Source organism: Manihot esculenta, chromosome 10, assembly GCF_001659605.2.
Source record: "Manihot esculenta cultivar AM560-2 chromosome 10, M.esculenta_v8, whole genome shotgun sequence".
Classification (NCBI taxonomy): Eukaryota; Viridiplantae; Streptophyta; class Magnoliopsida; order Malpighiales; family Euphorbiaceae; genus Manihot; species Manihot esculenta.
Genome location: NC_035170.2, coordinates 5,864,193 through 5,936,281, shown reverse-complemented (window position 1 = coordinate 5,936,281; position 72,089 = coordinate 5,864,193). Strand labels below are relative to the sequence as shown.

Here is a 72,089-nt window from a genome sequence, read left to right as displayed (position 1 = left end):
AGAAAGCACAGATCGCGAATGCCGGGATGGAAGATCTGCTGAGTCTTCAAACCTCCGATCATCCAGGTATGAGTCTGGTCTCCGCTCCTCTCATAGGTACTAATTTCAGATCTTGGAGCAGGGCTATTAGAATAGCGCTGGGTGCCAAGATGAAATTAGGTTTTGTCGAAGGCACAACTTCGGCACCTAATAAAGATTCTGAGGGCTATGAACAGTGGAAAAGATGTGACTTCATGGTCACATCTTGGATTCTTAATTCCATCTCTAAGGAGTTGGTTGATGGTTTCATATACACTGCCTCTGCCAGAGATCTCTGGTCAGAGATTTGTGAGAGATTTGGAGAGTGCAACGGACCTATGATCTATGAGTTGCACAGAAAGATCTCTCTTATATCTCAGGAAAATGCTTCTGTGTCTGTTTACTTCACTAAGTTGAAGAGGTTATGGGATGAACTTGAGTCAGTAGAAACGCTCCCAACCTGTACCTGTGGAGCATCTAAGGCTATGGCTGACATAGCCAACAGAAATAGGCTCATGCAATTCCTAATGGGTCTAAACGAAGTCTTTGGGTCTGTAAGGGACCAAGTGCTAGGAATGGATCCTCTGCCAACGGTAAACAAAGCTTACTCTATGGTAGTAAAGTTTGAGTCTCAAAGGGAAATCTTAGGAGCCATGAATGACAACACTGAATCCCTTGCCTTATTAAACAAAACTCAATCTGAAAACCTGAATAGACCAAGAAGGTCTGAGAATAAGAAGGGACATTGCACCTTCTGTAACATGAATGGTCACACCCGGGAAGGGTGTTTCAAGTTGATTGGGTACCCGGATTGGTTCAAGGGTAAGAGCAAGGCTGGGACACAACCAGTCAAAAATTTTAGAAGCACCAAAATTATGGCTGCTATTGATGGAAATAATCCAGAGGAGGACAGTCCTCTGGAATATCTGGATACATCAAATAGAATTCTTGAATTGTCTTCTATGCTGAGCTCCCTGAAACAAGAAGTCTCCCAACTTGCAAAAGGGAAAGGAGTTCTTGGCCCAAGCACTTCTCATGGTCCAGAACCACACTTTATGGACTTTGCAGGTAAATCTACTATCTACAAGACTTGTAATGCACAAATACACAACAATGTTAGTTGGATCTTAGACACTGGAGCCACAAACCACATGTGTTCAGATAGTGCTCTCTTTACCACTCTACAATCATCACACAAACACATATCTATTTGCTTCCCAGATGGAAGAACCACTCAAGTTTCTCAATCTGGAAAGGTCAATCTTTTTGGGAAATTGTTTCTTGATGATGTCTTATATGTGCCTCACTTTCAGTATAATCTGATCTCTGTTAGTCAGTTGATAAGTAGATATGGCTACTGTATAATCATATGTGATCATTACTGCCTCATACAGGACCCACTGAATAAGAAGGTGGTGGCCATAGGCAAGAAGCAGAGAGGTCTTTTCAGACTTAACCAGATGAGCTTTTCTCATTCTGACATCAGACATTGTTTACTTGAGATCATGAATTTTAATGCTGATCTTTACAGCTTTGTAAATAGTACTTTTTCTCTAGTGGAATTAAATAAAGAATGCTCAATGCAATATGAACAAGCTCATAACTGTCTTGTAACAATGAATGACATGCATGATAGACTAGGACATGCATCTGTTAGTAAGCTCAAACATATTAAAGGGATGAATATGAGCAATGAGTCTATGCAATGTTGTCCTGTATGTCCTCTAGCAAAGCAAGCAAGGTTACCCTTTTCCAGAAGTCATACCTTGACTTCAAGACCTTTTGAGTTAATACACATCGATATATGGGGACCATATAAGACCAGCTCTATTACTGGGGCTAAATACTTTCTCACCATTGTAGATGACTATAGTAGAGCTGTTTGGACCTTCATGATGCACTTGAAAGATCAAACCTTTAGCATAACTAGACACTTCATTCATATGGTAGAGAACCAATTTAATACTGGCATTAAGGTCATTAGAACTGATAATGGGAAAGAGTTTCTAAGTCAGAATTATAGATCTTTGCTTATGAACAAAGGGATAATACACCAAAGATCCTGCCCATACACCCCACAACAAAATGGGGTTGTGGAAAGGAAACATAGACATATTCTTGATACTGCCAGAGCTTTGAAAATGCAATCACATGTTCCCATTGAGTTTTGGTCAGAATGCATTCTTACTGCCACTTACCTAATAAATAGAATGCCCATGGAACACTTTGATTGGACCACTCCCTATGAGAGACTCTATGGGACATCACCTAACTATTCCCATTTGAGAAAATTTGGCTGTCTATGCTATGCAACTTCTGTGGGAACACAAAAGGATAAATTCCAAGAAAGAGTTGTTAAAGCTGTTATGATAGGTTATGCTAACACACACAAAGCCTATAAATTGTATAGCATGAATGACAAGTCCTTCTTTGTGAGTAGGGATGTAATTTTCCATGAAAATATCTTTCCTTTTCAAGGGACTGATATGGTAGAAAGACCTGTGATTCCTCTTCCTATGGTTGAGGATGATAAAGTAGCTCCAGATTCCTCTACTCCCAGTCACACCAATGAGGATCTTCAAAATTGCCCTTCCATTAGAAGGATGCAAAGGCCAAGAAAGGCCTCTGCTTGGATGAAAGACTATGTTAACTCTTTAGAAACATCCTCCATGTCTTTCCATCCTATGCATAAGTCTTATATTTGCAATGTTAACAAGGTTACTGAACCTGGTACCTATGCTTAAGCATCCAAGGATGCACAATGGGTAGAGGCCATGAATCAGGAACTTCAGGCCTTGGAAAACAATAGCACATGGGTTCTTACTAGCTTGCCTAAGGGTAAGAAAGCAATAGGGTGTAAGTGGATATATAAAGTGAAGTTTAAACCAAATGGGGATGTAGAAAGGTATAAGGCTCGGCTGGTTGCTAAAGGATACAACCAAATAGAGGGCCTGGACTACAAGGACAGATTTTCTCCTGTGGCCAAACTTACCACTGTGAGAATTTTCATTGCTCTTGCCACATTTAGACAGTGGCCTATTTTCCAACTAGACATAAATAATGCTTTTTTGCATGGACATTTGGATGAGGAGGTGTACATGACACCTCCACAGGGATATCACAAAGCCCAGCCTGGGGATGTTTGCTTGCTAAAAAGGTCCTTATATGGGCTTAAACAGGCCTCTAGGCAATGGAACATTGAATTCACCAACTTCCTCAAAAATTTAGGCTTTGTGCAATCTCCTCATGATCACTGCTTGTTTACACAACATACTGATACTATAACTCTGATATTACTTGTTTATGTTGATGATATCATTCTCACTGGAAACTCTATTGATGCTATAACTGAGTGCAAGCTTGCTTTACACTCGAAGTTTACTGTTAAAGACTTGGGGCCCATGAAATATTTTTTGGGTCTAGAGATTGCTCGATCCAGTCAAGCAACCTTCATTAGTCAAACTAAATACATTTCAGATGTATTGAAGGATGCAGGTATGTTCAATTGTAAGCCTGCCTCCTGTCCTTTACCTCAAGGTTTACACTTATCTCCTGATACAGGGGAGCCTTTTGATACACCTGACATGTATAGAAGGCTCCTTGGCAGATTGCTTTACATTAATCTCACAAGGCCTGATATTTGCTATGCTGTCCAGCACTTAAGCCAGTTTATGAGCATGCCTCGAAAGCCTCATTGGGAGGCAGCTTTACATGTGCTTCGTTATCTTAAAGGTTCCTTACAACAAGGCCTTTATTTTCCTGTAAGTGCTGATATGTCGCTAAATGCATATTGTGACTCTGATTGGGCTGCTTGTACTTACTCCAGAAAATCACTTTCTGGTTATTGCATATATTTGGGACCTTGCCTTGTCTCTTAGAAGACTAAGAAACAACCTACTGTTTCTAAATCCTCAGCTGAGGCTGAGTATCGTGCCATGGCTAACACAGTATGTGAGCTCCTCTGGATTAGCTACATTTTGCAGGATTTGCAGGTCACTGTCCCGTTGCCAATCCCACTACACTGTGACAGCAAGGCGGCCATGCATATAGCTGCGAACCCAGTGTTTCACGAACGCACCAAGCACATCGAAATAGACTGTCACCTCGTCAGAGATCAGCTTCAACAGGGGTTCATACTACCTTATTATCTCCCTACTGAAGAACAGTTGGCAGACATCTTTACAAAAGCCTTGCCAGCATGTCGCCATGTTAATCTCACTCACAAGTTGAACCTTTTGCCTTTACCAGCTTCAACTTGAGGAGGGGGTGTCAAAACTACATCGTTTTCTGTTAGTTTCACTTTGGTTATGTATGTTGTTTATACAGTGTCGTTTTAGGACTGTTTTTTTGGTCTCTTGCACATGATGTGCACGAGCTGGTCTTTTGTCTTATAAGGAAGATACAAGCTTCCAGAAATGTGATGTAACGACATTTTTTCTTTCCATTTGAAATAAAACCAGAATGTTTTCTCTCTCTCTCTCGTTCTTGAACAGACATTTTATAAAATTTAAAAATTTAATAGTTATTTTTTATAAAATTTAAAAATTAAATATTTATACTTATAAGTATAAATATTAGATGTCAAAGTTAATAATAAAGTTATATTCCAATTATATATCTATCCATTATTAAATATGAAATTTTGCATGCACGCGCACACACATATCTTAAGACAAGTTCACAAAGGAGTATGGTTGGCTAAATTTAACCTTCCGATCTAATTTTAAAGTATTTTTTTCCATAACACTATCATGGTTTTTTCGATATTATCGCCATTAAGATTGAGGAAAAGAAGTCACAACCTGGCTAATAATCGAGCCAAATTGGTGATACAAAGTAATTAGTTTTGGATTTTGTAGCAGACTTGAATCGGAGTTAATTTCTGCTGCCGTTGTTCGTTGAAGGCGCATGATAGTTTTTTGAAAAGAAAATTTCAAAACGTATGATTTTCAAAAGTGTGATAAAAGCCGTAGATCTATCATAAAGTTTGAGACAAAAATTTAATCGTTTAGAAGTCAATTTTACATTTTAATTATTTTTTTTAGATTTTTCATAGTTCTTTATATTATGGTTTTTCTATTATAAATAGTCATTTTCTTGATTATTTGACACACTTTTCAATTTTTAAGAATTCAATAAGAAATTTTGGTTTCTAATTTTTCATTTTTTAAATTTCATCTCAGCCAAGGTTAAAATTCCTGATGGAGTCTAATTAGTCATATTTCAGTTAGTATCAGAGTGAAGTTCATCTATGGCCAACAACCAAAAGGCACGACTCGCTGCAATTGAGGCATCCTTGGCAAAATTGAGGAAGATGATTGGATAGCTAGCCCTACAACGAGGTAACAACCAACCCGCCATAGCCGAACGCCCACAGCCAGTTCCAAATACTGTAGTCGCAAATCCCCAACATGATCATCACGAAAGTTACAAGATAAAGATAGACCTTCAAAACTTTTCTGGTTCGTTAGATGTAGAATCTGTCCTTCATTGGTTACCGGAGGTTGATCGATTTTTTGAAGTTATGAACATAGAAGATGATCGAAAGGTTCCAATTGTGGCTTACAAATTAAAGGGTAGTGCAACAACATGGTGGAATTTTATTCAAAACGAATGCTATCGCAGGAGTTTGGAACCTATATGAAACTGGCTATTGATAAAGCAGATGATTGAACATTGATTTTTGCCTAGTGATCATGCCTGGGTTTTGTATAACTGGTATCATGACTGTATTCAATGGAGCCGGAGGGTGGATGAATATACAAAGGAGTTTTTGAGGTTGTAGGCGAGGTGCGATAACTGTGAGAACGAAACCCAACAAGTTGCTCATTATCAGAGGGGACTGAATCACAAAATTCATTGTATGATGAGAGTAGCTGCGATTTTCACTTTAGCAGATGCCATTGAGATGGCGAAAAGAGCGAAATAATGTGTTGAATGGTAGCCTCGACAACCTTCTAATTGAAATTTTAATTACTGAAATTCTGGTTCGACAACAACTTAATAGTATAGAGGTAATTACAGCGGATAGCCTTCTAGAGTTGTAAATTCTAGCAATCATCAGAATACTGTGAAATTAAGAAGAGAAAATAAGGGAAGGGCAGTAATCAATACAACAGACAAAGGAGGTAAGACCAATCTTTATTAGAAACTAACCGGAGACATATGTTATCATTGCAGACAACTTGGACATCGACCAAATAATTGTTTAGAATGCATAGGAGTTAATAATGATCGTCGATAGATTAATGTGGTTGAGGAGTTGATTGAATCTGAGGAGGAAGTGAACGAAGTTGATGGGTCTATTACTGGTTCTGAAGATGGAAAGATCACCTATGTAGTGAAGAAAATTTTATGCTCAAGGAAACAGGAGGATGAGAAGCAAAGAAAGAAGATTTTCTAGGAAAAATGTCGAGTGGGAGAAGCGATTTGCAGACTAATTATAGATAGTTGCAGTTGTGAGAATCTGATAGTTAAGCAATTGGTGGAGAAATGCATCTATATGACGGAGCATATTCTATTTCTTGGATTTGTTGTTAGTGCAATAGTGATACATGTTGGTGAGAAGAAGGTAGAAGCAATACAGAACTGGCCCATTCCTAAAAATATTTTAGAAGTTTGCAGCTTTCATGGACTTATTACTTTCTATCGGCAGTTTTTTAGAAATTTCAGTAGTATTGTTGCCCCTATCACAGATTGTTTGAAAGAGAGAGTGCAGAAATTTACTTGGACTGACACTTGGAATAAGAGTTTTGAGGAGATTAAAGATAAGCTTACTTCTGCCCTATTCTTGCTCTACCTAATTTTGATAAACTGTTTAAGGTTGAATGTGATGTTTGTGGAGTTGGGATTGGCGGTGTGTTATCGCAATCTAATAGGCCTATTGCCTTCTTTAGTGATAAATTGAATGATGCTAGGAAGAAGTAGTTTACTTATGAGCAGAAATTATATGCAGTGTTTCGGGTCTTTAAAACTTAGGAACAGTATCTGATGAGGCGGGAGTTTATTATTCTCACAGATCATCAATCTTTGATTCACTTTAAAACTCAAAAACATGTGAATAAGATGCATACTCGATGGGCAACTTATTTTGGAGCTTTTCATTATGTCATAAAATATAAGGCTGACCATAGTAATATGGTAGTAGATGCTTTACGTAGGTTTGTTGATTATGGTTAGTTAGAGGGTTGTAGGTTTTGAATTTCTAAAGGATTTGTATGATGCAGATGGTGATTTTGCTGATATATAGGCGAAGGTCCAGGCTTGCCAACTTGCTGATGGATTTTTGATACATGATGGATTTCTTTTTAAGGAGAACAGGTTATGCATTCCTCGCTTTTCTCTGCGGAAAAAATTAATTCGAGAGATCCATGGCGGAGGTTTGAGTGGTTATTTGGGGTGTGATAAGACTACTGCCGGTTTAGAGGAGCATTTTTATTAGCCACAATTGAAAAAAGATACAGGTCGGGTGGTCCAAAAATACGCAATTTGTCAAACTCAGAAGGGTCATTCGTAGAATATAGGCTTATACATTCCATTGCCTATTCTAGAATATCCTTAGGAGGACTAGTCTATGATTTTGTTCTTGTCTTTCCACATACTCAATGTGGATCTGATTCTATTTTTGTTGTTGATAGGTTTTCCAAAATGGCACATTTTATTCCTTGCAATAAAACTAATGGTGTTTCTTATATTGCAAAATTATTTTTCCAGAAAGTTGTTCGTTTGCATGACATTCCTAAGACCATTATTTCTAACAAAGATATGAAGTTCTTAGCTCACTTATGGGTGACTTTATGGAAGTGTTTTGGGACTAAACTTTGATAGAGTAGTGTTGCCCATCCCCAAACTGATGGCCAAACTAAAGTGGTGAACTGCACTTTTGGCAATCTTCTACGTTACATCTGCAGTTATAAAAAAATTGCTTGGTATCTTGCTCTTGCCCAAGCAGAATTTACTTACAACAGTTCTGTTCACAGCTCTACAAAGATGTCACTTTTGCAGTTGTATACAGAAAAATTTCTGCGCATACGGTTGACCTTATTGCCCTTCCTACAAGCTTTCATAACAGTATTGCAGCAACTAACCTGGTAAATCAATGAGTGGACTTTTTCAAATAGGTACAACAATACCTTACGGAAGCCAATAATAAGTATAAAGCTGTAGCTGATAAATATAGGCGTTTCAAGTCCTTCAATATCGGTGATCAAGTTATGGTGTATTTGCGTAAAGAACGTGGTGGAGGACATGGTCCATTCCAGATCATTCAGAAGATTAATGACAATACCTATATTTTTGGCCTCCAAGATCATATGAAAATTTTCAAAACGTTTAACGTTGCGGATCTATTTCAATATTATCCTACTAATGACAACTCGAGATCAAGTTTTTTATAAGTGGAAGGGAATGATATGGAGCAGTTAGCCTTAGATTGTAATACCCGGCTAGACTTCGGTATCGGAATTCCTACCGTCCGGTGGAATCTCGGATGTCGAAAACCTCTAGAAAGGTAAAACCATGTTTTCATAAAATGTTTTAATGTATTTTATGGTTTTAAGCAAGAAAGAAAATGAGTTTTGTATGAAAATAACATTGGAGGAAGACCCAGGTTCGGCTGCCGAACCTCAAGTTCGGCTGCCGAACATGCATGCATTTCGGGAATGCTTTAGGCCCCTGAAGGCATGAGTGAGGGAAGTCCAGGTTCGGCCGTCGAACCTTATGTTCGGCCGCCGAACATGGCATGCATGCGGAGGCACGTTAGGCCCCCGAAAGTGGCCTGGCCAGCCACCTATAAAGGGGTCCTCATGTCCGAACGGGTGAGCTTTTCTCTCCGTTTTCGGCCAAGGTGAGTTCTCCGCCGTCCCTCATCGATTTTGAGCTTCTTCCTTCGAATCTTCATGATTTTCTTAAGAGTTTTCACTTGGTTTGAAGATATTTGAGCAAAAGAGCAAGTTTTGGAAGCTTGGAGACCAAAAAGTTGATTTCTCCCCATCTCCAAGCTAGGATCGTCTTTCCTCTCGATCTTCAAGAGGTAAGCTTAGATCCAACCTTCCTTGTATGTTTTAAACAAGTTTTATGAAGATCTATGGGGTAGAAATGCATGTTTAGGTTATTGTTGAGTTTATGGGTTTATGTTATGTTTATGAGCAATGTGGGTTGTTTGATGTATTTTGGTTGGGGTTTAAGTTAGTTGAGACCCCTATATGCTTGTTGGCTTGAGTTTGCTTGTTGTAGAATAGGTAAATGCATGTGTGAATGGTCTGGGAGGTTTTTATGCATGAAAGAGGCTGAGTTCTGCCCTTGGAAAGAACTCAGGTTCGGCAGCCGAAGGCTCTTTCGGCCGCCGAACCTGCCTGTGGAGGCCAGCCTTTGGCTGCCGAACCCTGCCCCCGAAAGTGGACTTTCGGCTCTGGATGGGAGATTCGGCCGCCGAAGGTACCGCCGAACATGCATGAGTTTCGTCTCTAGAGGGAACCTTCGGCCGCCGAAAGTGCCGCCGAAGGTGCATGACTTTCGGCTCTGGAGGGACTTTCGGCCGCCGAAAGTGCCCTATTCAGCCTTCCTTTGCATGATTTATGTGATTGTTTTAAGGTGTTTTAGGGGGTTTTTGGGGAGTATTTTAGAGTCATGTTCATGGATGTTGGTCCCTCATTTGAGTCCACCTGTGTAGATTCGGACCCGAGGAACCGAGGACCCCAGCAGTGAGACAACTGCTTCAGAGTCTTGTCAGAGCTAGCCAAAGGTGAGTAGAATGACTCTTTATGTTTTTAAGCAAATAATGAAGGTTTTGGCATGATTCATGCATCATAATTGCCATGTTATATAATAGGTTGTTTGCACTAGAATTCACGAATATGTTGCATTGCATATGATTATGTTGGTGCGGATGGATATTGGATGATCCATAGCCCTCGATCTATGATGTGAGGATATGATATGTACGGTACGGAATAAAAGACCAGTGTGACCCATTCTACGTTCGCTGGCACTATGTAAGAGAAAGACCATGACCCATTTTACGTTCTGGCACTTTGGAATGTTATGTTTAAGTGAAAGACCATGACCCATTCTACATTCTGGCACGATTGGCTATGTAGAGGGCTATTGGTGACAAGTCCATCCTTGATATGACATGTTTGTGTTGTGATGCATTCCATAGATGCATATGTTTTATATATGATGTTTTATGTTTCTACTCACTGGGTTCTAGTAGCTCACCCCATTTACCTAATCCCCAGGTATGCAGGTACGGGATAGACCAGGAGGTCAGCTAGAGTAAAGTCATGGTTGTGTAATAGCTAGTGGTGGACATGATAAATATTGAAATGTAATGAATAGTATTAAACAGTTATGTAATGTAATGATGTTATTGAGGATTAGAGTTGTGCTTGACCCCAGTATGTTGTTAATCCCTTTTGAGTACATGATTATGTTTATGTATAGTGCATGCACATGAAAAAATGAATGAAAGAAAGAATGAATGAATGAATGATTAAATGAGAAAATTTTAAATTTTTATGTAATTGTTGATCATGTATGGGATTAAACAGGTATACAAGATGAATGTTTGGCTTGCTACGGGTCCCGGCGGCCTTAAGCCGATCTGGATCCTAGCGCCGGTAGCGGTCCGATTTTCGGGTCGTTACATAGATTTTATGACAGACTTGGATCGCGCTTAACTTCTGCTATCGATGTCCGTTGGAGGCCCATGATAACTTTTCGAAAAAAAAATTTTGAGATGCATGACTTTAAAAAATGTGATGAGAGCTGCATGTCTATTACAAAATTCGAAGCGAAAATTTTATTATTTAAAGGGTCAATTTTGTATTTTAATTATTTTTAAAATTTTTTTATAATTTTTCATATTAAGATTTTTGCTATTATAAATAGTCATTTTTTTCATTGTTTGACACGCTTTTCAATTTTCAAGAATTCAATAAGAAATTTCAATTTTTAGTTTTTTATTTTCTAAATTTCGTTTTAACTAAATTTTATTAATTAAAACTCTTAACGGAACATAATCGGTCCTATTTCAAAAGGACATAAGTGTTTCTATTGTCACTTCTAGTAGAATCGCAATATGATAAGATCAACCGTAGTGAGTGCTAATTTTGTGAGAATTGATGGATTGGAGGAATAAATGAGAGTTATGAAAGAGGAGTCCAGGAGGAATTTGGAGTTGTTACGGGAGGAGATGAAACAAAATGCTGTAGAGATTAAAAACTCTATTATGGAGGAACTGCTCCCTTCTTTCTGGGATTATGAATGACAAAGGAAAGGAAGTGGTTAATGAGAAGAGTATAGCCAATCAAAACAATGAAAGCATTATTTATAGAAGCTAGTGAAGCCTAGTGATTAAGCAACACAATATTGGAAACATCCAAACCCACAAGGTGCCAAGAGAGCATCATTCATTTCTGAGGTAACACGGGCAAAAATGGGATCAAGTACAGGATTCACATTCAACTGATTTAAAGCTATAAAAAGTGTCTGAAAATAATTGAGAAAGCAATTTATCACTGCATCTTCCTCCTGCAACCAAACTCCAAACGCATTCTTGATACGCTCAATCCTATTACATTGTTTCCTCTAACTAGGTTTAGCATGAAAAGAAACCTGTAATATGATCTTCACCACTTAGTCGTTGAATTCTTGAAAGTTGGAACCATAGAATTTGCTCATTCTTCAATAAAGAATCAAGTTCACTAGAGATCCTTCGTATTTGAGAAAGAATAGACTCTATTTGATGGAGAGATTGAAGATGACCCAAGTAATCCTGCTTTTGTTTGATAGATAGCCCAAGTTGACCAAAATTAGTAGTACTCTATTTTTTAAATTTCCGACCACATTCTTAAAGACGGTCTGCGTTGTTAGAATAATAAGAACTCTAATCCCAACAATTTTGCACAAGTTGTTCAAATTTAACATGCGAAAAGTCCATAATTGTTCAAATCGAAAAGGTAGAGAGGTTGGCCAACTCTTAAAGGAACTTGAGATGGATAGAGCATGGTGATTTGAACAATGCTGAGGGAGAACATGAGAAATATAGTTTAGGAATAGAGAAATCCATAACAAACCCTTATCCAACTTCCCTTGGATATTTGCAACACCTTATTGACCATTAATCCATGTAAAAAAAGCTCAGGAAATATGGCATATCACATAACTGGCAATCATGAATCATATCAAAAAATAATTACATGGCAGAAAGAGGTCTTATTAAACCCCTTTCATGCTTATTCTCAAACCATATATTTCAGTAAAAGTCTAAATGCATGAATAAGAAACGGTGATATTAACTTGAATGTCAGAGATATATCCAATTGATCCATCCAATATAAATTGAGATTGCCGCTATGATGATGCCTCATATTAATACAGTACCACAATTAGAATTCAGAGAACGATAAAGAGATTCTATTTCATAATATTTAAGTCAGTCTCTATTAGAATATATATATATATATATATATATATATATATATATATATATATATATATATATTTGTATTTATATTTATTTTTTCTTTAATTAATAGATGAGATATAGAGTCCAACCAAATAATTAGAGGACTCTCCTATATACTTTGTGAATGGCAATAGGCATAAGTCTCTTTATTAATGTTCATGCTCTTGGAATTACTATATTTATACACAATGAGGGTTATTGTTTCTAACTTATGTGCCTGGAATGGGTTTTTTCCCACTATATTCAATTATACAATTTTTAAATTGAAATTGATAATAATAAAAAGGTAGATTTATTATTTAGTTTTTAATTATTGTGATTATTAATAAATCAATTCCTATATTTTTAAAAATTTATTAAAATGTTATTTTTTTTCCTCTTTTAATGAAATAATCCTTTTATTTTATTTTTTATTAAAAATATATGAAGAATGAATGAAAAAAATTTTAAAATTTAATTTTATATTTAAATTTATTAAAATATCTATATCATTTCTCTCTATTAATAAAATAGTCTCTTGTATTTAAAAAACAAAGAAGAATCTCTTATTTAAGAAGAATCTCTTTTTTATAAAAAAATAAAAAATAAGAAGAATCGAAAGAAAAAAAATGAAAAGGAGGAGAAGGGTAATTTAGAAATATAAATATTGATTTATTATTAATAATAATATTTAAAAATTAAATAATAAAACGTCTGTTCACTTGGCAACCATGATAAGAATTTGAAGATGTCCGCATTTAACCTAGTCCTCCATCTTATAAGGCCCCTCTGATTCATGCCCCATACGAATTTGGAAATTCTAACATCTTCCAGCTGGGCTCATCGATTCCCCAAATTCCATTACTAACTTCACAGCTTTCCTAGAAATTGAGATTCCAGAATTCGAATTCCCTAAAAAATTTGCATAAAAAAGTCGTATAATTCATCCCTATAATCCTTCAATTTTATTTTCTCTAGGGTTTGATACGCTCGCCCATGGGTGAACGGAAAATAGAGGACTTACCTCTTCCGTCTCTGTTTGAGCAAGCTCGGAAGATCCATTTAACCGCTACGGAGTCCACCGCTGATCAGGTAACCCCACTCCCAAGTTTAAGTTTCGTTTCCCTTTCTTTGTGTCTCATTTTCTGGTTCCTTACTAACATCTGGTTCGATTTTTGGGTTTTGATAGGAGATGGTGAAGAAGGGATGTGTGGCACTGGAGAGGTGCGAGGAAATGATAAATAAACTTGGGTTGTTCTCAGCGAATGAAACCAAGGATGATATCAGCACTACCAATCTTAAATATATTTTGGTAATTAAATTCCTGGGTTTGTCTTGTTCTTTTTGAGAAATGTTCAGTCTTTTCGTTTATGGATTTTATGGTTTATACTCTATTTCACTTTTTGGATGTGAAAAGTAATTGCGTATATGTTGACAGTTCTGTTCTTTTGTTGTAGGTTCCATATTATCTTGCTGAGCTAACTGAAAAAATATCACAAGATGATAGAATGCAAATTCTTAAGGCTTCCCAGGCAAAGTTAAAGGTGAGTGTTGTTCATTAGTATAATCCCAATTTTAATTCCTCAATGTTACAGAACTTTTGGGCATATGTGTTGGTTCATGTTTTTATTGGTTGATGTGTTGATATAAAGGTTGTGTTATCATTTTAATTGGAATTTCTGAAAAGGGCAACATTTCTAGGAATTCCTTTCTTTTTGTGAGACAATGGAATTTGTACCAGAGGAGGAATTGCGTGCATCTGTTCAAGGAGGTCCTAATTCTTTTGCAGAAAGAAGGGCCCTAAAGGTAGCTCTAAGACTCCATTTTTCATTATTGTGTTTGTCTTTAAGGTAATGCTTTATATCACTATAAACTTGGGTTTGTTGTAATTTACTATTTCTATGCTTATATAGATTGCACGGTTCAATCGCCAAAGGGCTGCTCAAGCAAAGCTGCTGGAAATAAAGGAGCGGAAAGAGCGGCGTGGCCGTTCAACTAGAGCAACTGCCCTTTCAACTCCAGTTGAGGCCGGAGAAGAAGATTTATTGGATGATGATGGAGAAGAAGAGCGGGAGGTTAGTTGTTATTTGTATAATAAGTTTATGAAACTTTAGGGCTGTGATGACGATGATAGATAGCATCATTCTGAAAACTATTTATGGCATTATTTTACATTCAGCCTTTTTTTTAAAAAATTTTCTTTACTTTTTTTTTCTTAAATAAAACATTGAAGAAGTTATATATATCACTAGACCCAGAAAAGTTGATGTTGGCAGCAAACTGCAATTGAGGCATAATACTTCTCTTATTGCCTCTTGGATGCATACAAATATGTTGTCCCTTGGGGTAACTCAAGAGGGGTGAATTAGGTTTAAAAATTTGAAGGCCAAAAACAAAAGATAAATCAATACAAGGGTAAGAAGAGAAGGAAGATCAAGGATGAACATAAAAATTTATAGAGGTTCGATATTCCAAGCTTACATCCTCTCTTTAAAGCTCTCTTTTTGAGTTCAACTCCATTAATCAATGTCCTTTGGATGAAGACCAAATCCTTACAATTCTGGAATAAACCCTCGCCTTGTTACAATCCCTTTTTGCAAAAGACTTTAAACTCACTTCCAATAGTGAGAATGACAATCAATACTCTTAACAACCTCACTTTCAATGAACACAATCAATAATTTTAGAGAATGGTTGTTGTAACTTTTCGACGTTAGAAAACAACTTGTATCTATAGTTCTAGCATATATATAGTCATTTCACTAAATACAAATATAGTTGTTCAACCACTTAAATAGCCGTTATATTGAATTTTGGAAATCCAAGTTCAACCGTCAAACCATTCATTTTCGGGTGCCAAAACTCTTGGAACCAAGAAAACAAACCCTTTCCAAGAAATCAAATCCTTTAAAAACAGACTTTCGGTGGCCGAGAGTGGTGCCTTATTCTCTGTGGCTACCATCTAAAGGGTCACTTTAGGCGGAAAAATGATTTTTTAAGACTTTGAAAAATCATAACTTGAGTTTCAAAATTCTGATTTTCAAATCTTTTGAACTGTTATAACCTATATTTTGAGATTGTTCATTCTATAGAAAATAATTTCAAAATTACTCTATATGTAACATTCCATTTTGGTCCCTCATTTTTCATTTTCAAATAGTTCATATCTATAAATTTTGGGAGTTAACATAAGCTTGAGCAACAAAAATTAATTTGAGTTTACAAGACATAAACTACACGTTTTCATTTTGGTTCCTTTCTTAAAGTATGCTTCCAATTCTTGCACTTTTAATCTTTGAATTTGAAGCAATTTCATTTGTTTGTATTAAGTATCTACAAGCTCATATAAACATTTCCAAAATTAATTAGTAGTATAGCAGTTGTTTATTAGCATAAAACAAGAATTAAGACATTTAGGTCCAACAAAATACAGCTTCGAGAACAATCATCTTCCTTCAGTTCTGTTTTCATAATGCGGATCATTTTATTATGTTTATGTTGAGATGGTTTAGCGTAGTAATGTCTCTCAGCGGAATAGAACATGATAGTTTTTTTTGGTTTGGAAGAATATATTCTATTCTTTGAAACCTCATAATGTGGATGTGAAATAGTTTACTAGATCTGCTTAGTAAAAGGTGCATTTTAGTTTTCATAATTTCTCAGCAATTTGAGCTTTGCTAAAATCACAGCATACTTTTTTAACAGGCGTGGCTTACCGCCATCTCTTTGTCCATCTGTAAGGTTAGTCTTACATTTCCTTAAACATCTGGAAAATACAAAATTTCAAATCCTATTAATAGTATAACCATCTTTGCACCATTTCTTTGCCATATGTGTGCTGCAGGCATTAGATCTGCTTGAAATGTTAAAGAAAGAGGAAGAAATGCTTTCTGCTGTGAAGGAAAGACAACTTAAGGTATTTCTGTACTCAGTGATTTGTCGGATCTATATATCTATCTCTGTTCTGTGTGTTGAGAGTAGTTGAGGTGTGTTTTGATGAAGTAAATTCATCAGCAATTGCCAGTCCTTGCTAGTGATTTTTGATGTACTGTTTAAGCACTAGAACCTACCATTTGATCATTGTAAAGCTTTCTCTCCTACCCCCCCCCCTTCCCATTTTCTTTGTTTGTTATTTGTTAAATGGTGCAGTGAGCCTGTGAGTTTGAACAATAAGATTATGATTTATGGATCATCATCAGGCTGTCATTATTCTATAAATTTTTGCTCTAGCTGAAAACTGTTCTGTTGTGATATCTGGTAGTATGGGCTTTGCCAATGCAAGATAACAGGATTAAAATCAGAATTCCTTGAAATACCACATTTTATCAACAGTTGCCTTGCCTCATGGTTCAGCAACATTGCATAGCTACAGTACCTAGTTTTCTCCCTTACTTCGTTCATCTGCTCAGATTAATCAGTTTTATCATATTGTAATGAAGCTTAGAATTTTAGCAATTGCTCTACATTTCAGGAAGGGGACAAGGAATTTTCCCAAGCTATTCTTGATGAGCGAACAAAAAAGGCAGAAGCTTGGCATCGTGGTGCTGCTACTCGAGCTCAATATACCAAGCCAGCGCCACCCATCACTTGTGCTACTTTTGCTCAAGATGTTTTAGAAGGGAGAGCTGATGTTTCACAGGTACATGATCACAAGCACCAGCCACTGATATTTGGACCAGCAAGTCTTATAGGTGGAAATTTAACAAGTGAGAGAGAGAGGATGGCAGCACAAGTCTTCCAACCTAGCCACAGGTATATTTCCATGCCTGATGTATTAAATTTTTAATATACTCAACTCAATGGAGAAGTGATTACTTCCTCTTCTTTCATTGGGAGGATATTTTGAATGTCCTATTTCTCTTTAATATGATCTCTTTTGCCTCAATGAACTTATTTTGATTTGCTGTGTTGAATATCCTGCTGAAGGGTGCCAACCATGAGTATAGAAGAAGCTGGGTTAAGGGAGATGGAGATTATGAATAAATGGCAAGAGAGAAATGCTAAAATCATGGCAGAAGCAAACTCTTCATGGTACAAAGACTATCGGAAGGTACAAACAGGGGAAGATGATGAAGAAGAAGATGATGCTGTGGTACAGAAGGAAAGGGCATGGGATGACTGGAAAGATGATAATCCTCGGGGTGCTGGTAATAAGAAGCTCACACCTTGTGGTTAATGGTTGAATATGTTTTCTGTTTTTGTGATGTAGCATATCAAACATAATTAAAACTGATTTTTTATATTGATGAAATTCTTGCTTCTGATTGGTTCTACAAATTTTTGGTTGAATCTGTGTATTCCAGTGAAACATTGATCTCTGAACAGTTGATACTGTGAATTGTTTTTTAGGAGAGTTGTTTCTGTTCTTGAGTTCTCACATATCATCTGTTAGATCGACAATATTAACTGGATTGATGGCCTTATAAAGATTTTGTATAATTTATACTGGCTGATCCACAGCAAAATCTCTTTTATCTTTAAAAAGGTTAAAAAGAATTGAATATCTTGATTTTTTAAAAAAATAAAGATTTTTGTGGTAATATAAGTTACTCTAAAAATTTTGAGAAATCATTTTTGTACATTTATTTCTGTATTTTCCAAAACTTAACATGGGTGGTAGCATTACTTGATTATTACAATGAATTCTTCCAATTCATGCATTGAGAATGATCATGTGGCTCTATCATCTGTAACTGTCAAGGCCTTGATTTGGAAATTTTGTAGTTGGAATTTATTTTTTAGAGTATTTATGGTTAATTCCACAAAAGTCTAAAGGTTTAAAAAAAAAAAAGTAAAATATATTACCAGAACCAACAATAAAAAAAATGCTAGCACCAACTTAACCGAAACTTTTCTTTTTTCTTTTGCAAATAAAGATTGCAAGGAACATGAGTCCAAGTCCTAACATGATGATAGGCTCAGCGTTTTAATATAAAAGATACATGCCCAAAAACTCTAAGAAGGCATATTGCAAAGTGAAGCCCAAAAAATACATGGTCCAAAGCCCACTAAAAAGTCCCAGCGGAAAAAGCATTCAAGAGACGAAAACATGAATTCAGTTACTGCTGTTGCCTCCAATTAAGTCTCCAGCCAATGAGTGCGGTTCGATTGCATGGAATAGACTACAACCATCTTTCTACACAACTCTTCCCACAGTAGAATAATGCATTTAAAGAAGGCAATCAAATCAGATAGTGGTTGGATCGTCAAGTTCAAAGAGGATTGGATCTAGAGGTTTCCAGCATATATGGAGGAATAGAATACAATGATAATAAGCTTAACCTTTTAGCGTAAAAATTACATGCTAAAAATTCTAAGGCCTACTGCAAAATGAAGCACAAAATATACATAGCACAAAGCTCATGGAGAAACATTTAATAGAGACGAAAATATGAAGAGCTGCCGTCGGTGCCAATAAAATTTTTTATAGTTAAATGTTGAATTCATCGCATATAATATATTAGAGATATCTTTCTAAATAAGTCTTTTCACATTATAAAAATAAAATTAGACTTAAAAGAATGCAATCAAATAGGGCAACGGCTGGATCGTCAAGTTTAAGGAGGATTGAATCTAGATATTTTCAGCACAGGTGATGCACGATAGTGATATAAACTTTTCGGCATTTCATTTGCGCCTTCTAAGATTTTCTTGCCCAACGAGTTGCTACTGTTCATGCATTCTACATCCTTTGTCAGATCTAGGCAGAGCAAGCATAGATTTGGATCTCTCTTAAACTTACAATAAAAACATAAATTAGCATCAAAAGAATATAATCGAGTACAGACGATCACCGGTTACTAGAAAACATCAGGCTACACATATCAAAAGTTCCTCAAATCTCATCAAATTTATCAAAATAAACACTGAAAAATATATATATTCACTTAGAAGTGGAAAAGCAAAGATAAATCGCTTGATGGCAGGCGAAGAGAAAATATACTCTAAGAACGAAAGGAGTACATTCAAGTATATCCAAGTAGATGTAGTCATGAAGAATCTGGAGTAAAGTTACCATATAGATGAAATGAAAACTAGCAATGCTATGTATGTTTTCATTTGTATTTGCATAAATATGGATTTACAAAAATATTGAGTGTTTATTTTAACTATTGCATCCAGTTAATAACGGAAAATATTTAAATAGTTGAATTAATTCTTTAAAAAGATAATCTGATAGATACTTTGTTGATTGAATTTTAAATCAACTCTATTTTTAAATCAATCTACTTCATTTTTTTAATAAATTATATTATACATATGAAATTGATTAATAATAAAATTTGTCTCTAAATTAATTTTATATATCTACATTTATTTTTAATAATAGAAAATAATACATAAAGATGTTTTGAAGGCGTGAAGGGATGCCCAAGAATAGAAGTCGTACGCCAAAAATCATCTTATATGATTTGAAACTTTCAGAAAATTACCATACAAATGCTGCTGCAGTCATTTTCTCAAATAACTATTAAATTCGCTCCATCTTTTGATTAAAAAATATTTATTATATTAAATTCTATTCTGTTTCTTTAATTAATCACACTATTTATTATATTTTTCAACTAATAAAAGTCATTAAGAGAAGTCATTAGACAGGCACTCAAAGAACCATCACAGTGAAATCTTCTGTGTCGAATGAAATTTCAAAGTTAATAAAATTCAATTCTGAGTGCATTATTATATTAAATGATGTTCATGTTCTAGTTTACTCACAGGTAACAGTTGAAATGATTCTCTCAGACTTCTCTTATCTTAAAAAATATATTTCAAATATAATGAATCTTTATCCATTATTTCCTCAAACCTTTTGGCAATTTTATTTGCAGTTCATAGCATAGGCACTGCAGATCATTGTGCCTTGACTTGCCTTTATATAGTAAGGCTCTTTATTAGGGTAAGGGAAGTTGAGAATATTCACAAGATCATCAACAGACCATCTTATCTGAAAAACAAAGAAGAATCATTAAATTTTCCTAGGCTCAACAAACACAGATGTTGTCATTGGTGGAACAGTGAAACACCCCGACAATGGCTCATATGCAGATTTCTTCACAACTTTGTCAGTCGACTTAACCTGCACCAAGGTTTCAGTGAAAAGATGAAACGCAAAGTTGATATTTGCCACTAAAAATAAAAGGCTACAGAGGAATAAATCCTGTTAGTGTTGTAGGAAGTGGAGCCAAGGAGTATGACTTCATTGTCAGTGCACAATGCAACCTGCATTCTTAATCATTGATGAAAGTTTTTTACCCTTCCTCTTATTCTTAAATAATTAACGAAATCATTTACAAAGCTTTTCATAGTCGATCATCGTATTATATTGGTAAGGCCAGGTTCAGCATACGAGTAAAATGCTGCTTTTCTATTGAAGTCCAGAATGACATGTACTTATCCAGAAATTAGGAACTATAAACCAGTTTTAGAAATCATTTAAAGCTATATAACTAAAAGTTTACAACTGATCATAAATTCAGAAGTGTTCTTCCTAAACCAATTCCCAGAGTGAAAAAATTACCTGAACAGGATGTAGCTGAAAGCCTCTTGCACGCAACGGAGGGCAGGCAAACAATATCTCATTGGGACAAGTGTTGAATATAACCACGATGTACGAGTAGCTGTAAGAACAAGAAGTTAAAATGCTACTCTTTAATCATTGACATCGTAAGTGTAAACAGAACATATTAACCTACATGGGATCCAGCTGAGATAACCCGGGGAAACCTTCATGACCGTCTTCAATGCTCATAACTATGACGCCAGGGACCCATGAAGGACCGGTATTATGAAACCTTACTCGCTCCTGAATTCCACATCAACCATTAGCAATATGCTTCTCAATGTTCAAACACAAATAGAATATAAGGAAAAGGTAGAGGAAACCAGAAGGCACTAGAAGGCCTTGTAGGAGAAACTTTAACTACAGATAGCAACCCTTAATCCTTAGCAGAAAGTTAGACATTTTGTTAGTTCAAGAACATAAATAGCAATTGTGGAAGTCAAAAGCACAAGGCACCAAAAAGAAAGGGGGAAAAAGAGAAAAGAATAGTGCCAATATGATACAATAAAATGAAGCACAAGCAGAAGTGAGAGGAAGCTAATAACATATAGATACAGTACATGCAATTGGAGGTTGGAGCCCATAAAGCTACTTTTTGTTCACCTTTTTCTAAGACTAGTTGTCAAACTCAAATGATATATACAATCATTAAATAGCATACTTGCCAACAACCATGGTCAAGTTTCAAACACTTGGGCAAGTCAGCGGTTCAAATCAGTTATGCTTTATTAGGTTCCAAAAAGGAGCAATTAAAGGGAAGAGAATACTGAAGGAATATTTTGCAGCATATGGTAAGATTTTTAACTGCTTCCTGAAAAGGCAATCTAGCTAAAGTTGTTTTTGGTTTGTCAGCAACAATTTTTCACCTCCAAACAGTGACTATTGAAGCATGTAAAGGAATGATAGATCACCTGGATGGCATTAGCTGTTGTCAAACGGAAAAGTGGAGAAGAATATCGAATTTGTAATACATCTAAAAAATTGTCAACAGTAGCAAGGATGTGAGATTTTTGAGGCTTGAAGGATGGATCTGCTAATCTGGGTTTCATTCTGAGGAAACAAACAATGATAAACAACAGAGAGCTCCAGTTATTTATTGACATGTTACATCACTTGTCCAGAATGACAAACCATAAAAAGGTATTATTCTATCTATTATATAGAACAAAAATAATTCATAGAGGGAGAGGGAAAAGAAAAATAGAAGATAGGTATATAAGAAATGTACAAAATAGTAAATGCTTACAATGGCCAGTTTCCTTCATTTTTCCCTTTTGGTGGAAGGCCAACACCCCAATTGTTAGAATTGTACGAGAAATCTAGTCTGGAGAGTTACAAGTAAGCATTAATATTTGAGAAAACTGAGGCCTGTAACAGTGAACTAGACCCAAAACCATAGCAAGCATTAGGATTGGAAATTATTAATCTCAAATATTATCCTTTAGCAGTATTAGCAGCAGGTATTTTACAATTGTTATAGCCATTCAAATTTACCATCAAAGGAAAAGTTACTATTCAAATTAATAAATTTAGAAAACTACTTGGAATAAGAACAATAAAAGACCTGTTGAACCAGTCTCCAGAGTTGTATGAATCACGATCAAGCGATTTTGAACGTAGCATTTCATCGCCAGCATGAAAAAATGGTATTCCCTTGAACCAAGGGGGAAAAAATACACTCAGTACTGTCAGATTATCGCAAGATTCCAAATACTCAGTACTATACCACTCACATGGACTGCTACAGCTAAATTTTTTGGATGAAACTAGTTTGCTACTGATATTCCACTTTCCTCCAGGGAAACCAAAGGTTTAAGGGAGAGGCCGACACTTGGGAGTGGGACTAGTAAGTGGCAGCTAGAAGTCTACCGGTAAATGCATACAAAAATAGTTCTGGAAGACTGCTCAACACAGAATTCAAGTTTGGGTTTCACTGTTTTTATTGGGCTGGACATAAGCAAGTCTTGAATTGTGGAAGGAACAAAAATTCTGATATACCCTATTCTAGCAGGCATCTGTTGCGAAGAAAATAAACAAATCTCACCATTTTTCGACACATTAAAAAATGATTTTACATGGTAACTAAAGGTTCAAATTATAAATGGCACACAATCTGATCAAGTACTACAAAATTCAACACGGTTCAGCAAATGGTCTACTTCTTAAGATGGCTTCCGTGCTGCTTTCTTTGACAAAAAATCAGATTTCGATAAGTTTTGGCATCTTATCTCATAATTTTACATGAAATGGTGTTTATTTTTCATAAATCAATTACTTCATGGAAAATATATCAACACATTAGAAAAAAATGACAACAATGCGTGAAAAGTAATAAAGGGTGAATTACCTTGAAGTCCCTAGTTTTGTTATAATCAATTAGTTAGTCCCTCTATTTTGATAATTACATTAAGAAGTCCCTATAACTTAATCCCGTCTACTAAAAAGGACCTCTATTTATTTTATTGTGCATATGCCGTTAATATATATCGAAAAGACCAAATTATGCCTACCACTAGTTTACAAATAACGTGCACAAGGGTATAGAAGCTTTTGTAAAACAAGACGTGTGGGAAACATCAACTTTGGGGAAAAATATATTCAGACAAAAAATAATCCAAAGTAGAATGATGAATGGAAAGCTTATAGATTGGAAGGAAGTCATTAGAGTAGTTAGTGCCAGCTGGCAAAGATATTGTTTATACTATGAGACACTTTGGTAAAAAGCCTGTACTTGGAAGAGGATAAGAGTACAGAGGTCTAGTTCTTTGTTAATCTGTTAACAGACACAAAGTTTCATCTAATCATCAACTACAATCATAGATCAAGAAATTCTAAACAAAAATCATGTGCTTTTGCTGAATTTGCAATTATCCATTTTTAGATCATAGTACATACAGTATGTGATTGATAAGTCCTCCTGCATCATCATCCTTCCCAACTTACTCAGATCTGGCTCATGCATGCTCTTTTTAAGTTGCTGTGCAACAAACACAATGACAAGCTGAGTATGTTTCCAGTGAACAATATATTTAGCTCTTTGATGCCACGCAGTATAAAGACTAATGGCGTTGCAGTAAACATGGTTTAAAAACATGGCCATTACGTAAAATAATGGCTGTTATTGCAAGGTATTAAAAAAATGTAGGTGTAAAGGCCATTACAGCCATCACATAATGGTCACAGCCATTATTGGCTGTTACTCAATGGCCATAAAACTGTTACTTTTTTTTAGCAGTGAATCTTCTCTTTCTGTGCAGCTTTCATGTGAAGGGTGATTTCCTATGACTTCAAAAACAATTAATTTTTCTTCCTCCATCTCCTACCAACATAGTGCAAAAAAAGATGACGGATTAAAAAGAAGACGACTTTACATCAGCAGCTCCTTAAATGATACTATTCTGCAGTGAAGGTTTAGATGATGAAGAGGACGGAAGTGATATGGACAATGAGGAAATGGAAACGTTAGTCTAATCAACCAGACTACTGATGTTCTCTGCTGGAGTTGGGTCCCAATTGCAAATCATACATGAATCTCCCTTCACAGGATCAGTCATCGGAAGAAGAAGGTTAAGAAGGCAAACAGATATGTGATAAGAATAATTTGGTATTTCCAATATATATTAATGGCATAAGCATAAGAAAATAGATGGATGTCCCTTTCAATAGACACAATTAAAGTATAGGGACTTTTTTTATATAAATGTTAAATAAAGGGATTAATTAATTTGTACATATGGACTTCAGGATAATTCACCCAAAAATAAAATACATAAATTAACTTTTTTTTTCATAAATGAATATATTGAGGGCATTATTTTAAATAAATGACAAAGTATCATACTTACATTTAATAATAGAAAATATAAATAACAGCTCAATTATTGCTATTTATAATAACATATTATATATATTATTTTTTACAGAAATAAAAGTATTACATATGCTTCTTTCTTTTATTATTTTTATGAATCATTACCATTTTTCCCCATCTAATATGTTTTCCATAAAGTAATTGTTTCCTAAACAATAAGTACTACTAAAAAATTGTGAGATAAAGCAGCATAAATTTCAAATTTTGAGAATTTCATTAAAAAAAAATAAATTATACCAATCAAAATAGTGCAATCACCAAAACAACTATATCCAGATAATCCAATGGTGTTCTATAGGCTGCCAGTTTAAAATTCTATATTATAAGAAGGCAAAACAACCCTTATTTCAACAAGGACATGAAAATTTCCTAAAGCAACTAATTGGGGGATCTCGTAGAATGGACCCATGATGCACAGAAAAAAGGAAGAGAAAAGAAAGGCAAGGTGCATCTATGGGATTATAAGTTCCAGTGGAGATAATAAACAACAATTATCTTGAACAACATGCTCAAGGATGTTATGTGATAAAAGAAAAGGACCATCTACAAAATAGTAAAATAAATGAAAGGAGCAGACTTACCTGTGCTAATGCTATCATATTCGTTGCCAAATAATTTAATCTGCATCTCTCATCCACAGATATTTGCATAGGAGTCTACAAAAAAGGGCTGAATTAGAAGCTAAATGACTATCCTATTATAGATATCAGCAGAGGTGTCAAATGGAATATTATTATTATATTGGATGAATATACAGTGCATACCTTCATGCACACAACGTCGAACAGCGTTTCATTGTCATGAGCAGAAACATAATTAATCTGGTAGAACAATAAAACAGTTAATCAATATTACATTCAAAAAGCCCCTGGTTGTTAAAACTAACAAGTTTGTGTTCCATACAGGATCATATGGAATTATTACTGGTAGAATGACCAGAATCCATATCACGTGCCAAGGCAAAGAGGATAGTGTGGGGAAGGGGGAATAAAAGTATTACAATCCATATTTAAGGCAAAAGTGAATGTCAATGTCTATCTCCTTAATCTAGAATTTAGTAGAAGAAAGAGAAAAGAAATAGAAACAGAGGACATGGGGAGGGAAAGTAAAGGAGAAAGGAGGGAGGATTGGGGAAGTGAGTGAAAATAGGGGATTGAAAGAGAGAGAGCTTTTTTTTTTTGCCCTTAGATGTAGTTTCAATTGAAAATGTTGCACATCTACATAATCCTTTTTTTCTTACTTTTGGCTTTCAAACAAATAAAAAATATTTATGGCGCCAATCAAGATATGACGGTGGGCACTTTTGTGGTCCCTTGTGCTTAGAAAAAGGTATGTGCGTCAATTAGGTCGCAATTGACCACATTAGAGCCACTATATCAAGTGCTTGTTGAGACATGAGCCCAAGTAATCATGGTTGCAGGCATAATTCTTAAGGTGCAAGGCGATTCTAAGGTGATAGAGCACCCTATGGACTTAGGTGAGATGCAAGGGCCTTTTGGAATTAGGCCCTGTAGCCAAAATTTTATATATAATTTATGCACAAACAATTACATACTTTAACATAGAAGTATCATACTTTTAACCAGTGTTAAGAAAAACTCATTCCATAAAATTATGCGACTAATTAGGAATACAACGAATTAATGCAACTAATTAAGAATACAATAAACCTAAGTTTATAGAGATTTCCATTGTGCCTTAAGGTGTTGGTTTAAGTCTAGGAACAAGTACAGCCCTCATGTTTAGTTGCCAATATTGAGTATGGAACCCTGAACAGACTGCTGATGATAAGCCCTTTACAACTCACGGCAGAGATAGTGAGTTGTTTAAGGATCCTGGGAAATAAAAAAGGCTGATGGGTAAGTTGAATCACCTTAAAGTAACTCGTCATGATATTACATATTCTGTTAGTGTGGTGAGTCTATTTATGTCTTCCTCAACTGTTGCTCATTTGTAAGCTCTCATATAAATTCTGCACTAATTGAAGGAAGCTCTAGGATGAGGCTTATTGTATAATGGACATCTAAGTGTTAAATGCTTTCACATATAGATTGGACAGGATCTAAGTCTAACAGAAGATTAACTACAAAATATTGTGTTTTGTTGGTAGTAACCTGATATCTTGGAGGAGTAAAAAGCATAGTGTTGTTTCTTGATTCTATGCTAAGTCAGAAGTTAAGTCCATGACGTAATCAGTTTGCGAAGCAAAGTGGATACTTCAGTTACTGAATGAGATTGATCTCAATGTTTCTCTACTTGCTAGGTTATGGTGTGACAATCAAGCTATTATCCATATTGCCTCCAATCCAATGTTTAACAAGCAAACTAAGCATATTATGATTGATTATTATTTTGTTCGTACAGTATTTCACGAGCGAATAAAGCATATTAATATTGATTATCATTTTGTTCGTGAAAAAATTCAATAAAAAATCATCTCAATTGGATACATTAAAACTGGAGAGCAATTGAGAAATTATCTTTATAGAAGCTTTAAATGAAGCTAGGATTGACTATATTTGTAACAAGTTTGGTATGATTAAGATTTATACTCCAACTTAAAAGAAGTGTTAAAGAAAGTCAATGCCTAAAATTATGCAACTAATCGGGAATACAACAACTAATTAGGAAGACAATAAACCTATATTTATATTGGAAACACAACTAATTAGGAATATAATAAACCTATATTTATTGGGATTACCATCCTAAATAGATGGGACTAGTTGTGTAACAACTAATTAGGAATACAATAAACCTATATTTATTGGGATTACCTTCCTAAATAGATGGGACTAGTTGTATATACAAATGTATTTGTACTCTATTCTCAAAAGGAATAAAAAAATTGAGTTTCCTTCACAACTAGTCTTATAATTAAAACAACAAATAAACAATGCCCTTTTAAACGAATGATTAATTAGTTAATTACTCAAATTGCAAAGAAATTTGGAAAAGAAAAAGAGATTGTGGGCTGCTGCCATTTTGGGAAAAGGGGGGAGAGAATGGAAGAAGAGAAGAAGAGGAGAGAAGAGGAGCAGAGAGAAGAAGAGAACATGAGAGAAATAACCAAAAAAAAAAAAAAATTAAAAAAAGGAGAGAGAGACAACCCTTATCTGTGGTGTGCCAGCTTTAGAGGGCAAAAGAGAAGAAGAGACAAAGAGAGGAAGGAGAATGGGAAAGAAAAATAGACATACATTTTGTTAGGACTGATGAGAAAGAGGAGATTTTTTATGCCTAGTCTTTGGATTGGTAGAAAGGAGGCTATGGTTTCAACTCATTAAAACAAAATAAAAATAAATAAATAATTTATAGTTGATTTGAAGAGATGGCGCCCCTAGTGTCTCTCTACCTTAAGGCGAGCAGCTCATTAAAGGGCGCCTCGCCTAGCGCATTCAACAAGAATGGTGCATGTAATAGAAACAGACTTATAATGATCGTAACATAATATAACATAACGTAATGTGATGTAATAGGCAGGTGTTATGCTTTTTTTTTCTTTTTGAGAAATTGGCAAGATACGTTATGAGTAGATATTGGTAGACACATGCAGAACTAAGATATGCAATAATACAATAAGCATAAAATATACCAAATAAAAACATGACATTTATAAATAAGAAATGGAGAAAATAGTGCATGCACATAATCTATAGCATTTGACTTGTTGAGATAAAGGCCATTACTGTCAAGCGCAATTGTGGTAATGGTTGTCACCCATGTAATCCAAAATTTGCCTATAAATCAGGGGGTAATGGGTAATGGATAATGGGGCCTTGTAAAGCCTATATATATAATATAATGGCCATTATTTGAAACCATGATGTACCTGAGGCACACATATGGCACACGTTTAACAACCATAAAAATTTCTAGCTCAACAAGTTGAGTAACAATGTTGAATAAAATTTATTGCATTTCTGCAACATAATTCTTAAAATATAATCATTAATGGGAACAAAGATCATTACTGTTTCAGTAGGACATAAAGCATACGCAAGGGGTTCTCCACCATAAGTCAAAATTTCTGATCCTTTCACCTGAAAGCAGTGTGACAAAACGTGGATGTATGAGTAAAAAGAAAGTATAGCAAGTATACTTTGTGTATTATTTAAGTGCTAATTCTGAGGAACAAAAATTTATAAATCTACCTCTTTACATTTGCTTACATGGAGTAATGAAAAGATTATGGAATCATTAAGCAGGAAGTTGTATGGCTCCTTCTCAGTTCTCACAATCTCATTGCCAAAAAAAGTGCCTCTTTATATATTACTTGACACTAATCAACATGGAAAGAATCAGGTTGTTTACAAGCTACAAGTAGTTCCTCTAACAACCCCCAGTTGTCTGAAGAATGTTTAGTTTACAAAAATGACATTATAACAACATGGAACAACCTAGCAAGGTAGTGATTTTGGTCATGTTCTACCTTTACTATTTGTGTATCACCCATAATGCAGTTTCAACCTTGCAAAGATTGGATTCTAGAATGTCTATACACAAGGATCTACCTAGTGTTCATGATTATATTATCATTCTTCATTGACATTTCACAAGGTTCTACCTAGAGTTCACGATTATACTATCATTCTTCATTTACATCTTACTTCCATTCATTCTATTGTCTAAAGTTCTATGTGCTCTACTCTTATAGGAAGTCAACTATGATATTTACGTACTGTTGCGAAAATCACCACCAATAATAAAAGTAAAATGCAAAATTTTAACGTGGTTCCCCCTCATGGGACTGCACTACGCTGAACAAAATTCACTCTCCATATGATGTACAAAAGCTCTTCTCCTCAATTCAGCAAAAGCCCCTCACTACAACGGATATAAACTAAATAATCTATCAACCATACTCCTATTTACAGTGTTAAATCTTTTAGTCCTAATCTAATTAGGAATCTCACCCAGTTTAGGAATAACACATAAATAAAATCTCTTTATTTAATCCTCCACTTAATGAGAAATAGGTCTCCCAATCTAATTAGAGAAGAGAGTCCTACTACAATTATGAATCACGAATCTAACATGCATATTGTAATATTCCTTTTCCAATCAGTTAGCAACATAGCATAATTATGGTGATCTATATTCAATTATATGAATGCTTGTATATCACTATTGGAATATACTGAATATTTTCACTGCATCAATTCCAAAGTACCCAGTTTTATATTCATGATATAAATGCCTAACCATATTGATGTCAAAAGCCAACTATATTTGCAATCTCATTGTCCACATGGACAAATCTATTGTTTGAACTTTTGGAGGCCAAAACATTTATTAGTTGTAACATAATTAAAATTTAAAATTAAGCAAACCACTTTTATATGTAATTAAACAACACAAAATAATGCAATTGATATTCATATGATAAGTTCTACAAAACAGAAAATTCAAAATCTATATCACAAAGATTAGACCTGAGATATGGTTTTAAATGTAGGCCCGTTACATTATGTAAAGGCTGTTATTTGTAAGTTTGGCCCTCTTGTTACCATTATACCCGTTATTTAAAGACAAAGAAAAATTTTGTTTTGTAACGGCTGTTCTTTTCAACATAAAATTTTTCAATGGTGAGGACTTTGTTCTTATTAAAATTAAGATTTTGTTTTTACTACCCTGTTTCAGAATTTATATATTCAGTTCTAAGTGTGACTGAGAGGAGTGTATTAATATTTTTTATCGCTTTGAGATAGAGGTAAGCCCTTTTAAAAGCTTAGTAAATGCCTCCCTTTTTAAGCTAGCTTTTGAGAATGAGTTAGATCTAGCCTATTTTCTTATACAAACATATAAAATATGTAAATTTTTTCCATAAATCTATTAATTTAATTGTTATTTTCTATCCAATTAAAAATTTACTATCTATAATATCATTTCACATACTATATTCTATACTATAAGCAAGTATTAGTAGAACATATACCTCGTACAGATACATAAAATTTAAAGTCAAAATTTTATGTGATAGAATATATTACCAAGTAAAAATAATGTAATTCACAGTTATTTGAAGAGTTGAATAAGTAAAAAAATTTCAAATATTAGCATGCATTTCCAAATTTAGTCAAAATTTTAATTTAATAAATTTGAACCTCAAACTTTTACATTTGTATCCATTTCAACAATCAAGTTATATAACTGGTGAAAATTTAAAGAATTCTAAAATATTGTATGATTTGGATAGAAAAACATATAGACATACCTTTACTAATGGTTTCCATATTTCTATACAAGTAATTTGCTGAATTTAAAAAAAATATATATTTAAATTAAGAAATCCAGTCAAGTTAAGCAATTTTTAGCGACTCATAATTACTATAATGCATGAAAGGAGTATATAGGATTAAAATCAACAATTAAATACTCTAAATAATATACTATATCATAATAATTAATATTATTATAACATGTGGAAGTGCTCATTTTAGTCGCTTTGTTAGAAAAAAACTATCCTATTTCAGAAAAAACAAAGAAAAAAAAGAAGGAAAAGCATGAGAAAAAGAAGATGGGAACTCTTTGCAATTTGGAATATTAAGTTAAAAATAAATTTATTAATATTAGGAAAGCTTTTTCTAATTATATTAATCAAAGATAACTAGATTTAACCACAAATGGACAAATTTGATTAGAAAACTAAATATGAAATATTTAAAACTTCAAAAATGTAAGCACAATTAGGAATTTAATAATCATATCAAAACTAAGCCAAATTAAATAGTAGAATAAGGGTATTAATATATATTATGAAGGGCAAAAGTTAATTAGACAACATACCAGAGAGATCATGATTTTGTAGCATTTGATTATCCGCTACTTGTTTATTAATAAGTTTTTTTGCGAGTGTGAACTTACACCAAATTATAACTCTGACACACTAGCTCGAATTTACTTTGTCAAAAAACTAGAGATTGTAGGGGCCAATTTGACAAAAAGGAACTCTACTAAAATCATTTATTTATAAGATCAGCACTTCAATTTTCTTTTGGAGTTGGACCCTTCAATTAATCCCTAATCGTCCATCCAAATGATAAATATGATATGAACAGACATGAGAATATATAAAATTTCAAAACCTGTAGAGCAACCAAGCTGTACATACCTCTTTCCCTTCGCTATTGATTAGAACAAACTCCCTCAAATTTGCAGCCATCCCAGCCTGAACCATGTAAAAGCAATAATTAGCCTAAGGTAAGAAAGATATCATAATATACAGCCATTTGAATTATCTAGGAGATAGTGGATATGGAAGGAAGAACGAGTTTAACATAAATCTAAAATCAAATATGGCCAAAAAGTGCTTTATATAAATGAGAAGAATGAGGGCACTATTTTTGGTAACTTGTCTGGATCAAGAGTTGAGGTATGGAGAAGTTAGACAAATAAAGCTAATATGTGATAATCAAGCTGCAATTATATTGCCTCAAATCCAGCCTTTTGCGAGAGAACAAAATATAGAGTTCGATTAACATTTTATTAGACAAAAGATTGCATCAAAGTGTATTACAACTATTTTTGTCATCTCAAGTGATTAGTTAGCATATGCGTTTACTAAATCCCCCAAAGGTTCACTTGTTGAAAACATTTATAACAAGCTTGGAGCTTGTAACATGTACGCTCTAACTTGAGGGGCAGAGCTGAGATACTTCTCCTTAGTTGAATACTACACTTGTGTAATTAAGTATGACAAATATGGATTCTAAAAATAGCCTAGAATATGTAAATCTATTGCCTTCTTTTTTTAGTTTTCTTCCTATTTTGGTTCTCAATAAATCGTATAGATCCTTACTCAAGCTTGAGGGGAATAATGAAGCTTTCATAATCTTCATCTTCTCTATCTATACCCTTTTATCCTTATCCTATACTCTCCACTCAAGTGCAACTGAACTAGATTCAAGTTGGTACTTGGTAGCACCTTTTGTCAATTAAACTACAATGGCGCACCCACTAATGTCTGGCTCCATCCTTTTTGCTTAGCTCTATGGGTCTAGTTCTTTTACTAGCCATGGGTTCGCTTGAGTTTAGCTCGTTGCAGCACTCACGCCAACTTAATAAGGAACAAGTGAATTCGAAATTTTTTTTCAATTTCAATTCTCATATCCGTGGCTTAATTTTCTCTTCTATTATCTTTGAAGTCTTAACGGCTTGATGTTTTTGTTTCCTAGGAGAGATTCTTAAGCTGCATATACTCATTATCGTCAACTTCTTTTTCAAAAGGAGGTTCTTCAACATTTGAAGCCTTAAAAAGAAAAACTTCAAATTCTTCAAACTCAAGTTCTTTAAAGCTATATATATATATATATATATATATATATATATATATATATATATAAAAAGAGTATCCAAGTTGCTTTACTTGTCGATCTTTAAGTTCTTGTCCTACATTTTCAACAACTCTCAATATCACATCAAAATCTTTAAATTCTTGCCTTATATCTTCAAAATTCCCTTAGTGACATCCACCTCTTTTTGTAACGTCACCTGGATACTGCTCTGATACATTGTGAAACACAAAGCAAATAGGTCAATTGAAAGATTCAAGACCAGACTACTTATTGAGGGATACATTCCATATGGAGTGGATTACTAGGAGACATTTGTCCCTATTGCCAAAATGAACTCTGACTTAGTCAGAGTATTACTATCTTGCGCTACCAACCTTACTAGAACCTACAACAATTAATATGAAAAATACGTTTCTCCATAGAGACTTAGAGGAAGAAGCATATATGGAAATTCCTCCTAAGTTTACTGATGAAAAAATGCAAGAAAAGGTATGTAGGTTAAAGAAGGATTTGTATAAGTTGAAACAGTCATCCAGAGCTTAGTTCAATCGATTCAGTAGAGCTATAGTTTTCTTCAGCTATCAATAGAGCAATATTGATTATACCCTGTTTATTAGGCATCATAAGGGTAAAATTACCCTTCTCATAGTTTATGTAGAAAACATGGTAATTACAGGAGATGACAAAGAAGAGATGACTCGATTAAAGAAGCTCCTGGGTTGAAAATTCGAAATTAAAAATCTAGGAAAATTCTAGTATGTTCTAGGAATTAAAGTTGCTAGATCGAAGAAGGGGATCTTTATCTCTCAAAGGAAATATATTTTAGATCTCTTGAAAAAAACTGGCATGTTAGGTTTTAAACCAGTAAAAACTCCTATTGAGAGCAATCATAAGTTACAAGCAGGGACCGGTGAACCAATAGATATTGGCAAATATCAAATATTCGTAGGTAGATTGATTTATCTCTCGCATGCTCTATTAAATATAACACATATGTAGTCATCTTAGTCAATCAATTTATACATTATCCTCGTGAACTTCACATACAAGCTGTCTTTCACATTCTGCGATACTTAAAGCCTGCCTTTGAAAATGGTCTCCTATTCTCCAAACACAATCATCTCCAAATAAATGCATTCGTAGATCCAGATTGGGTTCTATCACTTGACGATAGAAGGTCAACCGCTGGTTACTGCATACTTGTGGAAGGAAATCTTGTTATTTGGAGAAGCAAGAAGCAAAAAGCAAAATATTATTGTTCGATCAAGTGTTGATACTGAGTATAGAGTTATGGCAAAAGGTGTTTGTGAACTCAGTTGCAAAGATTGTTGGAGGAATTAAAATAGTTGGAGAGGGACAAATTGCTTAGAGAGGAACAAATTGCTCTTGTACTATGACAACAAATCCGACATCAAAATAGTTTGCAATCCGATTTAACATGATAGAACGAAGAACACAGAAATTGATTGACACTTCATTAAAGAGAAATTAACAATAGGTCATGTGACTTTCAACAAATAGCTAGCTAATGTGTTTACCAAAGGGCTCAATAACAAAGTCTGTCACACCTGAATTTGTAAGTTGGGCATATGTGATATATATGCACCAACTTGAAGAAGAGAGTTGAGCAACGTGATTCTGTCCTAAATTAGGCAATCACACCCACTCTCTAGGAAGATTTCATATATCCTAATTAGGTTTAATTGTAGAGATTTTATTCTTTGCCTTTATTATAAATATTCCTAAATAGGTATCTTTCTTTATGTATAAATACCCAAAACTTGTAAAGATTAATTAATTGGAATGGAATCTGAAAATTCGTCCCAAAATTCTTCAAATACTATATTAAAGTTAAGAAAACGAAGGAGAAAGAGGAAAATAATATGAGAAGATTTACATGGTTCAACTACAAAAGCCTACATCCATGGACACACCTTAAAGGCTATTTATTTAATTGTATTCTACATGTCATAATACAAAGGCATGCCTATTTATAATGGAATACTCAAAACATATATGGCATCATAGTATCATACTATAAATTAAGGGATTCTCAAAATAAATAGGAATGTATCAAATCTCCCTAAATAGAAATATTTAGACATAAATTATTCTACTTATTAGGAATTTAAATCCTATACTAAATAGGAACACCTTTCATGACAATAATTAACCTGGATGTGATCCTTCGCTATCGTAAGCATGTGTTCTTCAACATCTTTTCCTCCATGGTCATGACCATTAGGCTGCAGAAAAATAATCAATGAACATTATAAGAGCTGCTGTAACAATTAATATTCAGGAATTCTATAATCTAAAAGAAAAGTTTTTTCTCTCAAATTTTAGTTCCACTTAAATAACTGGAGATCATCACAATTAAACAATCAAATTTGTAAAATGAATGCGCAGTTTCAGAAACAATGTTTGATGCAGCTGACGACGATGACATATTCAATCTTTCTGTTATGTAGAAGATGTAAATGTTGACAAACATATGATATGAATAGCACATTGAAATTTAAGATAAATCAACCAAAAATGACTAGGGGCAGATCTCAGGGAATTTTTGTGGAACAGTTTTTAGAAAAGGATTTTTTTACTTTTTTAGCATAAACATGGGAAGATGTTACTGCCAACAAATATGATCAACCTATAATCTTAAAATATTGATATTAAAGAATTAGAATTAGATACGAACTTATGAATTTCAAAAACTAAATGCAGGCTTAAATTTATAATTTTATAATCCATGGATTTTAAGCATAATGTGAAAGAACAAAGCTGAGATTTTTGTTTAATGAAAATATGAAATTAAAACATTTATGATACAAGTAAAACAGATTTAGGACCTGTGCCTTTCACCTAGTTGAAGACACGGAAAAAGAAATGGATGACAACTGTTGAATCTTTCCAGAAAACTCTCTACAGTCAAATTGCCAAAAAAAAAAAAGGAATGGAGAATGATTTCAGAATATAATTGGATGGTTCCTATTCTTAGTGCTGAAAAATTTTCAATACCGCCCATTTTCCCCATCTAACTCTTTCCAAATCCCCTCCCATCAAAATTTATGGTTCTACTCCTGGACATGACCAATAGAAACTGAAAGACTGCCTGATGATGACATACAAGGAAAAATAAAGAGGCACTCCACTCATTTTACAATGTTTCCAAACTAAATACTCAAATACTCCACAGAAGAAGCAATTCTTTTTTCTCAGAACACTTATATCAGCTCCAAAATCTGATAAATCAATCTGTAACTAGAAAACAAGGGCATTGATTCAATGACAGGCCATAGCTGCTGGTAATGATGAGAGAGCGAGATGTGTAACAAAATCTTTCAGAAACAGAGATAAATTTCAAGACACATGCAAATAAAAGAATGGAAACTAAACACAAAAACGATCATATTTTCTTCAGTTTTCAACAAATAAAATTCGAAACCTTGGCAGTAAGATGACCATGATAGAGTTTGTTGCCTTTGCGGCAATATGGATTACCTGCAACATAAGACCAGTCACAAATCCTTGCTGAAGAGGATGGCCAAATGGGGATCCACCATGCATCGCATCGCGTATTCGATCATTAAAACTGAAATCAGATTTCCAAATACTTAATGAAAGGAAAAAAGAAAGGTCCTTTGCAAAACTAATGAATGAAAAATTAAAAATGAGAAGATAATTCTTTGTTTATATGGAAGGATGCAATAAATTAGGTGGAAGACTGGTATAAGCTTTACTAGAAAAGGATAAACCCTAAAAACAACATAATGTCTAACTTTTTCCCAATAGAGAGAGATCTCCAAGATATAAAATCAGTTCCAGGAAGTAGAAGATACTAATACAATGACTTTAATTCTCAAAATGTTTGTTAAATTTAGGACAGACCTAACTCACCCCAAAAGCTAACTCAAGGGGAGGAGTGCCTATGGCTCATATAAGGGGCACATTACTCTTTTCCACAACCAATATGAGATTCAACCTACCCTCTCACACCCAGAAGTTTATTGGTGCGTGACATATTTATGAGAGGCTAAATATCGGATGGAAAGGCTCTGATACCATGTTAAATTTGGGACAGACCTAACTCTCCCCAAAAGCTAGCTCAAGGGAAGGAGTGCCTATGACCCATATAAGGGGCACATTACCCTTTCCACAACCGATGTGGGATTCAACAATGTCAACCATGCAAAGTTGATGAATGGGAATGAATGTCTATTGTTGTACAATCCTCTAAACTGAATGTTGCACTTTTTAATATGGGAAGCAAAAAAGTATACAGTAGACAAAAAATAGCACCTCCCAATTCCAGTTCCACCAAGATTGAACTGGGAAGCATTTATTCCACGAGCATTTTTAGCAACCTCACCAAAGTCCCAACCTTCACCATATCTGTAAAGAACAATGTTAATTTAGCCAATTTATGGATGCATATGTGCATAAGAAGGGCCCAACCATTAAAAAATAAAGTTACAATTTACAGTTTACTGATGAAAAAACCCAGAATGGTTCATGATTCTGAGCTTACAAGTAGATACTTGAACCATCAACTCCATTCCTTTCCTTTGTTAGGCTGAGCAGTGCATCTTTTGCTTTCACCTATACGGGTAACACAATATTGAGCTCCAAAGCTATTAAGGGATTTTGTTATGATAAGTGCAAGCATCCGATATAACTAATATTATCTGCCTAGGACATCATTTGACATAATCATTTGGCATAATGGCATGTCAAAAATTTCATGCAACATGGAATGGAATTTACACAAATACTTCTACTGGAAGTACAAACACGCCACTGACTTAATTCCTATGTGCATATGAGATGTACTGGCAGAGAGCATTTTCTATAGCAAGTTCACATTTCTGAATATCCTAGAACCAACAACAATATTGATAAGCCTACCTTTCCAATTCATCAGTATAACATCAATAGTATTTAAAAATATACATAAAACAAAAAAAAAAGAAAGCAGATAATTTAAAGAAAATCAGATACCATTGTACTTTTCATCATATGGCCCATAAGGTCAAACCGGAATCCATCAATCTGTAAAGAAAAATACAAGAAAAGAAGAAAGAGATAGATCATTAACTAGTATATCTTATAAAAGCCCCAGTTAAAATCCCAACCAAACAGAAGACATGAAAATACCTAAAATTCATGAGTTCTACCTGAAGCCAACCGTAAATCAATATATAAAATAGAATATTATGTTACAAATTATGGAAGAGAAGAAACGTAGAGTTCAAAACAGAGAAAATGACATGTTGCTGTGTCAAGAAATATTATGTATAACAACAGCATCCTTTGAATAAACACCTTGTAGTTAACTGCCCAGCTTAAAAGATCATCAACGATCAAGCGCTCAACCATATAATGCTCACTGGCAGTGTTGTTCACACATGTACTATTTTCTATAAAGCCATCACTGTTCCTTCGTAAATAATAACCTGGAACAACCTATAAGAGAAACTAAAGTCACAACAGAAGCTAGTATAATAAGACTGGAAAATAATAAATGAAATCCCAAACCACAAGCCTGGGCACACTGGAAAACATAAGCGAAGATGGACTGTAACAACAAATCAAAAACCTTATCAAGAACAGAATTCTCATCAAAAGGCCCACTTCCATGCAAATGATTGTAGACAACATCCAACACAACCCGGAGACCAATGCGGTTAATTGCCTGCAATTAATAAGAATCAATTATAACAAAATTGTCAACCATTACTATCTAGCTCCAAAACTCATACAACAATAAAAAAATCCATAAGATCATATAAAACACAAGATTGTTCCCAATCATTATCAAGTGGAGGTAAACTAAAGGTAGCAGTCCAGACCTGAACCATCTTTCTGAACTCAATGGTGCGGCAAGAACCATTTGGATTACTTGCATAACTTCCTTTAGGGACCCCCCATAGGACAGGATTATACCTTTGAAGAGAATGAAATAATATTGATGTTAATTCACAATAAACTTGATAAAATTGGTTCCGGTCAGAAGCATTAGGAGCATACCCCCAATTATACCCATCATCATTTTGGAATGCAGTAATATGAGCTTGTTGCTCAGCTGAATCTGGCGGTAATTTTTCTAGCATGCTGTTATCTGCAAAAGCCTCAATTTCATGCATATGAATGATGGGAAAACAACAAGATATATCAGGGCAAGTCAAACAAGAATATACTATTTAAGAAATGGAAGCAATGTAACTGCAGGTTGATAGAGTTGAGAATTCTGCAATTGTAGTAGGAGAAAATGGAAATTTGTATTAATGATTTGTTGGAAAGAAATTACAGCAATGTTCCCTACATCTCTATTGCTTCTCAACTCAAGAACTAATGCAATATATCAATATAAGCAGCAAAGGAAAATAACAAAGACAAGGACGATAACCATCAGAGAATTCCAGGAAGGAGATCTACTGGCCACAAGAGAACTCTTGAAAAGAGATTCTACTGGCACTGGCCCAAGCAATACTGCTTAGAAACTTAGCAAAACACACAGCACACACTCTTTTATTCTCCCACTAGTTATTATAATTTTTCCCTTCTCCCATGCTGCTGCTACAAAACTGTCACTCTGCCAGCTGTGGATTTCCTCCAGAAACTTCTCCATATTCTTGATCCCACTAATCCCATGTCATGAGCTCTTTTATTTCTTTTGACTCGTTTTTCTGGTAGCACTCAGCTTCCCAGGCCCATCCTTTTCCAGCCATACGTCTTTCTTGATCCCGCAGACTTAGCCTAGTGGCAATAAAGTACCAACAATTCAACACTTTGTTTACTATGAAGTGTTTGTGTTGGAATATGAAGAATGGGATAATGACCCCGTAAAGATATGTCAAATGTAACTTCATAATTTTGCCTAAATCATGCATTAAACTAGGAAACTAAAGTCAATTAGGATGAAATATTTATGACTTCATTTACAAGTTCAGAATTTTTGTACGCTATTTAAATCCCTGTTGATTGAGGTAATAATCAAGTATCTCTATTCTTACTTACACGTTATCAGAGCCTAGGGTTTCAAATCCCTTACTCTATTTCCCTCCTCTGGCAGGTCTAAGAAAGATATCCGAAAAACTTTCAAACACAGACCTACCTTGTGTTTTGATCTTTGAGACTCACCTCCCACTCCAAAAGAAAAACCAGTTGGTAGCGACTGTCTCGCAGAATCTTGCTGTCAGAAATGGAACATGCAAAGTCCATGCACCACTCCTCACCTTCAGCCGTTCCTCCACACCCCAGCATGTGGCACCTATTCTGGCCACAATTTCGTGCGAAACTTCCTCCCAATGACATTGCTTTGGGCATGGCAACTCCTTCCAACCGAACACCTAGATCAACACCCTAAGAGGAGAAACCAATTTCAGTTTTCCCAAAATAAAAGGGAAATGTCTGAACAGGAGCTCTTGAAAAACCTATTGTGTAAATTATATGATTAACTGTACGATTAGTTTGATTGATTATAAGAATTGATTGTTTGTATGTTTTTAGTAACAGAAAGAAGAGGAGAGAAGATACTAAAAACACAATAGCTACATCTTTACTCAATTTGTCCTATTTTTACTAGGTATAAGAGCTAGGCAACTCTGTTTTGCTGCTCGTTCATTTGTTTATCAATAGTAGGAGTCCCTAGTCCCTACCTTTCTTTGTCCATAGGTGTCTAGAGGTCAGTACGTTACACCACCTTCATCTTTAGAAGCGCCTCCTATGGATCTGATTGTCCCTTAAAATTCCATCACTAAAATCTGTGACATTGGTAGGAAGAAGATTCTGCCCCCATCACACACACCAATCCGTGAGCTGTCCTCTGCCAACTTTTTCTAGCTGAAAATATAAGCAACTAATTCAACTCTCTCCAGCAACCCTGTAGAGTTGCCGACTCTTCTTAGGTCAACCTTTTTCTTTCTCTTAAAAGCGGTAGGCTTGACTGCTGTAATCTTCTCTAACACAAATACATACCTAATTTTTAATTGAGTTTTACTAAAACTAAGCTCAGCTACTGTAGCTTGGCTTCTTTATCACCTTTGACATTTGGCATCAATTATCTATTTTAGTAATTCTCTCACAAAAATGGTATTTTATTTCTCTACTTCGGCTTTTGTTAAAAAAATTGACTAATAAGGCAGTCCTCACTCACTCTAACTGGAGCCGCCTGAGAACAATACTTACAATATCATTATACAAACAGTACTCATCCTCCTCCTTGCATGTGCTTAAGTGCTTCACAAATTGGTGAGCTCTTTTCTTTTATAATTCAATCTTTCGTTGAACACTGGATCCTTAATTCCAATGCTTTTGACCACATCTCTAGCAATAGAAATCTCTTGACCTTTCTCCTATCTGCTGTCACTTTAGCCAATGGATCAATTTAAAGGAATACAGGAAACACATCCTCTTCCTTCTATACCCTTAACCTCAATATTTTTGCTCCAAAATGTCCATATAATCTCATCTCCATAAGTTAACCAAACAATATAAATGTTTCATCATATTTACAATTGCTGTGCAGGACCAGAATATGAGAAAGGTGATTGGCATAGGATGCGCATCGCAAGGATATTAATCATTTCTCCAATCTAGGATCTCCCATTGCTTTTGGTTCACAAATTCCAATGCCTCTACATCTTCTTCAGTCATTTGGTCATCCAAACTCTAGAAAATTTGTTCCTTCTCTTCCCCACTTATCTTCTTTAAATTGCGGATCCTGACAGCATAAATATAAACTCGTTCTTCTTTTTCAAAATGAACTAATGAATGGGCTACATACATGTTAACATTTTTCATTCAGATATTTATAGTACTTCTATAGATGATATTCTCATCACACCTGGTTATTTTTTATGAAATTGTCCTGTGGTGTTCTCTATCTTTCAAAATTTTTGCGGCGATGTACACGCTCAGTTTGGTGTTTCATTAAAGTGTTGTGCAGTAATAATGCATGAGAATATAATTCCCTTTCTTTTCAAACCTTCATGTCTTCATCAATCTTCTTGTGCACATACTCCTCAACAAAATGGAGTAGCTAAGCATAAGAATAGGCACATTATTGGAATAGCTTGCACCTTGCTCATACACCACACATTAGAGAAAAAAAAATAGAAGAGAGTTTATTAAAATGATTTGATCATGTCCAACATAGAGTATCGAATGCCCCAATACAATGTGATTTGTTAATAGTGGAAAGTGGGATACCTAAAATGACTTGGATAGCGTATCAAAAGATTTATAATGTTTGAATATCTATGCAGAATTGATTTCAGAGTTGAATCACGGAAAATTATTCATATAGCAAACCCAACTAGATTGGATTCAAGCTTAGTAGTTGTGCTGTTTTTGTTGTGTTTCTTTGAGTAATATTCCAATAAGCATAAAATAAAATTTTGAACATATTTCTAAGTTATTAAATATTCTTTCCAACCAAGAGATGCAATTCATCATTCATCAATATTCTGTGGTATTTCCTATTTAAAAGATTCCCGACATAATATCACTATCGGAAAAAGAGTTAGCATCAAAAGTTTTTTGATAAACAATGAGTATTACAACAGCAAAATCATTATGACATCATGATGATCTATTAACACTTTTATGTGCAAGAACACAGAAATCATCATTAATTCACTTCGCAGCAAGGCGTAGTACAATCACTAAATTTTGATGTAAGAGACATGCTTACCTACAGACTTCCAGTTCTCCCTTACATCGTCAACACCAGCAAATTGAAAGGCTGGAAGCAAATGAACATGAGTAAGGCCAGCACTTGATAATTTCTTTAGATGAAGTACACCTGCTGAATCCTTCAAAAAGAAAGTGCTCACTAGAGTTAAACATTCATTTTATTACCTGCTATACATAATTTATCATACAATAATTTAATACAATCACAAGTTCAACACTTCAACTTCACCTCCATTTGTTTCACAGAAAATACTTCTTGTATAATGTATGTTTCCATTGCTAGGGAGTGCAACAAGAAAAAGAAAGTGGAATATATTCTGGGCCACTACACAAATGATCCTCAAATGGGAACATACCCTAGCTTGCCTGCGCTACATTGTTCGCTTGTTTTGCCTTCTTTTTCTTTTTGTTTTTCTTTTCACAGCTGTAATGTGATAATCAAAATGCCACATTTTTTCTAATACTTGCAATATGCATTAAATGGAAAGATATTGAACAATTTGACTAAAATATAAGAAATGTCACCAACTCAAGAGCACAAATGTATGTGTTGAGATACTTTCTATAAATAACCTAGATTTGTAGTGGTTGTGTGCATAATTAGGTGCTTAGATTATGTGACATGATTGAGATATAATTAGACTACAATTAGAAAATTGATTTATTTTATTTCTTATTGTTAAATTTGGGTCAGGCCTAACTCACCCAAAAGCTAGCTCGAGGGGGAGGAGTGCCTATGGCCCATATAAGGGGCACACTACCCCTTTCCACAATCGATGTGGAATTCAACACACCCCCCTTACGCCCAGAATTTTTACTGGTGCGTGGCACATTTATGGGGCGCCCAACATTGGATGGGGAGGCTCTGATACCATGTTAAATTTGGGCCAGGCCTAACTCACCCCAAAAGCTAGCTTGAGGGGGAGGAGTGCCTATGGCCCATATAAGGGGCACATTACCCCTTTTCACAACCGATGTGGGATTCAACACTTATTATATTTTTTTGTAAATCGTATGCATACCCCAATTGGTTTGAGGGAATTATCAAGCATCTTTCTCTCAAAATCTCTCCTTCTCTCTTCTTTCTCATCACTGTTTCATGGTATCAGAGCCAAGCATCTTGGCTTATCTGTGAGTATCAGTGGCACATCTGCCACCTTCATTTGGAGATTCTCTAGAAGTCAATTAATCTCACCGCCAGGCCACTACTCTCACTGGTCTATGATTGACACCTCCTTGAAGTGTCGTCACCAAAAATGCCACCACACGTCTTCACATGCTGCTACTCTGTTTCTGCATCTGGTGCACGCGCCAGCACGTGACCTTTATTCCAGCGGCCTTTTACGCTGGCAATCCTTCCCCTAAACTCACCAGAGAAAGGCGACTCCAGCCCACTTGCTCCGATCACCAGCCCAGCTCTCCTTCACCTACCCTTCATGAGCAGTAACTTTGGTATTACTATTCACATCCCTAAAGCAGATTCCTTTCCTCTTTAAACTCTTTCTCAACATATCTGAGAAGCAAATAATTGTATATATAGTTCACACGGCCCAATCAAAAAGAGTAGATGCATGTTCCAAACTAGATTTAATCACTCTAAATGAAGCAGAGTACTAAGACTATCTACAATTCCGAACTACTAAGCAACAATCTTCTTCACATATTGCTCATTTTGGTAATTCATTTTCTTATCTAACCAAGTCTTTACCCATTGGTTCATGAATCCTAGACTCTGGTGCTTGAAGCAGAGTACAGAGACTATCTACAGTTCCGAACTACTAAGCAACAATCTTCTTCACATATTGCTCATTTTGGTAATTCATTTGCTTATCTAACCAAGTCTTTACCCATTGGTTCGTGAATTCTAGACTCTAGTACTTCCGATCATATCTCTGGTAATCACAATCTTTTTTCATACTCTTGTTTCACATCCTACATCATCTAAAGTCACATTAGCTAATAGTTCACAAACTCAAGTTAAAGAGATAGTTTTATTCTCTCCTGAATGACATACAACTTAATCTCTATTAGCAAATTGACTAAAGATCTTAACTATTCAGTCATCTTTGCTGTTGATTCTGTGGTTGTACAATACCAGAGTACTGGGAAGATAATTGGAGCAGGATATGAGTCACAAGGATTGTTCCTTTTTCCACTTCCAACCCTTAAACTGCTTTTGTGTCTAGCACTTCCGTTGAATTCATTCATAGTACTTAGATACAAAAACTAGTTCCTAATTTATCTTCCTTGCCTTCTTTAGAATATGAGTTTTGTCAACTTGGGAAGAAAACTCGGGCTTCTTTTTTCAAGCGAGTCAATAATAGAGTTACTTCTATATTTGACATTGTTTATTCAGATATTTAGAATCCAAATCGGGTTAGTACAACTGGGATTTCAATATTGTTACCTTTATTGATGATTATTCTCATTGCACTTGGCTATTTCTAATGAATCATTTTGAGTTGTTCTCTAGTTTTCAGAAGTTCTACGCTAAAATACATAGTCAATTTGGTATTCACATTAAGATATTACGAGGTAATAATGCAGGGAATATTTGTCTAACTTATTCACTCACTTCTTGTCTACTGAAAGCATTACTCATCAAACTTCTTGCTCTCGTACCCTACAACAAAATAGAGTTGCCGAGCGAAAAAATCAGCATTTGATTGAAACAGCCCGCACCTTACTCCTATTCTATTGCACTTTTGGGGGAAAAGCTATCCTTACTGCTTATTACTTTATTAATCGAATACCTTCGTCAATTTTGTAATATCAAAGTCCTTATTCTGTTCTATTTTCTATCCAGAATTCCAATCAATTGTCCCTACGAGTTTTCGAATTTATATGTTTTGTTCATGATGATACTCCTGGCAAAGACAAACTCCAACCTAAATCTTTCTTGGATATTCTTGGCTTCAAAAAGATTGAAAATGTTGTGATCCTACTACTGACTGATATTTTTGAAAATAAAAACCAAACCAGAAAGAATAAAATATCAAATTGAATTTCCTAATTAATTCGATTCAGTCAGTTTTTTCGGTTTGAATTGAATATTGCTTGCCTCTAATTAATTCTAAGAGAATCGTGATTGTGATTTCTATTATTGTGAGTTCCAAATTTCCATGGAGGATAAATGGGAGAAATAAAAAAGGCTAAAGAAGAAATTAATCTTGAAAGGAACTGCATCTGTAATTCTTAAAGAAAATACATTTGAAAGATGGAGAAAGCAGCGAAAGAAAGAGGAAGCTACTAGTTGGGAAGATCATTCTTTTGTAATGGCTCAATTTCATGAATTTCCATCTTCTTGGGGCCAAGAAGAAGGGAAAGGAAGAAAGTACAGCTATCAAAAGTATTATGATTTTGAAGGAACAAGTATGGAAAATTTGTAGAAGGAAAAACAAAATCTCTTGACATTTGGTATCCAAAATTGAGGAAATTAATTTGCCAAGCAGAAGATGCTATTTTGGATTCTCACGTTATTTCAACTGATGAGAAGTGCTTGAAATTCATTTCAATTTCCAGTATTTTTCATATTCTTGGGGACAAGAATGTGCTTTGGGGAATGTATTGTCACATATAAAGGAATAAGTAGTAAGATAGGCTTTTGGAGGAAAAAGCTACAACTACTGTAACTGTTGTAATTGAATATGGAATTTGGAGGGAAACAAATGTTAGATAGAGGGTAGTTATTCATGTACATATGTAAAGAAGAGAGCTCTTACCTGTAAATGGCATTCAAGAATGATCAATAATATCTCTTCCTATCTTCTCATCTCCCTCTCTGTTGTCACCTCCCTTCTCTAATTCTTTCCTCATCTCCTTTCTGAATTCTCTTCTCATCTTAATCTGTTCTCTTCTCATGCCCAATTCTTCTTCCTTTTCTCATCCCCATTTCTATTCTTAGCCTTGTGCTAAGAGCTCACTTTTCTACAATTTTCATTTCCATCATGATTCCTATCATATGCCTTCTTCTACATTATAGCATAAGAGTCCTTGGTCAATCTCTATCCATGTCAATACCTTTTTGTCTTCCTCACAAGTATTTTTTTGTACTAGTTTTGTACTTTTGTTCATAATCACACCTCCAATAAAGACAATCTTCAACCAAAATCTATCAAATATAACCTACTAGAATATCTTGGATTAACCATTTTTAGCTTAATGAAAAAGGAGTCCAAAAGTTACGTAGACCAATTGATGTTGGATTGTTACAATTTGTACTAAGCCCATGCTGGTTTAAAATATCATGCAAAGTTGGTGACTTGCAAGAAAAGGGCTACTCAGAGACAAGATGGAGTCACCTAAGACACTAGTGAATTACATTACCCAAGTGTCTAGTCTTAACTGAGCAAGTGTATCCAATATAGCATAGTAGGATAGCATTGAGGAAGTTGCAAAATACAATGGGAGAGAATGTAACATTCCAAGCCCACCAGTTGGGGTTGGAGATGGAATCCCACATCGATGGGCTATAAAGATTAGTAATGATTTATATAACCTAGCTCCAATTACTAACAACAGCTTGGATTAATCATTTTGCGCTGAAAAGCAAATAGGTCCAAAAGTTACTTGAATCATTTGGAACTCGACTGTTTATACTCCCATCTTTAAAAAGGCTAGAAGTGTTATAATCCACCACAACCGATAAATACTTTGCCTTGATGGATTAACCTTTTTCAAGACCTATCCATATTTTTTACCAAAGCATTTAATCAAAATGTCAGCTTTACAGCTTTTCTCGTTTCTAACTCCAAAGGTTTCTCCTTCACCAAATACATTTAGTCTCTTCAATTTCAAATTATAATTTTAGTCCTATGCTACCATCAATGAGAAGTATAACAATACATGAGTTTAATGTGTTAAATAAGATCTAAAGTATAATAAATTTAAAATTTCAAAGGCAATGTTATAACTTATTTAAATAATTAGGTAAAAAAGTGTAAGATATAAAAAATAGTCTCATAAGAGCTAAAGTATACAGGCTTTTGCCAAACTTAAGAACCAAAGTATAACATTTTCAAACAAAATAGATGAAATTGTATGTTATAACAAACCTTAATGGTTTTCAAGTGATTTACCCTAAACATAATGTTCCTTCAACTTATTACACTTATAAATGAAAGTCAAGTTACTGGAAACAAAAGCACATCAATGATCTCATCTAATAATGTGGAAGGTGAGTTAATAAGTAAAAATCCTTCATTCTTTTCTAAGAGCCACAAATTCCAATAGTAAACATGAGAACATAACTACCTCTACAGTGAAGGCTAGATAGCCACCCCGAAGGTCAGAATGCACAGTATCATCATTGGCACTGCAATGGCAGCAGAAAATATTAGAATCACACAGCAATAACAATAAAGCTCACAGAAAAACCAATTAAAAAGGTCAAGCAACTTGTTCTCATCAAATAAGTCCCAGATTAGTACTCTTTTTCTTTGATATAAAATGAGGATGATACAAAGTAAGAGAACTACAACACAAGTCAAGAGTACATTACCTAAAATCTCTTATATGCAACTCATAAATACTTATGTCAGAGAAAGAAAGTAAAGTGGGTTTTTCATCTGCTAATATGTCCCATCTTTCAGGTTTTAAAGTATCAGAATCAAGATTCACCAATAATGTCCGCTTGCCATCTGATGAGAGCCTGTTTTAACAAAGGAAACAAAATGAAAACAAGGGACTTAATCAATGTGCATAATAGCTAAATAATTGAAGCAATAGATGAATCATAACTCATATTTAGAGTATTACAATGGCTAAAATGGTTTGCATTATCAAGTACTTATAGATCAATTATTTTCAAAGAATTGATGGCAAAGTAAGACACCCAACATACCCTCTAGCATATGGATCATTTGCAAAGTATTTTTCAATGTGTAAGGTGGATGGATGGTAGACTGATACTTCATACACATAATAACAACCTTCCCAATCTTTTGGCCCTTTAGTACTCCAAACTCCATTAACCTCCATGAGCTGAACAGTTTCTGTAGGATTGCTGGTAAACGAATCCTTATAAATGCATAGCCGAACTGCCTATTTGTGAAGTAAAAGTAATGGAATTATCGTGGTTGATTACATAGAATAAGACAGGTTGAAAGAGAACTCCACAAACATGATAATAAAGTGTAATAAAACTTGACATACTTGAGCAGTGGGAGCCCAAAGATAAAGGGATACAGCATCTTTGGCAAAATGTGCGCCAAGGGGACCATCATATGAGAACAATTCATCCAAAATACCTGGTAACTGCAGACCAGTAGCATTGCTGCACTTTCCATCAACTATTTTAAAAAGAAGAAGAGGGAACATAAGTAATGGGTAAAAACTAAGTGAATGTGAATGGTTAAATGTATGCATCCATAAAATAGATCTAACCAAATTTAACAAAGTCAACCTCATGCCACTAGAAATATTATAAAAGGTTGGCATCATAAATAGCAAAGAAAAAGGAGTTTTAAAATTTCAAAATGACCTTATTAGTAGTAAAATTTATACTTGCTCAACCAATAGATCTAATGGGTGCATCAAAACATATAGAATTTCATTTGGTTATGGCTCTAATAGTAATTATATTACTAAAGTAATAGTAATAAAAAATACTAAAGCTGAAGGTTAACTCGACCATGGTCTCACAAATTGGAGTTCTATGGGTGAAAATTCAAAAATGCTCATGCTCGTCAGCAATTTTGCATGAAATGGCCATTCTTAATATGCAAAGTTGCGCAGATGCTACTGCAAGTTTAAGACTTTCATGACTGCACCAATAAATGGACCTCAGTTCATATTACTAGAATGCAGTATGTCTTGGATCAAGTACAAGTATGAGGAATGTGGTACATCACTTAGAAATATATAGGGATGCGGGACTAGACTTAGTGCGCTAATTTGATATGCAGATCACACCTTGGCTTCGTGGTACCAGTACAAGAATTACAATAAACTAGCACAATCCTTGAATCTAGAAACACCAAATCAAATAATAAATTCTTTTATATTTTATACTTATATATTTTTTATTTTACACATTCTATAAGATTAGTATTAGTAAAAAGAACATAAGAAATATGATGGTCTTTTAACCGAAATTTAGCATAATAATACTCTGTTTCAAGCTCACATTGTTGTTTCCTTAAGCTTCACCCCACACCCAGGCTGCAAGCCCATTCACCCATTGCCCAAAAGGCCATGACCCGAGACCAAGAGACCATCAGACCAAGACACCCCTAATCCCAATTTTTCCTCAGTCCCTCCTCATTCTGTTGCCTACAACTGCATGATCTTGCACCACCCTTTGCCCCCATCTGCAGTTCAACCATCTGTTGTTCCTCCCTTCATCGGCTCCCTCATCCTAGCTTGTCCAGTTCTAGTAAACCAACACTGCTTGGAAGGTTGACATCTGACCATCTTCATCTCCATCTCCAACCCATTCCCAATCCCTAAAGCTACAATTTGTAATCCCGGTTGATAGGAAAGGAGCTCATTAGAGAGAGTCTTAAATCTCACAATTTTAGGAATAAATTCTGCTTGTTTTATCGAATAAAATTAAACCTTGGAAGTTCATACAATCATAATACTTCTAATTAGAGTAGAAGTCTAATATAAATATGTTAAATTTGGGTCAGGCCTAACTCACCCCAAAAGCTAGCTCAAGAGGGAGGAGTGTCTATAGCCCATATAAGGGGCACATTACCCCTTTCCACAACCAATGTGGGATTCAACACACCCCCTCACGCCCAGAATTTTTACTGGTGCGTGGCACATTTATGGGGCGCCCAACATCGGATGGGGAGGCTCTGATACCATGTTAAATTTGGGTCAGGCCTAACTCACCCCAAAAGCTAGCTCAAGAGGGAGGAGTGCCTATAGCCCATATAAGGGGCACATTACCCCTTTCCACAACCGATGTGGGATTCAACAAAATAATTATTAGATAAATAACTCCTAAAATAAGATAACAGAAATATAATAACAAACGCATAAGATAAGATAATAGAGGTAAGATAATAAATAAATATAATCTGATTGCTATGGATGTTATGGATTTAATCTATTCGTAAGGTGACCATTGTTTTTTCAATTAGGTTTGAAAATCAAAACAGTAAGAAACCTGAAATTTTTAATGGACCAAACCAAACTGCACTAAGAAAATCGAAATTTTCTGCAAATTGGAATGCAGGACACAGATCAAGAAACCAAGTGGGCAAGTGAGTTTAGTAACTGCGCACCAGTTAGTTATTTTTTGGAAAGAGTGCATTAGCATGAGTTTCTTGGACAAAACTAGCTCCACAAACCACTTACAGTTAAATGCTGCAACTGCTAATTGGCATTTGAGAAGAGATATGGTATCAACAAAAGGCGGCACTTTGAAAGCTCTATAACCCCGAATATGAGGAAATTTTGCAACTACCTAGCAAAATTAGGTTCAACTGTCAAAGAAATTACTCAATTAATGGAGTCAAAACCCACAGAGAACTATGACATGTAAATCAAGAACGTCAAAAGCTACATACAAAAACCACATTAAAACCAATGGCGGACAAAAAACTATGATGAGTTTTGCGAAAGACTAAATTATCTTACTTTTTCTGGAAGCCCACCATCATCTTGCTCAAGCTTAAATTTCACGTCATGGCCTGTTAGCATGGAAAATCATCAAATACTAACAACAGATACTCGATTCAATACCAAAAGTTTCAAAGGTTAAGTCGGCAAATAAAGTTGATTAGTGTTGATTGATTAGGATAAACGCATTTAAATTCAGTTCTACTATTTCAAATTCGGACAAAGACCCCAATAAAACAGCAATGAGAAAAGGCCTAATGTCTAAACAAATGAATTATAGATTGTAAATTACCCTTTTACAGTTTTCTGCAATCCCCATTTATTCAAGATATCATCAGATGAATAAGGAGTAGAGTCCAAACCTTGTACGCCAGATTCAGTAATGGATAATGCAGCATTCTGACTAGCATACAAAAAGCAAGAACCATCAGTTCCAACATCTACATTCCATGCAATTATAGATTTTGTAACCCAGAAGGCCCTCGAGTACAACAAGCAATCTTGCAACTGTTGATCACCAATTTTTTAAAGTTTAGAGAAAAACAAATAAGTTAATATCATAAACAGCACCATTTATTCGAATTTTCAATTATCAATTATCAATCAAGAACAATCAAGTAATAAACCTCAGAAGTGGGAGTGGAACCGGAAACTTCATGAAGAGCCATAGAGGAGGAGGAAGAACAGCAGCGAATTGGGCATCTATGAAAAGTTCTAAAACAAAGGGGAAAAGGGAGGTGGTGGCATTGATATTGTCTCAGAATTAAACGACTTCTTGAAGAAGATGGTGAAGAGAACGTGGAAAAGTGAATATTGGGAATCGAAGGAGAAACTGATGGAAGCGATTTGGAAACTACTATAGACATTGTTAAGCTCTCTGTGTTAACTGCTTCTTGGAAGACAGATGCTGATATTTACGCCCTGAATTTTACCTTACCAGTCAGTTCTTAAAAACTTGTAAAATTTGTTAGTAAAACTTGCCCATTGTTTTGGATTTTGCTAATTGTGGAGAGAAATTAACCGTCTGTTATGGAGATGGGGAGAAATGAATGGGTAGACTAGAAATTAAGATAAAACAAATGAAAAGAAAATAAATTATTGTTTGATATTAAAAAAAGGATAAATTACGTGTCTGAATTTTAATGTATTTAATAAATTAATTTTTATATTTTTAAAATTTAAATACTTAAATATTTTTATAATTAATATATCCAAATCGTTAATCATCTTAGTCAATTAGTTAAAAGAAAATTGATAGAAAAATAAATATTTAAATTATTTAATAATTTTTATTTTATAAATCACACTTTAATTTTTAAATTTTAAAGTAATCAATAAATTAATTTTTATATTTTTAAAATTAAATTCTAAAATTTCTCTATATTTTATTTATCTATTATAGAAATTAATTCAAAACTAATGGACAATCAAATTCTTCTCAAAATATAATTTATTCCTAAAAAATTTATTCCTAAAATATTCTTTATAAAATTTATAATCTACTTAAAAGTTATATAATTCTGTATAAAATTAATTAAAATTATAAGTATTTTCTAAAAATATTAAAGCTATAAATATTGAAAGATTTTAATGAATGGAAATTAAAAATAAAAAGTATTAAAAGTTAGTTAAATGATATATTATAGAAAAAAAAAATAAAAGGGATTTAAGTATTTTTTTAAAATAAAAAATATTTAAATTATAATAAATGAGTACTGATTATAGAGAAATTTAAGTATATATTTTTAAAAATACGAAAACTAATCTATTAATTATTCTAAAATTTAAGAATTCAAGTATAGTAATGGAGAAATCTCTAATTTAAAATTTAATTATAAAATAATTTAAATATTTAATTTTAAAAATATAAAAATAAATTTATTAATTATTTTAAAATTTAAAAATTAAAATATAATTTAACTTATAAAAATACATATAATTACTATTGTATCTCATATTTTAAATGTCTTTTGTTTATAATTTTTGCTTTACTAGTTTTTTTTTAATTGAAAATTGAAAATTGAAAGAATAGATTATGAGATCTCTTAAATTTATTTAAATATATTTACTATCAGATTAAATATGTGAGTGCTTTATTTTACTAGTTAAAATATCTTTAAAAATTTTAAATTATATTAAAATATATTTATTATTTAATTCTATTAATTGATAAGCACTTTTGTTGGCATATCAATACTAAAATCGCATATCAAATTAATTCTAATATATTGATAAAATAAATAAAAAAATCCACTAAAATCCACATTACTATTAATTTTTTTATATGAAAATAAAAAAATAAAATTAACAATTTGTTATGATATTATTGGTTTGGTGTATGTTGAAATGGTACTTCGGATGTATCTAATAATTTGCTTTACTTTTTAAAAAGTGAGAAAAACAATTTCTGTCTAAATTATTCTCTTATTAACAAATAGGCTTCACCTCTCTCTCCCTCTTTGTTTTTCTTTGTTTTTATTGCTTTTTGTATTTTATATATCAATATTTTCAGAATTAACTGGTGAATACAAAGTGTTAATGATTTAAAGTTCAATAAGTTCGAATTGGGGTTTAATGGATATATTATTAAATAAATATTATAATATTAATAATCATATTTTACTATAATTATTACTTTATATTCTTATAAATAATTATTAAAAAAATTCATTTAAATTTTAAGATCAACATATTAAAAAATAAAATTTCAAATAATAATATTCATTTGTATATAATGGAAAAAATACTTAAAATTAAAATTTCATGATAACTATTAAAAATAAATATTAATATGTTTAAATTATATAAAAAATACAAAAAAATTATGTATTCTTACTTTATAAAAAATAATAAAAATAAAAAATTAATAATTTAATTTAATTAATAAAATAAATCAGTAATACTATTAATTTTTTAAATTGCATTTGAGTTTGATCCTTGCCGCTCATAATAACAATTTTTCAGTTAGAAATGACCGATTTGATTTGAAATTAATCGGATTAGCAATTCATTATATAATTGTTCGGTTCACATCAAATTTTATCGATTCTCTTAAATAAAATATTTTAATAAAATCGAGCTGAATAATCTGATTTCTTGTTAAACCAATTTGATCCGATTTTAATAACTATGACTATATATTGCCATTTATTCCGTGCATGAACAAAAAACCGGTGAAAATCAAAGCTTCCATGGTGCATTTTGAAAATGTAAAAAGGTTGGGACATTTCTTTATCACTTTTCTCTGATGGTGGCATGGATATTTTTCGAAGGTTAAAAATGATTGTGACATTCTAAGCTTTGTGGGTGCAGACTGGCATTCTTAATTTAGAGTTTGGTTTAGAATGCTAAATGGCATCTCTCCTTAATTGGTAGAATTGCTTGGAGGATCACAGAGCTATCGCATCAATGGAGTTAAAATTATCATTGTTAATATAATTTTCATTATTAACATTAATTATAGTTAGAAAATGCCTTTTTCCAAATTTTTAAAAGTGTTCTCTACTTAGAATTCAAACCCATTAAGTAAGAATAGATTCGCGTTGATGATATGAGATCCGAAAGAACGTAGGATTTTGGTATGTGTAAGTGAGTTTAGCTTGAATGATTCACTCATTTTTCCTTTATTTCCTTTTTTCTTTATTCTCCAGTGATGTATAAACATCACTCTACTACAATGTCACTTATCGCTATCATATAGAGTCATACCTATGGACATACTCCCCCTTCTCTCCATCATCAGACGGCTATTTAATTCTTCTTCGACGCTTGTGATAATAGAGTCATGGTGTAGTTGAATTTGTTCAACATTGACCCATCACCTCAGGTGAGTTGGGTCTCTTTTTTATGAGTTCGGGTTTCGGTCTATCTGGATGTGGTCTGGATTGTACGCTAATGGACCGACTTATATAGTGGGATCTGGTGAGTTTTGGGCCTATATTTCCTACAAGGGTTCCACTGCAGTCTAAGTGTCAGAGACCCAATGATATCGACTGCAGTCTGAGTGCCAGAGGCCCAATGATTATCACGCATCATTCAATCTCATTCTTTAGGAGTATGGAGGAAAGAATATCAGAAACAATAGAGAGAGAATGTGAGTTTCACTTCTTAATAAAAGGATAATTTGAGAAAAAAATGATAAAAGATTAAAAAAAAAAACTAAAAAATAACAGGTATTTTTTTAATTAATGAAACTAAATTATAAGGATATCATAATGTAATTTAAAAATATATAGACTTTTTAATTTATTGGATTAAATTAATGGAGTACAAAAGTAATTGTCCCAAATAAAAATAAAAACTTCTGTTGTGATAAAATTATTTTTTTATTTTTGAAATTAGTAGAAATTATTTTACTGCTAAGAGTTATAAATTTCTTTTTATATAATACAAAGGCATATAAGTAATTTTAATATAAATATTTATCGAATAATTTCATTTCTTGTGAAAATCACAGAGAAATGTTTAGATTAATAAAGAGAAATTAGAAAATTATATATCTTTCCCTTTCTCTTTTTTCTCCTCTAATTTATTATCTAAAAAAGGAAAAAAAATAAAAACTTAACTTTTTTATTTTATCTTCTCTTTATTTTCCTTTATCCAAATAAAGTATTAAAAAATAAAAATAGAGAGAAATTAAAGAACAAAAATTTAACTAACCAGTTTTAAATGACCGGTTCTCACGTGGCTGATGGACCATTTGGGTTTGTCGATGGAGAGGAAGGGCATGGGTTTGGATGAGAGATGAAATGGTGAGCAGATTCTCTAGGGTGTGTCATTTTGGGGTTGAGTGGGTAGCTTTTTGGGGCTACCTCTCTTGAAAAATTCAGATTGATCCCTCCAAAATCTTTCCCTTGAACGATAGAAATTATGACATGTATATAGATGAATTTGCGTCCATTGGTTTTAAAATAATTCTCTTAAAAATGTTTTTTCTTCTTCACTTTTCTTTTAAAAATTATTTTTACTTTTTAAAAATAAAATTAAAGCTAAAAAATAAGATAGAAAATTATTAAAATTTTAGAATTAAATGGTGAATGAAATTGAAATTTAAATGAAGTAAAAACTAATATTTAGAAAGAAAGAGTTTAAGGTTTTAGGTGATAGGAAAAGAGGGTTTCTCAATATTGAGCACATACGAGACTAGAGTTTGAGGTTTGGGTGAGATGAGAAGACGATTTTCCCGATGCATGACTAGAGTTTGAGATTTTGGGTGTGAGTTATTATAGATATTATAGGTCTAGTTTCGTTTGCAAATAAATAATTTAGTGACCACTAAATTATCACTAATATAAAATAAAAATGATTTCATCTCATTACTCACATGGGATATGAGAGAAAAATTAGCAAACAATTATTGATCATTGATTAATTGTGAGAATGGTCACTAATTGATCGCTAATACGAAGAGTAAAGGAAAAAATTTTAGAGATCAATTATTAGTCGTTGAATAATCATGCGAATAGTTATTATTTGGTCACTAACAAAAATAAAAATGATATTGTATCGTTACTTATGTAGAGTAAAAGAAAAAAAATTAGCGACCAAATATCGGTTGTTGATTAGTCATGAAAATAGTCGTTAATTAGTTGCTATAGTAGTTGCTAAATTTGGTACCCTAATCCCATATGAAGATGTCGACAAGTTGCTGTTAACTTAGTCGTCGATATTGTGTGCCACTTATTCCTATCACACTTTGCAACGATATTGTAATAACCTGAAACTCGGACCACTATCGGCGCTAGGATTCAGATCGACTTAAGGTCGCCGGAACCTGTAGCAAGCCTACTATGCATCCTGAATACCTGATAAAATTCCATACATGATCATACATTTTCATAAAAACTTAAACTTTTCGTATACCAAACTTGACCTGTGCATGCATTAAAACTGTAAACATAAAAACCCCATACTAGAGCCCTCATCAAATGTTCTAGTAGGTTCAACATTTCATACATCAAGCTTGGTTCAATACATCTCATCTGTAATACCCGGCTAGACTCCGGTATCGGAATTCCTACCGTCCGGTGGAATCTCGGATGTCGGAAACCTCTAGAAGGGTAAAAGTATGTTTTTATGATATGTTTTCATGTTTTTAATAATTTTAAGTATGTTTTTACATGAGTTTTGTATGAAAAGTCTTTGGAGGAAAACCCAGGTTCGGCCGCCGAAAGTCAAGTTCGGCCGCCGAACATGCATGCGTTTTGGAGGCACGTTAGGCCCCCGAAAGCATGAGAAAAGGGGAGTCCAGGTTCGGCCGCCGAAACTCAAGTTCGGCCGCCGAACATGGCATGCATGCGGAGGCACATTCGGCCCCCGAACGTGGCCTGGCCAACCACCTATAAAAGGGGCACTTAGCCGAAATGGGGGAGCTTTCTCCCATTTTCGGCCACAGCTAGCTTCCGACCTCCCTCTCCCCAAATCTTGTGTTCTTTCTTCAAATCTCCTCCATTTTTCTTGAGTTTTAACCTCACATTGCAAGTTTTGAGCATTTTAAACAAGTTTGGAGCTTTGGAAACTCAGGAGCTCATTTGCTTGGATCTCCGAGTTTTGGTCGTCTCTTTCTCGATCTTCAAGAGGTAAGAGCCGATCTTAAGCTCAATGTATGTTTTAAACAAGTTTTATGAAGTTTTATGGGGTAGAAATGCATGTTTAAGTTAGTTGAGCTATGTTAGGTTTTATGTGATTTATGGACAATGTATGTTGTTGATGTGTGTTTGAAGTGTTGTAGTTGGGGTATATGCTAGTTTGAGACCCCTAGGTGTAATGTATGATATGTAAGCATGTTTTAGAACAAGTTTATGCATGATTTGAGGCTTGGGGAGGCAAGAGGCTCGTTTGAGCCGAGTTTCTGTCCATTTGGGAGAAACCAGGTTCGGCAGCCGAAGGAACTTTCGGCCGCCGAAGGAACTTTCGGCCGCCGAACCCCCCTTGTGGAGGCAGCATTCGGCTGTCGAAGCTTGCCCCCGAAAGAGGACTTTCGGCCGCCGAAGGTGCCGCCGAAAGTGCCTGACTTTCGGATCTGTCTGGGACTTTCGGCTGCCGAACCTGCCGCCGAAAGTGCCCTGTCCAGCCTTTCTTTGCATGTTTTGCATGGATGTTTTGAGATGTTTTAGGGGGGTTTTTGGGGGATGTTTTTAGAGTTATGTTCTAGTATGTTTGGTCCCTCATTTGAGTCCACCTGTGTAGGTTCGGACCCGAGGAACCGAGGACCCCAGCAGTGAGTCTGCTGCCTCAGTGTCTGGTCAGAGCTACCCAGAGGTGAGTGGAATAACTCTTATGCTTTTAAATAAATAAATCAGTTTTAGCATGATTCACGCATCATGAATGCCATGAGATATAATAGGGTGCTTGCATTAGAATTCACGAATATGTTGCATTGCATATTATGTTGATGATGCGGATGAATGTTGAATGATCTTTTAGTCCTCCTATGTTATGATATGATGATGATACGGTACGGAAGACCAGTGAGGCCCATTCTACGCCCCTGGCACTATGTAAGAGAAAGACCAGTGAGGCCCATTCTACGCCCCTGGCACTATGGAATGTTATGTTATGTTATGTATGTAAGAGAAAGACCAGTGAGGCCCATTCTATGCCCCTGGCACTATTGGAATGTGTAGAGGACTATTGGTGACAAATTCATCCTTGATGTGATTAGCTGTGATGTGATGCATTTCATGTTATCATATGTTTTAAATGTTTTACTATTCTGCTCACTGGGCTTTGTAGCTCACCCCTCTCCCCTAACCCCAGATGTGCAGGTACAGGGTAGACCAGGAGGTTAGCCAGAGTTTTGAAGTATGTTTATGTAATAAGTTAGATTGTGGACATGATAATTGTACTATGATGTAATGTAAGAGATTATAGTATGTTATGTAATGAGGTATATTGAGGTTATAGTTGTGCTTGGCCCTATGAGTATTGTAATCCCTTGTTGATACATGATCTTAATGTCTATTGATACTTATGTTTAACCAACTCAACTTATGATGTATCGCCCACTGGGGCAATGATGAGATCCCACTGAGGGATAAATGTTTAAGTTACGCTATGTTTAATGCATGCACAGGTTGAGTATGGTGTATGATGAAAAGGAAAGTTTTAATTTCTGCGTATGATTGTTGATCATGTATGGGATTGAACAGGTTTACAGGTTCTATGTCAGGCTTGCTACGGGTCCCGGCGGCCTTAAGCCGATCTGGATCCTAGCGCCGGTAGCGGTCCGATTTTCGGGTCGTTACATCATCAATTAAAACATTTACATAAAGATCATGTACCAAGGGATTACAATCTACCAATACGGCCAAGCACAATACTATCCACAATACATTACATCTCCAATACTAATATATTACAAAGACTATACCATCAACCTTAGCGACTTCCTGCACTATCTCTGCTCCTGCAAACCTGGGGGTTAGGGGAAAGGGGTGAGCTACTAGAGCCCAGCGAGCAGAACATAAAACAGTTTAATAATCATATGCTCGTATGGAATGCGTCACAGCACAGACAATACACATCAAGGATGGACTGACCCAAAAATCCCTCTACTCTGTGCCCGGCCCTCGATGGAGCTCCTCAGGACTTCTTTACATACATAAGCTGTGTGCTAGGGGCGTAGAATGGCAGCCCTGGTCTTTCATTACATAACATAACATCTAGAGGGCTAACGGGTCGTCATGTTGTCCATCCACATCAACAACCAATTATGCAATGCGGCATATTCGTGAAATCTAATGCATCCAACCTATTTCATATACATGATGCATGAACATGCTTAAAACATTTGATTTCTTGAAATAAAAGATTAGTTTAGTTCTACTCACCTCTGGCTGACATTGGAACAGCTAACTCACTGTTGGCCTTCTCGGTTCCTCAGGTCTGATCCTACATAGGTAGATTCAAATGAGGGACCAAACAAACTCTAACATGACACTAAACATCTCCCCAAAAACCCCCTAAAACATCATCAAAACATGCATAAGAAACAAGCAAAGGAAGGCTGGGCAGGGGACTTTCGGTGGCAGGTTCGGTGGCCGAAGGTCCCTACAGAGTCGAAAATCAGGCACTTTCGGGGGCAGGGTTCGGCGGCCGAAAGCCTTCACAGATCCGAAAGTCAGGCACTTTCGGGGGCATATTCGGCGGCTGAAACTCCCCTCCAGAGCCGAAAGTCCAAACTTTCGGGGCCGAGTTTAGGCAGCCTAAAGCTGCCTCCACAGGCAGGTTCGGTGGTCGAACATGGCTTCGGCAGTCGAACCTGGGTTCTTCAAAATGGCAGAACCTGATTCGCCTCTCTCATCTAGCCTCTCAAAACCCTCCATACTCAACACTCAAAAGCATGCATAAACACATCATCAAGCATATAGGGGCATAAAACTAGCCTATACCCCAACAAACATCACATTTAACATCACATTTCTCATTAAACTAACATAACCCTAGCATTTTACATCTACTCTAAACATGCATTAAACACCCTTAAAACCCCTCAAAACTTACTTAAAACATAAAAGAAGGTGAGGATCTACACTTACCTCTTGAGGATCGAGAGGAGAAGTGATCCAAACTTGGAGATTGGGAGAAATCGAGCTCTGGGAGTCTCCAAGCTTCAAAACTTTGATCTTAGCTTAAAATCTATAAAACAAAGGTAAAAACTCATCAAAACTTGAAGGAAAAGAAGGAAAACATAAAATCAACCAAAGGAGGGCGAAATCTCACCTATGCCCGAAAACAGAGAGAGAAAACTCGCCCATTTTCGGACAAGGGGCCCTTTATAGATGGCTGGCCAGACCACCTTCGGGGGCCAAAGATGCTTCCGCAAGAGTCCAATATTCGGCGGCCGAACATGAGGTTCAGCGGCCGAACCTGGCTTTTTCCTTCTTGGTCTTTTCTTTCAAAACTCAATTTCTTTCTTCATTAAAACCATAAAAACATACAAAAACATTTTATAAAACCTTTATTTTACCCTTCTAGAAGGCTTCGACATCCGAAATTTCGGATTCCAACGGAGATTCCGCCGGAAGGTAGGAATTTCGATGCCGGAGTCTAGCCGGGTATTACAGATATAGTAATTCGTCGCTATTCTCCGATCAAATAGCGACTAAAATTTGGTCGCTTATTGATTTTTTAGATGAATAACTCTTCGTATCCAAATCGTTGCAAAATAGTCACTGATTGATTGCGATTTAGCGACAAAAATTATTTAGTCACTAAAATTGATCACTATTCTACTGTATTTTTTGTAGTGTATAATTATACTAAAAGTTGTATGGCTAAAAAGATAAATGAATTCTAGTATAATTAGGTGTATGTAAAGCTATTAAACCTATGACAGTCTATTTTGATAGTCAGGCTACAATAGCTTATACCAAAGATTCAATTACTAAGAAAAATATAAAACATTGATATTAAATATAATTTTGTAAGAGATATAGTTGCAAAGAAAAAAGTGAACATGAAGTACATAAATATATATTCATAATGGAATTACAAATCTCTATACAAGCCTATTATAAAAATTGTTTATGATATACATGCTAAGTCATTAGATTTATATAGATATTCACGTAAATTATATTATTAAAAATAATGTTATTTATGGCTAAATTATTTTGTAATTCATAGACCTAGTTATATATATTTTAGAATATATATCAAGATTTGAGAAGTATATCGAATAAAGAAAGGATTGGCCTTTTCAGATAGACAATTGTCTTCATTATCTAAGTGACTAACGAATATGAGACATTTATAAAATCATTATTATTAAAAGTGATAATATAGATATATCAAAGTTGATAACATTAAATATTGTATTTTAGAATGATTTAATCATATGTAATTAAATTAAGAAAAAGTACATTTTAGATACTTGTACTTTAACGCTTTTGCAATTTAGGGATTGTACTTCACTTTGTTGCAATTTAGAGACTGTATTTTGTCTCTGTTATCACGTTAGGGACTATGAGCTCATGGCAATTAATTCTATCGTGAGAGATGCTTACATGTTGCTGACATGTCAAGTGGGACCACTGACAAATTTAAAAAATTTTAAAAAATAAATAACTCCCAATTAAAGATCCCCAAATTAGAATCTCTAATTCACGATAATAGAGTAATTAGAATCCCTAATAGACAATTCTTTGATTTGGAAGGTAAGATGCTTATTAATACGTGAAGGTATGAGTTTATCAATCAAATATTATTTTATCATTCCCTTAATTTTCTCGTTAAACAGCAATAGGAGGCAAGTCTCTCCCTTTGAAGGACAATGGTGTTGTTACTTGAGGTACAAGTATGTATATCAATAGTTTACTCATTCTCCATAACGTTTATCAGGAATGCATCACATTGTGGTCAGGACGGAGAGGAAATGTCATGCATGGCAATGGTGGGGATTTTTGACAAGTTTAGTGATTTCATTCTAAATTGTTGTGATACCATAGTTTGCATTTGACAAGTGGTTGCCACGACTGATTTTATAAGTTTAGAAATTTATCACGGGAGAAGATAGAAAAATGATATCAATAATATGGTATATGATGGAGGGGATACTTCATATTACCCTAGAATAAATGTTGATTTAATGTCAATGTTTGAATTGCTTAGATTTGCTAAGGATTTAAGTTGCAAAAATAAAGTTCAAATGTGGTTTACGATAGCAGGTTTATCAGGTCTAGAGGGTTATGAAGAAATAGCCAATGATGTTAATGTTACAAAGATGTTAGACTATAATAAAGGTAAGGGGGACAGTTATTTTCTTTGTTGAAATTATTAAGTTTATTACAACTGAATATATGAATGAAGCTATAGAAAAAGAGAAAGAGGAGAGGGTTGAATATGTGAGTGAAGCCGTTTATGAAACATAGGAAGAGGAAAGAGCATGTTAATGAACGTGTTGATGAGAATGTTAATGAAGGCGCATAGAAAGAGGTGGGTTTAGCTTCAGTTAGCGATAAGGACGTCGCAAAATTTAGCAGGAAAAAGTGAAACGTCTCACATCGGTGGGTGAATAGAAATTTAAGGGGTATATATTGGTCAACTTAGAAACTACTAAATAACTTGGGTTAACCAATTTGGACCAAGTGAAAAATAAGTCCAAAAATTATTTAGATTAGTCTGAACCAGACTGTTATAATTGATATTAGAGCCACCCTAGATGAAAAAATTGTGCAGAGCTAGGGGGCTTGTGAGGAAAGGGCTATCCGTGTGAGATAAGATGGAGCCCCCAAGGCACTAGCAAACCACAATACTTAAGGGCTCAGTTCTGGTTTAGCAACTGTACCGATTCAACTTGGGACGAGGACATCACAAAATTAAGTGGGGGAGATTGTAGTATCCCACATTGGTTGTTTACAAATAACTTGGGTTAATCATTTTGGACCAAGTGAAAAGCGGATTTACAAGTTATTTGAGTCAGTTTGGGCCGGGCTGTTACAAACCATACGAGTGAAACTGTTTTTAGAATAAAGAAAGAGGAAAGGGTTTAGCATGTTAATGAATCTGTTGGTCAAACAATGGAGGTAGAATTAGGGAGTGATTATAGTAGAGGTAGTGATTTCATTTCTGATGAAGAAGATCAACTTTCTTCTAAAATTAGTTCAAGTTGCAATGAAGCACTTTGGTTATGATGATATAGAGGGTAGTGATGATGACATTTTCCAAAATAATACAAACTAAACAAGAAATAATGAAGGAGCAACAATGGGTGACAATGATGTAGCAAAGGATGCTAGTATTAACCGCAATGATGATGACTATGTTGAATTCAATGAAGCAAATGAATGTAATGATGAGTTGTATAGAATTCACGGATCATATTCTGATGAAGAGGACTATCCTAATTTTGATGAGAACTTTATTATAAATGATTTACAATCATGCAAAGGTATGAAGTTCTCCAGTTGCTTAATATTTAGAAAAGCTTTAAAAGAATGAAGTTTTAGGAGGGGCTTTACTTTTGAATACTTAAAGAACTCATATAAGGTAATTCATATTTGCAAAGATAGATGTGGCTTTTAAGATTCGTGCACTAGTAATGGGAAAATATCTAATTTCAGATCAAAACTTTTAACCCAAATCATCAATGTCCAAGAGATTTCAAAAATAAGTTAATCACCTATGAATATCTTGCAAATAAATACTTAGAAGATTTAAGAGATAATCCAGAATGAGATATGCATGCTGTGAGAAAAAGGATTCCAAGAGAACTTGGTGTAAATGTTTCACTTGTTTCTTATTATAGAGTTAAGAAGAAAGCTAAGAAGATAATTAATAGAGACCTAAAGTAGCAATAAACGAGGCTCCATATAATAACGATAAAATATATAATTGGTAGTTACTTATTTTCCACTAACGAGAGGTTTTTAATTTTATCATTAAAGTAATATTTTTGTAGTAAACCTTTATTTTTGTTCTAATAAGAAAAATAAATATTAATTTCTAAAAATTAAAATAAAATATTTATTTTATTGAATAAAAATGATATAATATTAATTTAATTGGTTAAAATCAGTCTGTTGAACCAAAATTTAATATTGAGTTATAACTAACAAAATCAAAATGGTTTAAATTTTTTATTACACCATGTACCATAATTGTTGTCTATTTTATTTTTTCACACATATTAAATAAGAAATTTTTTTTATTGACCTTTCAATTATACCTATTTGAAAGACATTAAATTTTATTAAATACTAAGAGATATTTTGAGGAGTTTCTTAAAAATAAAATAGGGTTATAATAGTTAATTTATATGTTATTGATGCAATCAAAAAGAAAGTTGCGCTCTGATTAGCTAAACCTATAAGAAAGAGAATGTGAGGTGGTTGGTGCCCACGGAAACCGCTCCGACTCTCAAGTCAGTAAACTGGAGGATAGAGCAAATGTAGAACTTGAGAGTAATTGTGTAAGAAAATTACGTATATTTATCTCTGTGATCATTTGACTTTTATACTGTAAGAGAACGGGGTTAAATATAGCAGCTCCTGATAATCCAGCAATGATGTGGCCGGCTGCTTGATAAGAGATCTCGTCGATTTAACTGGTCAGTGATCCAGTTATTACAGGCATAATGGGAGTCTGCAGGATTGTGCCTATTAACAGTAACTTTATATTAAAACTCGACCTATCTATAAGAGGGTGAGTCTTGATGATGAACCGGGTATCACGATGTCCAGGTCTTCCTTTCTTAAGATTGGACCGCTTTTCAGATTATCGAACCCTTGCCACGCAATCTTATTTTGTGGCGACAGCTCATGGCTTACTTTAGGCGATCGTTGTGCCACATAAGAGATTCTCCTGTTGGTCTTTGATTCTTCAGATTTAGTTTTTCTTCTCGATCTGGGCCATGTGGCATGATTAGATTGGTCTTTCTTGCTTATTTTGTTTTGCCTGCTTCTACCCATAAACGATGATTGCCTTATTTCTTGAGCCGTATTCAAAGATTTACTGGTTACGCCATTGTATAAAAACCATTCTTCTCTACTTTTTCTTACAACTGATGTTTGCGAAAGTCCTGACCACTCCTTGACGACCCCATTTCCATATCTATGGATAATCAGATTCTTGCAGAGAGTACCATCATGGTATATGAAGGGCAGCTAAAAGCGGTTCTTTTATGAAGGTGCAAAAGTAATCGAGAAGCATACTTCTCGGCTCTGTGTATTGGCTAAGGACTAAAATCAGCCTGGTTATATTAAACTTATGAAGGGGCTTTGTACTAGCCATGGTGTTAGCCTCTTCAATAGTTTCTGGTGTCGAGACTCTTAGGGAGTAGGTTAGATTGTGCAAGATTAATTCTAAGAATCAGGCCAGGAGGATAGTTAGAGAAACAATTTCCTCCATAAGGCTTTACATGGATGGACAACATCTTCTCCGAGAATGAGGTCAAGCAAGAGGGAGAGGGACAAATTGAGAAAAACCTCGTCAACTGGGTCTCTGCTAATAATGTAATAGGTATAGAAAATACTGATTTTATAAAGACTTGGGAGGACGGAATTGAAGACCTCTCTCTCCTCATGTGATCTTTTGTAATGAAAAAATATATTTTGCATATCTCGTCATTATTCTTACTAGGTGTTTGTATGTCAGTATTTATCCCGTACCCTCATCCAATCATTGCCACTAACGATTTAAATAATTTTTTATCAATTGGCTAAGGGATTACCGCCCAACCAACCCATTAACCTGGTGATCACCATTTTTTACCCAAAAAGAGGCTAAGGCAGGTTCACTTAACAGGGCCTAACACCCGGTTAGTGGTCATAAAATAATTTGGAGAATTTTTGCAAAACAAGATCAATACCTAGACACATGGTCGGGCAGACTCCCACCTTCTAAGCATGAAATGTTTTAGAAAAATTTTACAATATGGGACTTACACCCGATTGCGCGTCTTTAGGTTTGATTATAAGAATCGCCCTATGATAGCGGTTGTCGAAGTCGTCAAAAATAAACCTATTAAACAATCAACAATTAACTTGTAGATAGTGGCAATAGGGTCGAACCACAGGGATTTGACATCAAAGATTTTCCTAATAATGACTAAGGCAACCAAATAACAAATAAATAAAAGATGGGGTTTTGTTTTGATGGATTAAATCTAGAAAGCAAGAGAAAGCAATAATTTAAATAAGTGAGAATTTCAATAGGGGAAAGATTCTAGTTGAAATATGGATCTATTTCAGTTTGTTCAGAATTGATCATTGATTATTTAATACTCCTATTTTAATTCAATAAATTAGTTTTGGTTGTGGAAGACGCTTCTCACAACCAAATTCCTCCTTAGTTCTAGTTTGATTAGGAAACGTTCGCTAATCAAACACTAGTCAACAAGTTGCCAAGGAATGTCCTTGGGGCTTTTAGCATCGAACAACTGTTAACTGCATTAAGACTTAAAGAAACCTAATTCTAACCTTGCCAACCGCGTGGTCAAGTTTAGATTATGCAACTTGATTAAATATGTGTTTAAATAATCTAAGCAATTACGGACCTAAATTATTCAAACAATTGTTACTCAAGCAATTAAAAGCAAAGCAACAATTATAGAAAGATCAAATTGCATAAATATTGAAAATAAATAGAAGTTTAACAATGGAGATTTAAATCTCCCAATTCATCACAAATCTGAATTTTCCAACTTCAACTAGAAATGAATTGTTTTAGCCACTCATGGTGGACAAAAATACACAAAAGAAGAGAAGAAAAGAAGAAAGTAAGTTCTGCTGTATTTCTGCAGAATTCCCGAGGAGGAGAGGATGCTGAGATGATGTCCCTTTGCTGGTTTGGAGGCTGCTCTTTTATAGCTAAAGAATCCCATCCATCTAGGGTTTTGAAATCCCTTTTTGATTTGGTTTTTGATTCCTCTTTTGATGTTGAATTTAATTGCAAATGGAATTCCTTAGATGAGAAACTCTTTCGTGGCTCTTGGAATTGTGTTGGCAGTGATTGAGTTGGATTTGGTCTTCTCAAAATTTGAATTTCAGTTCCCTGCACTTTTCCCGTCTCTGCTGTCTGTTTCTGCTGTCAGTGTGATTGGGGCAGTGATTTGGGCATATCACTTGCCCCAATCGCTTTTCCGTGAGTCAGTCCAGTTTTTAGCTTTATGTCTCTGCGAGTGATTTGGACAGATCGCTTGCCCAAATCACTTCTGCCTGTTGCCTCCAGGTTTCTGCTTCAGCTTGATCTGGGCAGTGTTTTGGCCAAATCACTTTGACCCAATCACTTTTCCAGCTTTTTCTTCACTTTTTCTCCAACTTTCCATTTTCTTCTTTTTCTACAAAAATATAACAAAAATATAAATTAAGCTAGAAAAATGTGTAATTAGACAGTAATAAATATACTAAAAATGTGGCTAAATTATGCTTGATCAAATACCCCCATACCTAGCTTGTTGCTTGTCCTCAAGCGACAAATAACTTAGTCAATCAAGCTCCTTTTTCTTTTGAGCCGAAGTGCCACTTAATCAGCCCCCCATAGACTCCTAGATTGAAGTATTACAGTATGGAGTACATGCACCAAGGTTGTTCTCTCTTTTCCTTGTTTCCCCTCACCTATTGTCGTCAAAAGAAAGGTTTTTGATTCAATCATGCTTATTCTCTTTGTATAAGCTCAATGCAACTTATAAGAGTGACTTGCCCTTCCTTGAGCATTTTATTTTATTTTATTCAGCAGCACTTTTTATTCTTGCCTAAAAAAGTCACTAACCTTTTTACGCGAAGGTGCATATTGGTGATACCCACCCCTGGTTACTCAGTTAGTCACTTGTTCAAGTGGCTACTAGCTCTGTTCGAAGCTTATTTGGCCATAGGAACAGGTTTTATGATTTGTGCTTTTGTGATGGTTTTTCTTTTTCTTTTCTTTTCATAATAGTTTGGGCAAATCAGCTCATAAGGGGTTACACTAACTTTTTATTTGCATGCATTTATATTTTTATTTCCCTTGACCACAGCAAATTTAGAGATTCAATTCAAGAAAAGAACTTCCTAAGTGAAGGTAACACACTGTAAGTGATTCAATTTAGGCTTAAAGGGATGGTAAATCAATGGGGTAATGAGATAGGGAGCTCTTTTAACCTTGTTATCTATGCTGAGTAAAGCAAAAGAAAAGACAAAATTCTGTGTGTGTGTGCAAAAAGTGAAAAAAAATGTGTGAAAAAATTTTTTTTGGTGTGTGTTTATGGGGCAAAAAGATGCAAAAAGAAACAAAAAGAAAGCAAAAAGATAGCAAAAAGATAGCAAAAAGATAATGTAAACGAAAAAAAATATAACCTAACAGTAAATACCCCCACAGCTATCCCAAACATTGTCCTCAATGGTTAAACATTTATATGAAAAAAAATTAATAAGGAGAAGGAAAGGGACTGCCTGATCTGTGGGCGATTTGGCCAGTGATTTGGGCAAATCACTCGCCAAATCACTGTCTGTCATGATGGTGGGGCAGAAAATGGTCCACCAGCAGCTGCAGCATGCTTTCCATGTGCTGCATCCTGTCTTCGATTCTGGTGAGATGAGCCTCCACCGAATGGTCTTGAGGTGCCTTTTATGTCCTCCAAGGTCCACCCAATTGCTTCTTTGTGCTTCCTCAACACTTCTAGGAGTTTTTCTTCTTCTTGTGGGCTGAGCTGGTTGGAAATTATAGCTGGAAGTGTATTTCCAGCTCCCAAGAAGGCATATTTGAGGTGTTCTGGTAAGGGCTTCAGATCTGGTACATTTGCTGTCTGCTGGTTTGCTGTCTGCTGTCTGCTGGTTTGCTGTCTGTTGTCTGCTGGTTGATTTGGGCAGATCATCTGGTGCTGTTTCAGGTGATCTGGGCAGATCACTGTCTGTCCTGTTTGTCTACTCCAGTGATTTGGTCAGTAATTTGGACAAATCACCTGTAACCAGCTGTGAACAGTACTCCATCTGGTCTGTCTTGGTACTGCTGCTGTCTGTCTCTTCAAATCTGCACAAGTCAGCATTGAGTGTGTCCTCTAGATCAAAGTCAAAAATTTCTTGACTTAAATCATCAATTATATCAAGGCCATAAACAGGAGAAATATCATTGGGGAATTTCATGGCATCATAAACATTAAACTTGATAACTTCCCCTTCAAACTCCATGGTCAATGTGCCATCATGCACATCAATTTTTGTTCTAGCTGTGCTCAAGAATGGTCTCCCAAGTAGGATGTCAGAGGTGATTTTGCCCTTATCCTCCTCCATGTCAATCACATAAAAATCTGCTGGGAAGACTAGTTGGTCAACTTGTACTAACATATCTTCTAGCACTCCCTTGGAATAGACGACGGATCGATCAGCTAATTGGATCACAATGCTGGTGCCCTTGAGTGTGCCTGCATTCAACAAGTTAAAGATGGAAAGGGGCATGACATTGATTGAAGCCCCAAGGTCACACATGGCTTTCTTTATCCCAACGTTGCCTATTTTGCATGAAACAGCGAACATTCCTCTATCCTTGTATTTGGTTGGAAGTTTTCTTTGAATGACAGCTGAGACACACTTCCCCACACTTACCTTTTCACGTTCAGCAAGTTTCCTTCGGTTGGTGCATAGCTCTTTGAGAAACTTGGCATACCTTGGAATTTGCTTCACAGCATCTAATAGGGGAATGTTGATTTCTACCTTGCGAAGTGTCTCAAGTATTTCTTTCTCCTCTTTCTCCTTTTGGGACCTTGCAAATCTCTTTGGGAAGGGAAGAGGTACCTTAAAATTTTCCATTGGTTGCTGGTCTATTTGGAGCTGGACTCTGCCTGGATTATTGATTTGGGCAGATCGAATTCTGCCTTGTCTGGCGATTTGGGCAGATCACTGCTGGGTAGCTTAGTCTGCCTAGCGAATGGGTCAGTGATTTGGGCAGATCGACTGCCCTAATCACTTTCTGGTAGATTCTCCTCCATGGCCTGTTTCTTCAATTTCTTAGCCTTGCTGTCTTGCAGCTCTTTTCCACTCCTCAATGTGATGGCACTAACATTTTGTCTTAGATTTATCTCAGTTTGGGATGGTAGCTTCCCTTGTGACTCCCATTTGCTCATTGAAGTGGCCATTTGGCTCACTTGTTGCTCAAGATTTTGCACAGTATTTGCTAAGGACTTCACAATCTCTTCAAGAGGTGTATTGGACTTTTGAGGTGCAGCTTGGGCTGGATTCCATTGCTGATAGCTTGGATATGGATTGGTCCTTGCATAACTGAAATTTGGATGGTCCCTCCAACCTGGATTATATGTATTTGCATAGGGATCATACCTTCTTTGCCCATTAAAGCCTCCAACAACATTGACTTGCTGGTCCTCTTCTTGAAGGGAAGGACATAGATCAATTGGGTGGTTGTTGCACATATTCCACATGGCTTGGGCTGCTGAATCTGCTGAACTTATTGGGTTTGACCCACAATAAGGCTACGGACAACATTGGTGAGATCAGAAATTTGGGATGCTAAAATGGATGTACTCACCTCATTTACACTCCTTGGTGGCAGCTCTTGGTCTCCAAATTGCTGAGAAGATGCAGCCATGGTGGAAATTAAACCCCTCATCTCTCGAGGTGACTTCTTCTCAATTGATCCTCCACAGGCTGCATCAATAAATTTTCTCTCTGAGGGTAGCAGACCTCCATAGAAATACTCAATGAGAGATTGGTCAGAAATATCATGCTGGGGGCCGCTTGTGCACAACTTTTTGAACCTTTCCCATTACTCATACAAGCCTTCAGAGTGCTTTTGCCTTATACCACTTATTTCTCGACGGATGCCTATGGCTTTTGAGGTAGGAAAGAATTTTCTCAAGAATGCTCTCACCATACCGGCCCATGATGTGATGGATCCGGGTGGTAAGTAGAATAGCCATTCCTTGGCATAGTCATCTAGGAAAAAAGGGAAGGCTCTAAGTTTGACATGCTCTTCAGTAATACCTTGAGGTCTCATGGTGGAGCACAATATGTGGAATTCCTTCAAATGCTTGTGAGGATCCTCATTTTCTAGGCCTCTAAATTTGGGAAGGAGATGGATTAGGCCTGTCTTTAATTCAAAGGGTGCTGTCAATGGGAGGTAAGCAATGCATAAGGGTGGTTAGTCTCCTGCTGGTTCAGCTAGCTCTCCAAGAGTTCTCTCCCGTAGCTGTGGTGCTTGGAC

The 72,089-nt window shown here is 34.9% G+C and overlaps 2 protein-coding genes across 2 annotated transcripts; one reads left to right on the top strand and one right to left on the bottom strand.

Annotated features, from left to right (window-relative positions):
* The first annotated feature begins 13,201 nt into the window (after positions 1–13,201).
* On the top strand, positions 13,202–17,843 carry LOC110625062 (PP2A regulatory subunit TAP46). Its single transcript, XM_021770567.2, has 9 exons — positions 13,202–13,558; positions 13,656–13,778; positions 13,924–14,010; positions 14,168–14,272; positions 14,380–14,541; positions 16,172–16,207; positions 16,311–16,382; positions 16,938–17,218; positions 17,393–17,843. Exons 1-9 carry the CDS (start codon positions 13,463–13,465, stop codon positions 17,640–17,642), a joined length of 1,212 nt encoding a protein of 403 aa, XP_021626259.1. The 5' UTR covers positions 13,202–13,462; the 3' UTR covers positions 17,643–17,843.
* A 2,278-nt stretch (positions 17,844–20,121) lies between these two features.
* LOC110624912 (pullulanase 1, chloroplastic) lies at positions 20,122–52,424 on the bottom strand. The gene is made up of 28 exons (XM_021770354.2): positions 52,085–52,424; positions 51,821–51,965; positions 51,477–51,529; positions 51,195–51,303; positions 49,041–49,177; positions 48,730–48,929; positions 48,388–48,537; positions 48,141–48,201; positions 42,886–43,006; positions 39,219–39,309; positions 39,041–39,134; positions 38,788–38,883; positions 38,514–38,654; positions 38,190–38,240; positions 37,720–37,790; positions 37,491–37,583; positions 36,693–36,783; positions 35,366–35,437; positions 32,009–32,065; positions 28,869–28,937; positions 25,662–25,718; positions 25,479–25,553; positions 22,591–22,679; positions 22,273–22,350; positions 21,938–22,076; positions 21,160–21,269; positions 20,985–21,084; positions 20,122–20,543 (listed from the first exon to the last, which is right to left on the bottom strand). The coding sequence occupies exons 1-28, from the start codon at positions 52,322–52,324 to the stop codon at positions 20,433–20,435; spliced, it is 2,901 nt and encodes a 966-aa protein (XP_021626046.1). The 5' UTR covers positions 52,325–52,424; the 3' UTR covers positions 20,122–20,432.
* Between the last annotated feature and the right edge of the window lie 19,665 nt (positions 52,425–72,089).

Excerpts from the sequence above, each read along its gene's own strand:
- LOC110625062 (XM_021770567.2), top strand. The coding sequence starts at position 13,463 with ATGGGTGAACGGAAAATAGAGGACTTACCTCTTCCGTCTCTGTTTGAG. Across the intron at positions 13,559-13,655 it reads CGGAGTCCACCGCTGATCAG|GAGATGGTGAAGAAGGGATG; the intron begins GTAACCCCACTC and ends GGGTTTTGATAG. Across the intron at positions 16,208-16,310 it reads TCTCTTTGTCCATCTGTAAG|GCATTAGATCTGCTTGAAAT; the intron begins GTTAGTCTTACA and ends TGTGTGCTGCAG.
- LOC110624912 (XM_021770354.2), bottom strand. The coding sequence starts at position 52,324 with ATGTCTATAGTAGTTTCCAAATCGCTTCCATCAGTTTCTCCTTCGATT. Across the intron at positions 51,966-52,084 it reads GTTCCACTCCCACTTCTGAG|TTGCAAGATTGCTTGTTGTA; the intron begins GTTTATTACTTG and ends GGTGATCAACAG. Across the intron at positions 37,791-38,189 it reads ATATGATGAAAAGTACAATG|GTGAAAGCAAAAGATGCACT; the intron begins GTATCTGATTTT and ends TTACCCGTATAG.